At 37.9% G+C, this 72,089-nt stretch overlaps 2 protein-coding genes and 1 long non-coding RNA gene across 3 annotated transcripts; all 3 read left to right on the top strand.

Moving 5' to 3' along the window:
- The first annotated feature begins 28,715 nt into the window (after positions 1-28,715).
- On the top strand, positions 28,716-36,902 carry LOC139721115 (uncharacterized). The gene is made up of 6 exons (XM_071632446.1): positions 28,716-28,884; positions 30,977-31,196; positions 32,857-32,987; positions 33,383-33,760; positions 34,624-34,901; positions 35,889-36,902. The coding sequence occupies exons 1-6, from the start codon at positions 28,776-28,778 to the stop codon at positions 36,900-36,902; spliced, it is 2,130 nt and encodes a 709-aa protein (XP_071488547.1). The 5' UTR covers positions 28,716-28,775.
- Positions 36,903-43,429: 6,527 nt separating this feature from the next.
- Positions 43,430-46,835, top strand: LOC139721152 (uncharacterized). The gene is made up of 3 exons (XR_011710207.1): positions 43,430-43,631; positions 44,306-44,507; positions 46,705-46,835. It is a non-coding gene; the product is annotated as an uncharacterized lncRNA (long non-coding RNA).
- Positions 46,836-48,203: 1,368 nt separating this feature from the next.
- On the top strand, positions 48,204-52,897 carry LOC139721114 (uncharacterized). Its single transcript, XM_071632445.1, has 4 exons — positions 48,204-48,219; positions 48,747-49,154; positions 50,163-50,404; positions 50,968-52,897. Exons 1-4 carry the CDS (start codon positions 48,204-48,206, stop codon positions 52,567-52,569), a joined length of 2,268 nt encoding a protein of 755 aa, XP_071488546.1. The 3' UTR covers positions 52,570-52,897.
- The last annotated feature ends 19,192 nt before the right edge of the window (positions 52,898-72,089 follow it).

Here is a 72,089-nt window from a genome sequence, read left to right as displayed (position 1 = left end):
TAGTGGATGCAATATCTGGCCTGCCTTTAGTCGCCTCTGCTTTCTCGGCTGAGACATTAAAACCTCCAATTTTTACCTTATATTGTACAGAAAGACTTTGAGTTTGACATCGAGAGTGAATTGAGTGATGACAGTGACAATGACACTGATGATGACAGTAGCAAAGTCAGAGTGGTAGAAGAAGCGAGGAGGGGAGGCGACGGATATGGAAGGCTGTCGTGGACACAACTCGTTTGGGGCATACATGGAAACGGGCACACTGCCTCTCCATACGTATGCCCCAAACGAATTACGTCCGCAACGGCTCTCCATAGACGGAGCCCACTGTGTGGATGGAGTGGTAGCACAGCGCACATTTCGTGATGTCATAATTTTGGTCACCAAAATTTCGCCGTCAGATCGGGGCTTGGTGGTCTAAAAAGGGTCTCAGAACACCATCTCTCCATCGTTCTGGAGAAGTTTTTACCTTCTGAAAGTTAATTATTCATATTTCTAGAGACTTAAGCTTTCCAGAAATATATAAATCACCTTGTTTATGAATACCGTCCTTTTTTTCTTGTTCACCATACTTTAATGGTATTACTTAGGTGTCAACGGGTGTTGCCGAGAACGTTGGCTCGCACTTTCAGGCGGCCTGAACACCGTCGTGTCCACACGATCTATAAAAAAGTTCTTTTTGATGGTAGTCGGCTGCCACGCGAAGCAGTGAAACCGTCCTGAGATTGTGAGATTGTTTGGCCATTTTGAGCATTCATAATCATGAGAGCAGATAATTGGTTATGAATAACATCCTGCCTGATAGGCCTATATCACGTGGTAACATGCCCGATTTGGCAAAAAGAAAAAAAAGAAAAAAAAAGACTAAGTCGATGAATAACTGGGCTGCCTGCAAGTTTACCATCATTTCACACAATGAAAGTCCAAGCTGCGAAAAAAAAATATATATACTAGCGGCTATAATGGTATGCTGGAAACTCCTGAAATATTACGCAACTTGTTCCACGTTTGACGCTAGCTTTCGCTGAGTGTGTTCGAGTTGAATGATCAAAATTTTAGTCATTTTATACTAACCAGGTAAAACACTGAATAATTCACCAAAAAATGGGTGTATGCATCTATTTTCTATACACTAAATATGTTGTCAATGAATATCCTCATACAGTACCTGTACATTATGGAGAATGCAGTCGTTTGAGCCTGAGTTTCGAACACAATGATACCATCAAAGAACTAAGACACGAGTTTTGTATTTCAACAATATCTGAGGCGGGGTTTCTATTCTCGAGATGTGTTTCAATGAACGTTTAAACGAACTGCATGTTCATGTTAAAAATTGATCCTGATGGTTTATGATGACGACGAAACAGTAAAAGTAATAAACGGATACTGAGTACCAAGGAGATGCTTAGGCTTTGGAGAGCTGACTAGTTATGATATGCCTGGGTCCGCATTCAACGGGATGTCTCAATTTCGAATCCTGTCCAGGCAGTGCGTACATCCCTTGACAAGGTACTTTAGCCATTAAATAACCCACTTGAGTCTGGTGTTGAATAACCAGCATGGCAATGCTATCATTACACCATGACAAAGTCCCTTCAACAGAATATACCCAGGTTAATCGAGACTATAACTGATTGTTGTTTCTTGATAATATCAAGTAGATAATAATAAGTGAACATAAAATATGTTCACTTCTGCAGTGTCGGATGGCTTATAATTATGACTTCTCTGTATTTCCTTGTTGTGGGGGTTAAGGGTCAACCGGAAGTGACATCGCCACGCCCTTGTCAGTGTCATCAATTGGATGCCATGTCAAAAATCTCTGCCAGTTACTGACGTTCAGGGACAGAGATGGAGCAATAAAATATATACAGTTGACGGCCAAACTGATTCGGGGAGAAAAGGAGGGCGTACTTGGCAAATCTCTTACACAGCTTCTGACATTTGAACACTATCAGTGCCAGCTGCCAGGTATGGATGTCTTTTCGTCGTCAAGATTAAGTTTACAGTCTCTAGTGTAAACCATTTGCATTTTTTTTCGTATTCATATTCTCTCTCTCTCTCTCTCTCTCTCTCTCTATATATATATATATATACGTCTAACAGAAAATATAATCAGAAATATATATATATATATGATTATATATATATATATATATATATATATATACATAACATATACATATACATATATATATGTATTATACACATAGACAGATAGATAGATATGTATGTGTATGTGTATATATATCTATATATATTTTTCTGATGATATTTTCTGTTAGACGTATTGATCTATTAACTGGATACATTACACGGTGTTGACTGAATCGATTGCACCTATGACAATTTATTATTCTATGGCCCTAAGTAATGATCAGATTTTTCCACTGAAATTACGTATAATTGAAATCAACAGATTACTTAGTGGATCTGTTGATGAGAGGCAAATACGTAAATAAGTAAATGGAAAATGGACATAATCAGATAAACACATTAGATAGATATTCAGGTTGATTACCCAACGTCAACGTTCAACTATCGATAATGTGATGTTAGAGATTGCAGCGTGACTATGTTTCCTGTATAGGTCGGTCTTCGAGAAAAGTAAAGTGTGCAGTTTGCCGTTTGCAGCCTCAAATATTCTCATTCGATATCGATTATTTATCATATCACAATAATGACGATGTAATTAGATAAACTATTGAATTGAATTGAACTGAATTGAACTGAATTGAATTGAACTGAACTGAATTGAATTGAATTGAATTGAATTGATTGTCGGTACATGCAATGTTGTCATATTGATAGATATACGTTCCAGCATCCTTTTAAGTCAAAGGAGGTTTTAGCTGTAAGTGTGAATATCATCTTAATTCATTAATATGAATTTGTCAGTTTATTATGCTCAGAGCTGGGTCCTGTTTCATAAAGCTTGTTATTGGTGACAACTGTCACATTTCTATGACAAATTTGCTCTCAGCCAATCAGATGCAAGGATTTCAGTAGCTTATAACAACGATCGTAACTTGATATTGATAGCAAGTTTTATGAATCGGGGTCCTGGTTATCTATTTTTCACCTGTTTCAGTTAATCCAGAATGCTTCACTGAAGATGATGCCGCGGACTACCGAGGGTTTGTTAGCGAGACGGTGAATGGGAGAACATGTCAAAATTGGTCAACTCAAAACCCTCATACTCACACCGTATCGCCGGAAACGTTCCCAAACACTGGTGTGGGTGACCACAACTACTGCCGGAACCCAGACGGAGAACCTTGGGCGTGGTGTTACACCACAGACCCGTCAGTGCGATGGGAGTTTTGCTCCATCGGACCAGTCTCTCCTCATTGCGACTACATACAAGCCACTACTCTCAGCCGCAATGGTGATTAATTATTGATTGTACGTGACATTAAAAACATACAGGCCTACACAGTGAAAACCTTTCAAATTAATGGAATTCTTGCGTCGAGTTGTTTTCATTGCATCCGATTGAAAAATCATTATTACCCTACATCGACGTATATGTATCGACGATGATTGCTTTTATCATGGCTACTACTAAAACATTGATTAATTTGGCCCATATTTATGTCGATCTAGGGCAATTAATTTGTCGATCAGATGAAAACCTTCTTGAATATTTGCCAAGCCTAATTTTGATTATGAGTAATGGATATGTATTCAATGTAAGGAAAAGAACGTTGTATTCATTCTGTATTCACAAGATTGGTGCGACCCTTCATTTTCACTCCTTCTTCTCATTCCCTGGCCTCATTATCATTGCTCGACAATAACCGTGAACGTGCATCACAAAACCAACAATATTGGCGCGCCCCGATTATTTGCGAGGACTGAATATAAGTGAAAGGGGTCAACCTATAGTCTGTCTTGTGTTTTTCATGTTTCCTAATGAATATCAGTTCTCCTTCTATCACTCCAAAGTTTGGGATTATAAAGCAAATGGGAAATTGCTTTTAGCAGCTTTTCCAGCTTTTATTTTGTAGAATAGTGTGATTGGTATGTGTCAGAGGCCCCTTTCATTTTCTTAAAAATCTTCACACACCCTTCACTTTCATAATTTTTATAAGGAAAAAATTGTTGTTGCTGTGATGTTTCACATCCTTTTCTTTCTTGTGGTCCCACTCATTGCAAAGCTAGCATGCATATCTAGTAGGATTAATCGCTTGAATAGACCCTACACTTCGGAGCTTCTTTTCTTAGTAACTACACACTTTTTTTTTCAGAGGGTGTATATTTTCTTTCCAATATTTAGATATTTGTACATAGGTTCTTCCCGTCTGGATTGGTAGTGGTGGGGGGGGGGGGATCCGATGACCACCAACCCCCCCCCCCCCCATCTTAAAAGAAATCCCTAAAACATACATAAGATATATGGTTGAAAGTAAAGATAAAAAGCAAGCAATGTCTTGTTGAGTTTACAGTACAAGTGGACCACTTTAAAGTAAAGTTTACAGAAATACTTCAAATGCAGGTAATCATCTTCAGTAGAATATTAGCTTGAATATGATAGGTATAGGTGGAATCTTGTAATGTTTCTACTAATATAAAACGTCTCTGTCGTATATGGTACATTATGAATCCTGTCACTCATTGAATGTACAGTGCATGAGGAGTGCTGTGAATTCAGGGCCCTATGAAGAGTTAAAATTGATTATAATTCAGCTGTAAGTCTATGGCAGCCAGTGTAGTAAAGAAATTTAAAATCGATTTTATGTTTGATAAAACGGGACCCACATATATGTTGTGCGCTGATGATGTTGCATTGTACATGATACATATAATTATAGTTCTACGCAATATATATTGTTGTTATGTCAGTGTCATGTAGGAAACATATCGTAATACTAAAGTCGAACGTATAATATCATGACGAATCTCTATTTTTTTTTTTTTTGTGCACTGGCGTAGCTTACATAGACTCCACTTTATTGTGGTAGAGAAAATGGACAAGGGACCTTACCCTTTCCAACCGTGCCAACCACTCCTTTCTTTCTCCTTTCTTTCTCCTTTCTTTCTTTTGCCTTATCCATAGGCCAGTTCGGGGTTCCACTTTGAGCATGAGTAGAAAAAGGTCATATGTACCAGTAGAGCATGTTGGTTGTTAAATTCACTGAGATAAGCATCTGTGATGTAATGATTATTCAAGTGATCCTTATAAGTGGTGCTTGCCAGCACATCCACCTGACAGCAAAAGCGGTATTTAACAATATCAACAGAAAAAAAAAATGGAAGTGCTAATTGTGGATCATTCTGGTCACCTGCTCTTCGCAACTTCATCCTTTGTTTGAACATGACAGATATGTGAAAAAGATGCTCACATCCGGCGGAAAGTATGAAATTTTGCATATAGGGGTATTTTGGGGCGCTGATTTCAAAAATTGCCGGATCCAAGAGATCTGGCCACGAGGTCGGCCGCCATTTTGAAATCCAATATGGCCGCCGTCAAAGATCCCTATCCTCAGTTCTGAATGACATAAGCCATTGGAATTTGATACATAAAAGCATGGTGATAATCACGATGACTTCAATAACAGACTTATTTGATATGTCTGACAAGCTGCACGGCAGCCAATTTGAATTTTTATGCAAAGTTACCATGTTGGAGTGTTGAAAATCTCTATCTCGGGTTTGTAAATTAGGCTACCTGATTGAGCGCGCGTTTGTAACTGATTGAGTGCGCGCTGCTGTATTTACATTGTGACGTCAGTGAAAGGTGCATTATGCTTCCATTTTACTGCACTTTTTGACATGCCCGTGAATGTTAGTCGTGGTGTTTGTCTTCGTAGCCACATTGGAATTCAAAATAGCAGGCATTGCGTTTGTCAGACACATCACATTAGTTAATATTTTAACTCCGTATCTTAAAATACTTGTTTACACCTAATTTCTGCGTCACTCACCAGTTAGAAAACGAGATGGGAATTTTGAATATTTCGTCGAGGCGGCCATTTTGGAATTCAAAATGGCGGCCATTCGATGTTTGTCAGACAATTCAAATTAATCTGTCATCAAATTCAATTTGTCAAAACGCTCATGTGTACCAAATTTTGTGCCACAGGTCATTCAGAACTGAAGATAGGGATCTTTAAATTTGTTTTGTGATGGCGGCCATATTGGAATTCAAAATGGCGGCCGACCCCGTGGTCAGATCTCTTGGATCCGGCAATATTTGAAATCAGCGCCCCAAATTCCCCTATATGCAAAATTTCATACTTTCCACCGGATGTGAGCATCTCGACCAAATTTTGTTACATATCTGCCCTACTATAATGAATTCCATGAATTGTTACGTCGGGCAAGCTGATGCCCCAGTCACATAGACATCCCGGAACGTCCCGGACCACCCCGGATCTGATCCGGGGAGAGATCCGTGTTGACGCCGGGAGGCCAACACGGCAACTTTTTGCCGTGTTGGCAGAGCAATTCGGGATGGTCCGTGTGGCTGCCGTGTAGCTGCCGTGTTGATCCGTGTAGATGCCGTGTTTGTCCGTGTAGACGCCGCGCTCTTCCGGCCTTATCCGTGTAGCTGCCGTGTTGATACCGTGTGTACAGTCATACCAAAATCCCGGATCTCCCCGGACGTCCCCGGATCTCCCTGGATCAGCGTGTAAATCCTTGAGCATCCGTGTTTATATGTGACTGGGGCATAAAGGTCATGATTGTGTACCCATGTGCCCATAGGCTAACCCCGAACTGGCTTATTCAGAACTGCTTAGGCATGCAGCTACATGTAGTTGATATATTATGATCTGTACTGTTCATGTCCATGTTTGATTCGAAACAATTGCCTTACATAATTCTAGTGAATCAAAATGTAATCATCTGCCAGGAAGAAGAAGAAGAAGAAAAAAAAAAAACTCGTTTGTAGCGTGGATGCTATAACTTTAGCTCAGTTCCATGTATGGAAACTAGTGTTTTTCATATGAATTGATTATGCACAAATTCATGAATTATCATTTGATTGTTTTTTTTTCGGACTGAATGAATGATTTTGCCTCACTTATTCCTCAGAAACATATAAAAAATGATACTCCTAAAAAAGAAAGATTATCGTTCCTGAAGGAAATAGAAATAAGAGTATACAAATGCAAACATGAACATTAATACCGCTGTTTGTATCTCTCCCTTCGTTACGCACCCACCCACCCACACACACACACACACACCCATACACACACACACACACACCCACACACACACACACACACACACACACGCACACGCGTATGTTTATATATATATATATATATACATATAAATGTGTGTGTGTGTTTGTGTGTGTGTACGTACATACATTTTTATATCATATTATATAGTACATTGTATGTGGTATATATGTCTTATCTTTCTGGGAAGGGGTGGGGGAGTTATCGTCCAACGCTTATTATAATGTCCCCCTGATCTATAAAAGGAAAGTGATAACTTGACGCTAGAGGGGTCATTCATCACAGTGAAAGATGACAGCTTGCTGTATTTGTTTCGTTTCCTCCTTTCACAACTCCTTATGGATTTCTCTCATCTTAACTCAATGAGTTATCGATGGGTTGATGATAGGTCAGCGAATTCGTTTGAAATTGGCTTAACAATTCTTTTTTTTTTCAAGCCCGTCCTTTAGAAATTTTGGACGATTATAGAAAGTTCGCGTGACTCTCTGTGTTTCGTCTGATTGTTTCTCTTACAAGGATGAGTTCTATTCTGTTACTTTTTGTCGCCAATGAAAAGACCCGAAACCAAATTATCTTCACTCTATATGACAGAAAAGAATCTTTTTTCTCATTGTCTCACTTATTTCAGATATACGTCCTACATTGATTCACGGTCAATATGCTCTACATGTATCAATATGGGGGGACGAACGGGCTTCTCCAAAGATCTCACATTATAGGCAATGGTGGAAAGGACAGTTGATTCACATCTTCTCGAAAAAAAGAGTTATTAGTCTTAGACCGAGGCTAAGAAAACATGACCTTCAATGAAGAAATAATAATTTCAACAACAACAACAACAACAACAAAGAACCCAACAACAAATATAGCTGTCACTAGATTTTCATTATCGTTATGTTTTCCAAATCAAGTTAGATGCCACTTTTCCGGTTTTTATTTCATATGTTTCTTTTTCGTGATTTGAGTGGGCAAATTTGCAAGGTTTATTGATAAAAAAAACCAACCCCATAAAATCATTTGTGCTAAGAATATATGCATGCAAGTTTATAATGTCCATTTGTATTTTTCAATGTCTTAATGGAAAGTGAAATACAAACATTTTCGGGGAAAATGGCTTCGTTAAACCGCCACTTGTATCAAGACATCACTTGACAAACTCTTCAAAACTACTCCGACATGTTTCGGACACTATAATGGCCTTCAGTGAATAGATTCGAGGAAGATGCATGTGACAGAAATTCTTTCGGCTATTACTTCCGTCCCTTTCCCCCTTCATGCACAAGAGGATATAATGACGTCTCAAAATGCCGACGAACAATATGTTATGCACACTATCTATCTTGTCCCTGTCATATTTTACGAACCAAATGCTAAGTCGGTTCTCATTCGATATCCTGTTCATACTACTACCTGCACGTCATATACGGACATGTGAAATATCACAGACTTTTCAGCTAGGATTGTAAGCAACATCGTGACGATAATCTGTGTCAGAAACATCAGCTTGCCTACGTGAGTCTATCAGGAGAAAACGTATCGATGTTAAGGGAAACTAAATTTCGTCAATCGGCGTTACAGTGAATGCACGAACAATTTCCGCCATGCTTGGGGCTTCTCTTCTCGTGTTCTTTTATATCCTGCTTGCTTCTGAGAAAGGCATGGCAGGCATTGGCATTAACTGCCGGAATGCCTGCTCCCATCCTATGGGTAAGCTCTTCATCACTGACGAACGTGATTTTAATTAATTATCCTTCACTCTATACCTATCGTGATTGAAAGAACTGAACAACGTTCGAAGCTTAAATTTCGTAATCACATGTCAGTACACTCCTGGATCACATGCGAGTCAAATGTTTACTCTTCAAACAATAATCTCTATTTCCTGCGTATACAGTAGTCGACATTGCAAATGGCAGCAGCAACCTAATTTCAATAATGAAAATATAAATTACTGATAATTTATTACAATCATGCAATATTTGTTTTCATTCTGTTTAGGAGTCGTACAACGAGCTAATGTGGCTACAAGATTATTACTGATTATGTTCTTTGCACTGGAAGTTAGTGGTAATGGTTGTAAGAATCTATGTATATGATTTTTTGCGTGTTTTGTTATTTTACTTTAAGCATACGTTAAGCCTACAAGCAAGGTGACAATATTGAGGGACGGAAGTAAGTACAATCCAACACACTAGATGATAAAGGACACATGCAACTACAACTGCAATAGGAATAGAGCAAGGGGCCTCGCGATCGAGAATCCATGAACTTGATGTCACATACGCTATACTGCTCCTCAAATATAAAGTTTTATTTTCATGTTTAAATAGTGTGTAAATATGGAACCTGCATTTTTCTCTCAAAAGGAATGTACGATCTTTCTTTTCTTCTTTCTGAATTGGTGATGTTTATTTCGATACTTTGTTGAAAGCAACAATAAAATGAAAGTCATAACATCGATACTTTAACTGATGTAACAGTTTTTTTTTTTCTGGTCATGCGCCTTTGAGGAAATCTGAGTTTCATAAGTAAAAAAATAATGACAAAAAACCCCCAAAAGCCCTCCATTTGCATGAAAGGGGAGAGTGGGGTAAACTGACATTGGAAACCTCTCATATCTCAAAGAAGTTTTTTTTTTTTTTAAACTGGTCAGCTTTCCAGTCTTTGAACTTATCACCTGTTAGGCATTTGGCATCAGAGTATAATCATAATTATGGTAACTGCTCTGCAGCAACTCTGCGGGAAAATTTAATTTCAAATTATTCTTTTCGGACACTTTTTGTAGGTTTTTTTTTCACATTTAGTGTGAAGTGCTTTCTGAATTCATGATACGGATTTAGCAGGCACTTAGTATGCTACATATAGGCCTTATGACTTCCAATAATTTGCATTAAAATATTTTGCAAAATTAGATAAATTGTGATGTTAGCCGCCATTCCGATTTTTTTTTTTGTGTGGAGTGAACTAGGACATCATCACTGTCCCACTTCTCCCCGTAATAATGATAATCAATTATGCTTGTAACTTTGTCTAGCCTATAGTTACTGTTTGTCCCACTTCACCCCAACCAATGTCCCACTTCTTCCAGGGGGTGTTCCACTTCACCCCAATCAAAAGCTTTCTTATTAATCAATAATACTATAAATATTAGACTTTTAGGAATATGAAGTAACAACCCATGTGGCTAAGCATCAGTAGTTTTTGGTTCCGAGACATGAGAGCCCCATTCTAAATATCAGAAAAGTTATAGGAGAAAAATCATCAAATCACATTTTTTGTCCCATGCACTTCTTCCCACTCTTCCCTAATATACCGCGCAACAGAGATCCATCTTGGAGTCAACGAGATCAAAAAAATACGACCAGTACCACCTGCCATTTCTTCCCGCTGCTGGAAGGTTTACGGACCTCCTGATCACCAAGTAAGGATCCACTTTCTGGAGTTCAATCTCACATCTGGCTACCAATCCCTCGAGATAGGTGACTTGTGGTCTTCAGAGATCCACAAAGGGAGCTGCCTGGCTAAGTTTGGGTGAGGATTGTTTGTTATAATAATCTTATAACGACTAAAGTGTTTGAATCTTTACAGGGCCGGATTCAGGAATTTCATGAAGGGGAGACGCCTTTACAAAATTTAGGGAGGGCGCACATGCCCCCTTCTCATTTTTTCTTTTTATTTCCTTTTTAAACAAAAATATAGAGGGACCCGGTGCGCCCTCCTCTACACCCACTGCTTTATCGGCGATCATACTGTGGAATAAGATTTATGATGTGCACATTCCCTTCGTCAAATCAATATTAAATCATATCATATCATATCTCCGACGTTAAACTCCTACATACCTGTAAGGTAAGTAGAAGAAGAAATGATTGACAGATGGTTTATGCTGCTTTGCTTTTTCGTGTTTGATTTTTAGATTTTTCTCTTATATGACAATGCAGTTATTGATGTGCTATTCCTTTGTGCTGGTTATAGTTAAGCGGTGGCTATTTCAGCATCTCCCATAATTCAAACAGAAGCCTTCCAGTAGATTTTTGTATTAAAATTGCTCATTGCAATTTGAAATGTCTAAAGTTGGACTTTGAAGAGTTTGGTGGTAAAAAATTGCACATTACAAATTTTCACCGCAATCCTTTGCAGCATTCAAGGGTCCATTAATATAGACTGCAAATTAAGTTTTGCAATTAAGGTTTGATGTATCATATTTCTCTTACACCGGCATTAACTTCATTCAATATGACATCATAAGAAAGCCTGATAATATATCATAAAAATGACACTTCACTTGTTATGACTCGGTGTTCCTGTTATGTGCAAAGTAGCTGAGTACGAAATGGAATTACAGGACTTTTTAGGAGTATTTTAGAAGATTAGACAAAAAAAAAAATCCATTTGAAAGTGCTTGACACAAATGTCAGGGGTTAAAGAAGTTGTTGTTTTTATTTAATCTTGACATACACCTGTGATATTTTCCCTGACAATACACCGCTGGCATCCCTCGACACCTTATCTGTGTCATTGCCCTTGACATCTATCCCTCATTATCCCTGATACTTTTACCTGTGATATGTTTAAATTACCCTAAACCTCTCTCTTTAAAAAAAGAAAAGAAAAAAAAACTGCTATGAAGGCTTACAGAGGGGGTAAACACATTTTTGACCCCGAGTAGCATAATAACCACTGAGGCTGATCATAAAAGCAAATTCGCGATGGACAAAAAAGTACAAGAATCGCTTAGGTACCGACTAAAATGTAATACAAAGTCGTTTCTTTTCGTGTTACGCCAATTTGAATTTTAGTGACGGTTGTTATTGAACAGATGATCCCAGTTGCTCACTAACTAAAACCAAACATTTTATGGAGATCATGCCCGAAATTCAGAAGGGTGGGTTGGGGGGGGGGGGGGGGGGGGGGGAAGGGGTTCAGTATCCCTTGACCCCACCCGGTCTGTATGACGATCCTCCCACCACCCAAACACTTTCATTACAATATCTATATTTGTTCATTGATGCGAATACTTTCCTGCCTGGTAATATGCAATCACTTCATTTAAATTGCAACTCATTTTCGATGAAAACATTATTCCCAAAGTGATTTAACATTATGAAACAGCTATTGCTGTTTACAGTACATTGAGTGTTTGATGAAAAAAAAGGGGGATTATGGTTGCATCCTTCGTTGGTCGTTGTGGAAAGATATCTGTGGGAGTCTTGAAAAAGACAAGTTGCACTTTTGGATTCGTGGAATGTGCAAATCCTCTTTAATACTGCAAACAAAATAAAGATTATATACATGTATATATATATATATATATGAAGAGTTTGTTTGCAAAAACCGATAAGCCCATTTTTGAAGATTTTGAAGTACGATCTTTGTCGTAAAGTATACAAAATGATACCTTTTAAATGATATATTGGTCACTACATATAAAGGTACATTTTTGAAGTTATGGTCAAAAGAAGCAAAAATTTTCTTATTATTCTCTTAATCTTTCTTGACCTTTAATCGCAAATATCTCCATTTGACAAATATGGACTTATCGGTTTTTGCAAACAAACTCTTCATATATATATATATATAATATATATATATATATATATAAGGGGTAATTTTCATTGTCTGGTCAATATCCTCTAAATAATGAGCTCAAGGCCATGATATTACTTTGTCTCCCACGTCACATTGAAATGCAGGGTATATTTTATATACGCACTTCTTGGGATCAACACAGCACACAGGCACACGTCAAGGCACTGTACACCCTTTGCACAGCTGTTCACCTCGTGAGTGACGACATTATATCGTACTTATAGTTTACTTTATTTTGGTAAGTTTACCTGGAACCATCTAACTAGTCGAAATCTGCTTGTGAAGATAGTCCCTTGCATTCCCAATTAGGTGCTTAATGTTTTTTTTTTCTCTTCAAACCTTTCTTTAAAGTTTCTCCGTGTTATAAAGTACCTTCAATTTGACATTTTCACACATAAAGTGTATTTGTAGCTTCAATTAAAATATTGTACATAAATGATGATTATGTCGGCACCTATTTTCTGTTTGCATTGAAAATGGAATACAGAAATATAACTTATCTGTAATGAACTTACTGGTGGAACCTATATAATGCAGAAGTAGATAATACAAATACTGACTGATCTACAGTGACATTATGATGAAGAGTTAATACATTATTTAATAAAAATGATTGTTTGAAGGCATGTTATGTGTTAGTTGCTAAGCAAAGCTTATTACCTAGTGACCGTTACTATGACTTATATCAATAGGAAGAGTATTATGTCTTCACCCTTAACATGATTCGACCGATACGGTCACTATTTATCATTACTGTTGGTAGGATGATAAGTCAAGAGGGACGACAAAATACGGTCCATTGCTTTCTGTTTATTATTTTCTTTCATTTCATATTGATATCTCAGTGGGACTAAGCTTCCAGGTAACGTGACATCGCTGAGTTATGGGGCGTGGTTAAGTCTTGCCACGTCATCGAACCGCGGCCATTCTCCACATTTCGTCATCCAGGTCACTAGTGTGGTGGTAAAAGGTAATAAAGAGTAGGATTTTGCTTATCTACATGTACCTTTAAGACATTGATTTTTCATTTCTTTCCTGTTTAGGGTTTGGGGATTCAAGCTTAAATGCTTGTGTTTTTCAAAATATCAGAAAAGGAAATGCACTGAACGAAATGTTGATATTGCTTTTGTTTTCCAAAATTGGCAAAATGACCTCCTCTGACTGTGAATGTGATAAACTTTTACCTTCTTGTAATTCTTCTATGGTTAGGCATATTATTCATGTATTCACAAACCTACACAAGGAACGAATCAACTGCGAATGAATTCGGGAGCATTTTTTCACCTTCCCTGAATGGGCGAAAATTCGTGAGAGATTCTGAGGGATTCGGGGATTCGGCTCGTTTTGAAATGTCCAAACCCAGCCGAATACCATCAAAAATACTCCCGAATGTGGCCACGACAAATTTCAATCGGGTCACATTCGGGAAATATTCGGATGGAATTCGGTTGGATTCGGGGAGACATTCCGGGCATTCCTGGGCACTATTCGGGTTGGCATTCGGCTTTATTCGGGAAGCCCCAAAATTGATTCGGGTCAATTCTTGGCTCTTCCGCTCTGATTTGGGACCTATTTGGAACCTATTCGTCTCTGATTCGGCATGTTCGGGGAGCTCCCCGAATCAGAGAAGAATAGGTTCCTAATCCACCAAATCCATCCGATTCAGGCCATATTCGGGCAAAATAGGTCCAAATTTATTCGGGAGAATTCGGTTCTGGTGTTACCCTGACTTTAAGTAGAGTTGAGTGTGACGTTGATCTGTGTGATCTGAATTGGCATGTAACAGTTGAACAGTAAATGAATTCGATTCTATGACGAATGTTGGTAGCTATTGTGATATCACGTTCTCGCACGCTGTCCAACAGACTGATGCATGTAGGTATCCAACTTTTTATCTTGCCTTGTCGTAGCACACACCACTCTTCATCCTGGCAAAGAAATGTGCAACATCTCCTCAGACCCAAGCCCATACCACAACAACCAATTCCATTATTGGTATCTGAAATCTCCACCCGGCTACACAATAAATCTGACGGTCTTATTCCTGAACACTGAAAGTGGATATGACACGGTGTTCGTGGGTGAGAACGTTACTGGTCCGTTCCAGTCCGACAAATGGCATGACTTTGATGGACATATCGAAGGAACCGCCGCACTGCAAAAGTTTTCCTATCATTCAAGATCCAACCGCCTCGCTATCATATTTACTGCTGATCACTCAAAATTGGTGGTGGCTTCAATATTTGTGTAGAGGCTTTGCCAGAGATAAAGACATCCAGTGAGTTGATTCAGTGAATTAAAATTCCCCGTTCCCTCTATAACCTTTACAACTAATAATTGGACGCATATTCTTTAAATTTACAATCATTTGGTTTCATATTTCAAAATGAAGATAGATCAGTGATACTTAATAAGCTCATTGCACAATAAAAACTGACAGGTGGTGACGATAAGCTGGGTACATTTCAACGATAGTAAGTTTGATTGATCGCAGGTCCTTTGGAATCTTTCTGAGATCTTGTTAAGCATTTAGTTTCACGTTAGCGCCTTTCGCTGCATGAGTCGTTTAGTGTATTGACATGCTGCTTATAACATGGATAATCCAGTAACACACAGTATATGGCTGCTTCTAACTTGCAAGGGTTATACTTTTGTGTATAAGGTGCAGTCAATCAAAACAGAAAGTTAGTACATGTGCACATTTTTACCTCTGTTTGTGTTTTTGGGATATTATGTATTGAAGGGATATGATTCTTAAAATCAGATCAAAACGAGCCACTTCAGGAATTGGGATTTCTTGCCCATTGTATGCGATGTGGGTTCTCAATGTTGCATTTTTCTCAGTATATCATGTGGACGTTCAGCTCATATTTAGAAGAGTTCCAACAGTCTGACAGTTTACGAAGACTTTAGTTAGTAAAAAAAGGCTATCAGGAAAGCTGATTAAATTAAGATGATATAGTAATCCTTAATATGATAATATTACTTGTGAACATTTTTGAGCAATTTGATTCTGGTGATTTCCAGATATGACGACTACACTACCAACACGACCAATAACGAGTAGACCGTCCTCTACAGTGGAGCACCCAGCGCAGTACACCCCCGAGGAGCACGCAGCAATCCCAGGGAGGAACGGAGGGCCCACAGAAAGTTCACGCCAAGACTATGTTTTACTGATGATTGTTGGTTGGACCGCTCTAGGCCTGGTCATTTTCACTATTCCCCTCCTTATGACGATTCGCTGCCTTCGAAGACGGCCTCGATCAGAGGCTTGGCTGAAGAACCCTCCACACTTCGAGAGGGAAGAATATGACAGCACATCGCCAGTAAGTATATGTATGAATATATATATATATATATATATATATGTATATATATTATGTAATCCAATGGGTATAAATAATGGATGACAAAACAACAACAATAATACACTATCAAGAGACAGGCTGCTTCACCCCGACTTGCGTGACTTTGAAAAAGTGACCATTCTGTCTTTAATGTGTGCTTATTCAGGCATGACTGAACAGATTATTTTCGTTTTCACGGGGAAGTTAGTCAGCAAGAATATAAATCACCCCGTCAAATCGAGTTTACTCAAAGGCATTTAAGTTTTAAAAGTTACTCTGTTTTGATTGAGGGGTTTGCCTTTTTTTTTCTTTTTTTTTTTGCTGTGTTTATATAATGCATCTTTGGCCTGTATGTCAATTTCAATTGGCTATATTAGGGAAGTATAATCAATTCAACTAAAAAGAGTAATACAATAGGAGATTTAGGCTTCTACCAACCTTTAGGGGCTTGCTGGCTAGCTTTCGTCCACTCCTGTGGGCTTCTTCAGGCCAAGTGATTGCACCGTTTCTCTGACACTGCCTGCTTGTTTCTTGCCAGTCTTCGATCCAATGATCAAGAGACAAGCAGGCAGTGTTAGAGAAATGGTGCAATAACTTGGTTTGAAGAAGTTCACAGGAGTGGACAAAAACTAGCAAACAAGTCAGTAAAGGTTGGTAGAAGCCTAAATCTCCTATTGTACGATCTCCTCGACTGATGAAAGTTTTCTGAAGAGTTATACAAGTTTTGTTGAAATTGCATCAAAGTAACAAAGGTATGCAATAGTCGATTCAATTTTTTCTTTTCCCCACAATTAGAAATGCGGCAAAGCAGTGATGGATGCCTCTTCTCGTTTTGTCTACACAGTCATGATCTTCAAATTATTTTTCAATACTTCAAAGAATAGAACAGTTATCCTTTACAACGTCATAACCATTGGAATGTCATCGAAATTCTTTATCGTTTTGATACAAAAAAATATAAAATTTTATTCAAACAAGAAAATCTCTTTGAAATCTGTGAGGAAGGGAACAGATAATTCATGAGACCAGAACGTCTCTTAAAGATGTACCTGTGACAGAGACTGTTCAGGGAAACACATGAACAGTAAAAATTTAATTGATTTGCTCTATTTGTATGATTTCAGTCTGTTTGTTAGCATTAAATTTGACTTGAGATGGCAATTCCTCTTTTATCTTTACACATTACAACGTCACCTCAGGAACTAAACACATTCTTTTACCACAGTTTCTGCCAACAAATATCAAAAAAAAAAAAAAAGAAGGGAGAGAGAGAAAAGGTAATGTCCCAATTATTGACCGCCGTTCAACATTTGTCAAATTAACGAGCACATTCATACGCCAAGGTAACATGATGATACAAACTTGGAAGGATAATTTTGTTTCTAATGAAGATAAAGTTGAATCAGTAAGCAAGTAGTATCAATACCAAGCTTAGGTTAACATCGCTCTTAGAACGATTCAAACACGTTGTTATCAAGATTAAACGTTGTAATGACATGATATGAAAAAAGACAGTAATAGATGATTTCAAAAATAATTTGTTGTCTTGATAAAACTGCCATGATAAATTCGAAATTTTTAAAATCGAGATCTAACATGTCTAATGAGAATTCTTAATATATTTAACTTGATGTCCTTTTCACAGCCAAGCACACTAAATCGGATTGCTTCAGTTTTTCACTTCCCGAGAGGCACTCTTACCAACTCGTATTCGTCATGGACACGTTCTTCGTACAGCGAGACTTACACAGGAAGTTCCTTTTCTGATTGGTCAGCCGATGGCTACTCCCGATCATCGGGGACGTATCAGTCTACTCAGGGTTCTCTCTCGAGAGGCTTTTGGTCCTCTCGGCCACAGAGTATCTCTTCCGGCTATCTGTGGAGGAATGGAAGCAGAGGTAAATCATTCCTCTCCACCTTCCGCAGCCTGGTCAGCCATCAACCCGATAACGGTGTGGGAACTGCTGGCGGAGCAATATGCCAGAATCTCGACTCACAACCCGCTGCTGTACAACACACTTCCTGCTCATCAGCCCCTCTTCGACCGCTACCACCCTTACCAAGAGAATCCGTCTGCGACCCCGATGGGTATATTATATTAGAAGACAAAGATGACTATTCGTATGGCGGCGCCCTCGGGAGTGAGAGTGGTACGTCTAACCCCCTTCGGAGCGAAAACGAACGCAGTAACGCAAGGCACTACCTTCGCCAACGGTCCGGATCTGGCAGAAATTCGGAGAGTTCGAACGTCCTTCAAGGGCACAAGAGTTCTTCTGGACCCTTCGCATCCTTACCGTTCTTCAGGCGCAGTCGACTATCCAGTCGAGGTACTTCTGTGGACAACAGCTACCTCACACCAAAGTCGGTTGATGACGACAGTAATGATGGGTCGTCTTTATACGATGACACAGTTACTCTCATGCAACGAGAAGATGATCTATACATGCCAGCAGGGTCTTTGTACAGCGATATCGAAGATATTTCTAAGATGGATCGCAGCGTACTGGATGTCTCGTCTAAAAATGCTGATTCTGGCATTCCGGAAGGGAGGAACAAGTCGAAAATTATTCACATCTACTTCGAGAGACTGGCCGAACAGTGATTCCTGATGCACAGTAAGATTTCACTCCATGTCCAAAGTTAAAGATCTACTTTGAAAGAAAATACTATCATACAACAAACAAACTGAAGTCCTCCTCTTGAATGCATTAGAATTAATCGAAAATATACATTATACACATTTGATACATCGATTGTATAATGTTGTCGATCTGCTTTAAGCTTGTACAGTTTCTTACAATCTTGAAAGTACAATGATTAGCGCTAAATTGCTGCGTTGCAACACAAGAAAACTAGGTACAGTAGGACACAAAAGATACACACTGTTCTCTTTAATTTCATGCATTAACAAGAGTGAGTGAAGATTTGTACAGGGGGCTTTTGGAGACATGTAATTTTATGACGTCACCACCTGCTGTAATCCTCCCTATCGCATAAAGCCGATATCAAGCGATATCACCTCGTGATACCGATATCTGATCGATCGCTTTCGGGACGTATACTTCTGGTTTTGCAGTTCTGGAAAAAAAAAGCACCAAAGTAGTGTAGAACCTTTAATCGTTCATTCAAAACGCACAGAACTCGTCATGTGCAAGCAAACATGAATCGACCTTATGACCAATTTCGGAGAATATCTGTGTACCCGATTAAAGGACTTTATATTTTAATAGTGAAAGAAATGTTCCTGCGACGGTAAACGAAGGAAATAAGTCGAAACTCTCGCCGGGAAAGCCGCGAATGTTTACTCCTTGAGAGGGGAACGCAAGTGGGTCAATTTATGAATCCCATTATCATAATGAAAAGTTACAGATAATAAGTCTATTATTTGCGAGATTATAAGACAGATTTTCATACGATCTATGAATACTAGTACTTCGGCGTTCAATGTGCATAAAAATGTGCAATGTGCATACACATTCACATCGCACCTTCATAACCGGAAGTTTATACCCCAAGAATTAAACATTAAAAAAAGATAGCGCCACAAGCGTTCAGATTTGGAGAGCTATGTACGATAGGGAGAATTGAGTGACATATGATTGTAGGCAGGTATCTGTAGTTTGTGGAGGAGGATCATTAGTGGTTCATTACTTGCAATTCCATGTTTGTCGTCCGCGCAGACACGTGTAAACCTCGGCAGCTCATTGTACTATTTCGTCACAACATTTGAAACATTAAAATCCTGTAACTTCCTCGTTTTATATTAAATTTATGAAAGTCGATACGATGTATAACGTGGTACCACTTAAAGGTTATGCTATTACCTTTAAGTGGTCCAGGTGAGCCGGCAACTGAAAGTAACTGCATTTGAAACATTAAAATCCTGTCATTTCCTCATTTTATATCAAATTTATGAAAGTCGATGCGATGTATAGTGGCACCACTTTAATGGAATACTGTTACCTTTAAGTGGTCCGGCCGAACCGGCAACTGAAAGTAATTACATATTATAATGTTGGCTCGGTGATGTACCGAAGTCGTCCTGTGCGTTGATCGAAACACACGTAGTGTAGTATAGTACGTTGGTTTCTATACAATGAAGCAAGGGAATCTCAGTAATAGTCTGTAAGTCTGTAATTCTGTACATACTGTATCCAACATGCTCCTTTTCATGCAGGTAAAATGTGTATAGAAATTATAGATATTATATACATCACTGACTTACATAGTTAGTATTTCATTCATAATTATCATATGGGTCTATCTGTTAGTAAGTTTACGGTAATTAACAAAAAAGAAGTTTTGTACTGGCTATTACTGTATATAATACCGAGTAGGTTAAACCAGTGATATAGTACAATGTACAGTTATTAACTGTTGGGTTATCATACATGTACTTACTGCAGATAGCGTTTTCCCAATCAACATCTCTGCTTCTTTTCAGACCAAAATGAATCAAACAAATGACAAACGATCCAAACAATTGAATTTTATTTTTTTTTGGTGCTTTTCATTTACAAGAAGTGTTTTGAACAAAGAAAGGACAGAAATCACCCTTTCTACAACATACAAATGGTACTGAAATAATTTATAGAAAATAAGTAAATAAAAAATAGATTCAACGAATTCATTACAATGGAGACTGTCATACAAAGCAAACAAATTTAGAATTGATGAGGTGACTTAATCCAATTTCAAAATAATCCTGAAAGAGCCCAGTAAATGTCTACTGGAAAGCGAGACAAAATTCTTGAATGCTAATGATCCACAGGCTGAACAGGCTAACATTTTGTGTGTCATTTCCTAAAGAATACCAGAAATACTCGACGAGTTCAGAAATATTAATGATTATACCATATATTATTATCACTATATGAGTAGCATGAAATAAAAATATTTGTATATTCTAGAAAAAAAATGACCAAGAGTCAAATAAAATTTGTCTGTTCAATCTAGATGGTACAACTTAGTGTATTGTAGGCAATTTTCAATAACATGTCACTTTGTATATTCAAAGAACATTGTCAAGAAGAACAATACTGCATTGTATGAGCCCATACGTGCTTGACGAATGTGTTTGTATATAATGTGATAATGATTTGGTGGTTTTGTCTTACCCCCATTTCTAATGATTGTTTGCACTTCATGAATTTCATGACAGACTTCTGATTTCTATGATCACGTGAACTACCACTTACTTCTAGGCCACATGTGAAGTTTTTCTTCTTTTATAATTTTTTCATTTATAAAAAATATTACAATTTTAAATTCCATGTATTCATTTGTATATCTTCAAGTACATTTCATGTGTATACATTATTTCTATAAAGATTGAAAATAAACTTGCTTTCATCTTTACTTACCTATCTACGTTCTCATATTGTTCTTTACTTGTTTCGCGTCTAGAACTTATGAGAAGGAATATAAAATCTGTAGTCTGTATAATAACGCTTATTTTCACTCGACAATCGAAGAAGTTCATTGAGAAATATTGCATGTGATTTTAATTCAATTGTCAATAGGCGCTAACGTCAGAAAATATAAATCCAAAGTATGAATGTAGGATGAACTGTCGCTTTAATACCTAGTTACTATAGGTTTTCCCGGCCAATTTCGCACTTTTGTCAGTCCATTTGATAAAAGGTTCATTCAATTTAACGAAAATCCTCCTCACTGCACATTCTGTCATTCGAAATTGCAAGTTGGTCGTTCAATTTAGCATTTCGATCAATGAAATTTGCACTTGTGCCTTTCGAATTCGTAAAACGGGCATTCAAATTGGCACGTACTCTTCAGTCATTCAAATTCGCCAGCACTGGCCGAAAGGGGTATTTCAGTCATTCAATTTCGCATTTGGGCAGTCAAATTCCAAACATGTTCATTCAAATTAACGTCATGTTATTTCTATATTGAAAAGGTGATAACATTTAAACGCGTATTTCTATGTGACTTTTTGTTTCATCCACGCACTATTAAGCAGTAAAAGTATCACAATGTTTGACCATATATAACTCGAGTTTGTTGTTCTGTAACGCCCCTTTTCTTTCATGCATGTAATTTTAGGCCTACATGTACCAATACTACAGATTAATTTCATCTTCTTTACAGTCATGACAGCACAAGTTAGATACAGACGTATTTCTCAAGAAGACAGAAAAAGAACTGTAGGAACATTTGATGATCATAACCTTGACTTTCAGAACTGGCCGACACACTCGGAATAAAGCACTCAACGGCCAGATAAGTTTGTGGCAACATGATGCACTATCTTCGGATTGGAAGACTCACTAAGCACATTGAAGAAAAAAAAAACTGTTGCCAAAATCTCTAAAATGAGTACGAAAATATGAAATGTAATGACGGTTGCAAAACAATAACTATGTTGAAGAGAAAAAAATCAAGAAAGAACCAAAGCATAAATATGCGTGCTAAATTGACTGCAAAAGATGTTAAATTGGATGCCCCCAAATGAATTTGAATGAACAAGTGCAGCATGTCCGTGATCACGTGATTATATCATTCTAAATTGAATGAACGAATAACGAAATGGTGCTTGTTTTACGAATTACAATTGAAAAAGTGTTAATTAGAATGAGGCTAAAGGTAATTTGAATGCTCCAAAATGAATTTGAATGAAGAGATCATAAAATTGAACTACCGAACATGTCATCTATGCTAAATTTTGCTAAATTGAATGCAGCAATTAGGAATTGGACTGACAAAGTGCGAAATTGGCCGGGAAAACCTATATTTTTCTACAAATTTGAAACATAGATATAAGCCAGTTCGCTCATGTGCACATGGATACAAATGACCTTTTTTTTTCTCAGTTGGTAAGGCACTTCACTTGTTTTCAAAACGAAAAAAATGCAGCTACTTGTAGCTTGCCCGACATAACAATACGTAGAATTCATCAATCATGTTCGAACAAAGGATGAACTTGCGTAGACCAGGGGACCAAAAAGATCATCAGGTGATCATCAACACTTGGGAAAGCATCCATCACGTTATTCTACATTGAATGTATAAGCTGGTTCGGAGTTAGCTCATGGGCGCTTTGGTACGAATGACCTTTCTCTTTTCTCAGTCGGTTAGGGGCACTTCACTCGTTTTAGAGCGACATATTGTAATGCATAAGTTTTACATAACAATTTATGGGATTCACAATCCTGTTCAAACAAAGAATAGAGTTGCGTAGACCAGATGAGCAGAACGATCCGTCAATTTACACCTGGGAAAGCATCCATTTCATTATTTTGCATTGAATGTATTGACAATCTCTTTCTATTGATATTGCCAAATACCACTTTTGATATCAGGTGGATGTGCTGGCAAGCAGCATTTATAAGTATCTCATGAATAGTCATTACATTACAGATGCTTATCTCAGTGAATTTAAAAGCCATTATGCCTGTTGGTCCGAAAGACCTTGTTTCTGCTCATGCGCAAAGTGGAACTACGAACTGGCTTATTAACAATCTCTTTCTATTGATATTGCCAAATACCACTTTTGCTGTCAGGTGGATGTGCTGGCAAGCACCATTTATATGGATTACTTGAATAATCATTACATCACAGATGCTTATCTCAGTGAATTTCAAAACCAACATGTCCTGTTGGTATAAATGACCCTTTTCTGCTCATGCGCAAAGTGGAACTCCGAACTTACTTATTGACATTCGATAGAGGGCGCCTGTATCGACATGGTCACGTGGTATGTTTGGACATCCTAAGTAAATAGCGACTTCTATGCACCGCAGTACGTATCGTTCCGCTTTGGTATCTTTATCTGAATGGACGAGAATCAAGAATCAAACAGTGTCAAATAAAAGACGACAACAAGAACATACTTCTGCACACGACAGCCCCTAAAACACGAACAAATTTTGCACTGTTTCAGCGGGAAAAAAAGCTAAGTTGTTTATCTGGGTGACACAAGTTTTCTCTACTATAGTTACCTTTCGTTAGAAAGGTGCAACCTTCTCACATAGTTTGAATTTGATGGCGTGGTTTTTACTTGCATTAGACGTGACACATTTTACGGTAAATTGATAAGTGCTATGTCTGTATACTGTTTCTCTACTCCTTCTACTACTAGTACACTTTATGAGTACTTATACATACCTGAGAGAACTTATAGTCTATTTCATACAAGGCTTCAAGGCTTTTCTCTAGTTCTCTTTTTCATTTCCATGAACTGTTTGATATGGAAAAGTATGTAAACTCTCATTTTGTTTGCCTGCATTATGTCATTGATGACATTTTGATTGATTTTTGTTTGTGTTCTTTGTAACCATTGATCTTTTCTTATGGAATAAACGAACGAACAAACGAACTTTCCCCTCCCGCTGTCAGTGTATAGCTTCCTGATGAGCTGCTAATGGCAGACACCATCGACTACCAATAATTATGGTGTGGCTACCAAGATTACATGCTCACATGATAAAAACTGAACAAGCTCACAACAGAAATTATGAAGTCTTTTATCTCATCGGGTTTTTTGTTCTAACGAAAGAGTTCTTCGGTGCACATTCTTTTATTGTGGACAATGATGCCTCGTTATCATTGTGGCATTGAAATTCATGGGCACACGATGCAATGAAGTATATACATATTGTCTGCTTAGTACCCAGAAGCTTCTAACTTTCACTTCCGGCATTAAAGAGACGGCTTATCTGTTGTAAAGCACTTAAGTCATTCATTTTGGTTTCTCAAGATAAAGTATACTCGCTCGTGTGTGAACGCCAGCTTGGCCGATACACGAAGTAGATGAATGTTTTGTTTCGGTTTCACTTTGCATAGAACATACATTATAAATCTTAACACAACAGTCATGAAGCATGTTTGCGACAACTGAGGTATGTGATGTGCCTGATATAAGGAACCATTACATCATTTCACATGACAGTAAGGTTTGGGAAAGCCAAATGGGAAGGGGGAGGGGGATGACGATGGTTTGATAGAATAACAAACATTTCGTAACGCCGAAACTCTTTAAAAAGGCTATCAAGGATGAAGACTTTGATGCAAATTTCCCCAAAGCTGAGAAACTCTATTATAAGTAAGTTCCTTCCGGAAGAAGATGTGGGTATATTTTTCTACCTATTCGTAGAAACTGTCGTGCATGCGTCATGCACATCGTGTGTGTTTATTTTTCATATTGATATGTATTTGTCAAGAAGCACATTCAAACTCTGGTGAACTGTAGATTGTGGTTTAATGTTATAAATAATCATTCAGGCACCATACACCAATAATCATATTTCATAGAAAAAGAAATCTCATTTCATAGAAAAAATCATTCAGTGTCACTAAAATTACATGTCAAAAGCTGCAATTATATGTATATTATAACATAGCTCAAAATTAGCAGTGACCCGCTGAAAATTGACGTCGGGCAATTTAATTTCCTTATGTCCTTCACGGTGGCCCGATCATGTATCTAAACTTCAAAAATAATTTTCATATGTCTTTTTCGAACCGCTTCATTTCTTTTTTGGGCCACCAGAATTTCGTATCCCAAGAATTTAAAGAAAAAAATCTTAATGTTAACCCTTTTAATTATATATATATATATATATATATATATATATATATATATATATATAAGTATTATTGTTATCATTATACGTGCGTGCGTGTGTGTGTGTGTGTGTGTGTGTATGTTTAATATGACCATTAAATCAAGAAGTCAATTATTTCGGCATTGATCCATATTGGTCTCAGTACATCTTCGTATATGCAGCGTCTTAGATTGATTCTCAAAGATCAATAGCGGATTCAATCATCATTACTACCAAACTTTACATGTGCTTCTCCTCGCCGTGCTAGAATTGCCTTATTCTAAAACTGTTTCCAAATAACAAGTTGTGTTGATGTGAAATGGAATAATTGGTTTGCAAGCAACTCGATCTCCTTTACTTAAAGAGGAGGATATGGAAAAATGTGGAAAATTGTGATTTGATTAGGTGAGAGGAGGTAACACATTGAGGTAAAAAATGAGTATGGGAGGAAAATGTAACTTTTAAAAGCAATAGCTGGTGTTAACAAGGATTGTAACAACACAACCAATCCAAATCCCATCATGAAGGAAAAAAGATTTGTGTGTTTGTGTTTTCAAATTCAATTTCACTGGAACTCTCATCCAGCAAAAGGGTGAAACAATGTATGAAACATATATCACATATTGTTTTATTGTTGTTGTTCATTTTCCATCTGTGAAGATGGCTGGATAGCCCATATTCAGCTATACACTAAGCTGGTCTTCCATGGGGTCCAGTTGGATGTGGGGTGGGACCACTTCACCGGGTTAGACACCCTGCTCTTTGCGATGAATGAATGAAGCGGGATCTTTTACGTGCATGAGCTGTGACTCTCTCAAACACGGGACCTCCATTTTATGTCCTATCCGAGGGACAGAGTGTTTTGCCTCTTGCTAGAGGGGACGGTATGTTTACACACAACATTGCTCAGTCCAGACTCGGGTTCGAACCCGGGCCGCGTGATCGTGAGGCAGACGCGCTACCGACTGAGCCAACTCACCGCCCTCATCAATTTATCAATTTGTAAGAAATACGTAATGCCGTGTGGATAACGAAGTATACAATAGAATGTCTGTAAGAATGTGCGACATTGAGTAGAATGTCAGACAGATTAGCAAAACATACTTTCATGCATTTATGCGAAATGTTTCAGTGTAAAACACTTAGACACACACCATGCAAGGAACGAAAGGTAGCTATAAGAAATCTACAATCATTAGTCACAAGAATTATATAATCGATTAGATAAATAATAGATAAGATTAAATTCAATTAAATTAGATTCATTGATAAAGTATCATTGAATGACATAACTTTAGCATTAGCCATTAATCAACACTGATCGAATTTAATAATACTTCCCTCTGTATCAAAGAATTGGTTGTTGTGACCGATATGGCTACTAACAACAGAGCAATTTGGTTTCAAGCCAAATTACTTCGGGCAGTGTACACTGGTGTATGCTGGAGGTAACTTTGCAAATCTATGGCACGTGTATCTACCAATTCTTCTTCATTTCATAACCATGTGTTTGGATTACTTCTACGTGTTCGTGTTTCCATCCGTCGTATCAAAATCAATTGCTGTTGCATTTCAGGTAATGCAGACTCGCAATATGGTCACTTTGTTATATTTCAATGTGTTTCAGACTCTCGCCTTGTTAACCGTTGTTTAATTGAGATAATTAATTCTCGTTTACAATTACTCTCTTCACAGTTGCGCATATGTGTGTGTGTGCGTGTGCGTGTGATAAATTTGATATAGCTGAAGTTTATCTTTATGTACTGTTTGCAGAATGGAAAGTATGCTCGTCTAACAAGCTGGTTCTTTCTTTATTTTGTGGAACGTTTAGACCCAGTTAATCATGAGGCGTATATCTTATGATACAACGATTGAATTGTTTTCAGATTTCTAGCTTGTATATCATGTTCTTTGATTAATCTGCTTTGTTTCTTTCTATATGTCCAACTCTTACACTCACTCTCACCTTTCTGACCGCCACTTATCTCTCTTTGAATTTCCATCAGAAAATTCATCCCATACTTTCTTTTTAGCACGTAACCGAGTTCAATGTATACTCAAAGTTTTCCCTAAAAAGGCAAAATCTTGACCACAGCGCAACCCGGAACTAGCTTGACGTAGACAATCGTCCTCAAATCTATTCACTCATTAAGTCCGGTTACTCTCACTTTCGGAATTGAATACTGCTTGGTTTAAAGATAACATCCTAGAAGCATAGTTTGTTAACTCTGCTTACGGTGCCACGCTGTATTAAACATCGTTGCATGCTGATAATGTTTGGTCCACTTCTAAATCCATCTTAGCTCCGGTTACTGTCACAAATATCGTCACACTGATGACGTTCGATTCTTAAACTGATATATCCAATATCATATTTCTGTTAGGAATAATTGACCATGCAATTGACCAATCACCTGCGTAGTTTCACTTACTGGACAATGTGCCGAAGTGTGACAAAGTAAAAAAAAAGGAGAACAATGAAACCAAGAGATCAGAAAAACAACAAAAGCTCATTCCACAATTACTCCAAGACGTCGCCATTATTATTATAAGTCGATATAGATCGTATCGTGAAAGCAATTAGGTATTATCATATGAACATTTGTTAATATGATACTATCCCTTAACACAAGCGATACTCCGTCATTGGTACTTCTCATTAACCTCTGGCTCTTCTCCCCGTCTATTTTTAGTTCACTCTCTCGAGGTCATATGGTCCTTGCAATTAAACTACACAAGAGACACGTTCAAGTTTGTGATTATTTCCTGTTATTAATTGCCTTTCGTTGGTAGTATATAACACCCAGTGTGGATCAGCCTTGCTATTCACTTCATCAAGAATTTTGAGACGAGTCGTTTGTTGTTTTCCATTAGTTGCAGTGACATTGAGTTTAGACTTCAGAAACGCCTCAAGGTGCCGAGGAATATATCTTTTTCTCTGCTATGATACACAATAATGTACGACTCATCAGAGGTATTTGAATGAAAAGCAAGCTGAAAAGAAAGAAGAATAACATACACTCCCTGAGAAAAACTGCCTCCATATCTACCACGGACGTTATCTGCCACATATTACCACCATGTACTTCGGATTGGTAGTCTACTTCTGCGCACTGTTTTCTATGGGACTTGGAGTCTCCGAGGACGGTTTATCCGCCTGCCACAGTACTGACGAGGATGTCTGCTCGAGTGAGTTTAACTTTTTCAGCATCAACATCTAAAATGTAACTGACTCTATCTATGCGAACAAGTTACAAATGGTATTAAATGCCTTAATATATTATATATATTTTCCCATCGTATTGGGCTTTTTGGGAGTCCAACGGCTAACACAATAAACAACTCACGCGCATCAACCCTAAAATGTATTTAGCATTCTTTCTCAAAATATTCTCTATCAACTTTCTATAAATGTAGGTACACAAAACAGATTGTAGGAAGGTAAGTAGCAGGTACGATACACAGGACTGTGAATAAGTATTATATACTCTCTAAAAAAATCTCCAAAATCTTCGAGTGATCCCTGAGGTCACTCCAAAATGAGTGAAAATGAACATTTTCACTCGAAAATCACTCTAATTTCACTCTAAATTCACTCTTTTTTGTATTCACTCCTTCAAGAGTGAATATTTTCACTCGATTTTTTAGAGAGTAGGACAGCTTCAATATGAACGTCCAAAAATCTCGAGCAGGTGATTTTTGTTGTCGCATATTTTTGGATATAGATTTGGTTTGAAATTCGAGGGGAGGGGCTTGGTATGGCTACATAGGTCATTCCTTGTGCTACATTTTTCGAAAGTTAAAACAAGCGTTATAAAAAGGACAACATGGTAGGCGAAAGTAAAAACTGTTTTGGGTTAAACACATATCTTTTTTTCACCTTAATGTATCTACACGTTCTCTTGTCACCCCTTCTTGCTCCTTTCTCTTTCTAAATTCAAAAAGCTTATAGGGAGTACATCTGATGTGATATGCGCTATAATATAGGTATTTGATTCACTGTAATTGTTATTATCTTTTCGCATATGGGTCTCCAGCACGTGATTTTGTTATAACTGAAGGCACACTTAAATTTGACGAGAGGAAGAAACTGGGACATGTATTTGATATTCTGTGTGTTTCTGTAGTGTTATCATAGTTGTTTTTATATATTTATATATGTGTTTATGTACTTATTCATTTATCAATTTATTCATATAATTATAATATCGCATTTGGCCTGACTCAGAACATTTAATCTTTAAAGTATTGAGGTAAACTGTAGGTTACGACTACAAATCAGAGCGGCGACCAACCAGTTTGCCAGCAGCCTACCCGGGCTGCCGCCGCTGGTTGCCCAAGCGAAATAGGCTGAAAACTCGCTGCTAAACCCCCGAGCAGCCTGATTTTTTTTTTTTTTTTTTTGGGGGGGGGGGTGATTTTTTCAGCTTTACGACAATAAATCAGTGATGGGAGATCCTTTCATGATCTCATGTAAAAGAAATGATATGATATTGTAAATAATTTGTAATATACAGTTACAGTGCACTTATTTTATATCATTTTTCATGCTTCGGAGCTGACAGGGATTCAATTCAATTCAATTCAATGCAATTGATATTAGGAATAATCCTACAGTCATAATATTTTTGATTGAGATGTATCTCAACGAAATAGTGTTCCTACTCAGAATGATAAAATAGTTTCGGACTTTACCCACGCTCCACCAGATATCTGTAGGCAGTGACTTAAACTTGGTTGATCCCACCCTAAACGCCTAAACAACATTGACTTAGCTAAGAAAAATAGGTTCAACTATATGCTTCTTTTCTTGTGACACAGTAATTGTACTAGTGTAACTCTCCACCTTTCAGAGTAGGGAGCGCCTGAAAGGTGGGAAATTGCACCCGCAAAGGTGCAATGTTGGACCCATTTTTCTTAAAGTATAATAAGTAATTTGTATCTTGCTCCCTTTTTAGTATAGAAGGGCAGAAAAGTGTCAGCATCTCATCGTCCAATAATAATACTTGTCTTTACATACATCAGTTTCATATTTTCTTGCAACGACACAGAATTCCCGATGTAACAAAATATAACCAAAAAAGCTTTACACACCTTTATCGTTACGCGTTAGCCTTCGTGTACTATGGTGCTTTACTGTGCGTGAACTCTCTTGATTTACATTTTTTAAATTTTCTGTCTTCTTATGATAACAATCATTGAATCGGTTATTTAATATGAATTACATATTATTCAAAGACTCGCAAATATCTCACTACTTATTCCTCTTGCTTTTATCTAGATGCCCAACGAAATATAATCCTTGACGAGAGTAACCCACACAGAGTGATACATAGCCCATCATCTTCGTACTGCTGGAAGGTAAAGGTCCCTGCCGGTCATCGAGTTCGAGTTCACTTTCGACATTTTAATTTGACCACGGGATATGACTTTCTAGCCGTGGGTGACTTGTGGCATGGAGAAAATCGTATCATCCCTAAAAGCTGTTTGGCTGAGTTCAGGTGAGTTAATTGGTTGTGGCGGACAGAGCAGTACATAATTCAAATCAAAGCAATTCAATTCAATTCAATTCAATTCAATTCAATTCAAGGCAATTCAATTCAGTTTAATGCAATTCAATTTATTTAAATTCATTTTTAGTTCTCCAATAATGTAGTTTGTATAAGGATTTCTTTTTTTTTTATCAGCAAGAGAACAAAAAACAACAACAGTGTTCTTTGACCGTATAACCCCTCCCAAATAACGCATCGCATGTTATGATGTTGTATATGTGACCCTGCACCACAAAACAAACAAAAAGTCGCTAGACATGAATTTCTAGTTAAGACCACATTCTGAAAGAGCAGATTTTAAGCTTTAAAATGATGTATAACTCAAATCGAATGGACTCTTCTAACCTATCTAAATATTGGAAAGAAAGCACAAACTCAGGAAAAGTGTGAACTGAGAAAAGAGGCTCTAAAGTACAGTGTCTATTCAAGCGATTAATAGGTAAGCCGCGCTACCCATACCATGAATGGGACAAAAAACAGGAAGTAAACCACCGGAGTTACAACAATGAAGGGATTATCAGATTGAACTGAAATTGAGCATGCCTCATTAACACATTCTGTCCATAATTAGTGCCAACTTTCAAAGCAGTAGCATTATCCTTTCAAAAGTTGAAAGCGAAGAGTGTGTACAAGGTTTCTCAGAAATGAAAAGGGGACTCTGTAGACACACCTACATTTTTGTAGTCACACTATTCTACAAAAAAAAAAATGTTCGAGATAAACTGCTAAAAAACACACTTTCCTGCCCGTTTTATGATCCCAAATTTTAGCATAATGTAAAAGAAGACTTGCTCTTTCAGAAAATATGAAAAAATCAAGATCGGCTAGGTTGACCCATTGCACTTATTTTCAGTCCTCATGCAAAATCAGTGTGTGCGAATATTTGTTCGTTTTGTGATGCACGGTCACATATTGTGCCTGTATATAGTTCATAACGAATGAATGCTTATAATTATTTCATATGTTTGTCATTTTGCCGCTGACACATACCTCATCTTCCTTTAAAAAAAAAAATCCTTCACTGGCTTTTTTTTTACATCTATCTATTCATTCATTCACTTTTTTTACTTTTGGATCTGTCAAGCTATAATTATATAACATATTTTTTTTTCTTAATTTTTTTTATTCATGTTCCATATTCCACATTTCGTACAAGTTTTATATTCCATTTGATTTGAAGCAGAAATGTTTTTCACACAATGGTCAGTTTGAACCAATAATGCACAAATGTATAAGGACATATAATTGACGTGTAATACTAGGAACCCACTAAAAAGCAAAGCTTGTAGGATGTGGGTTCCAAAAATATAACATAGGCTTTTAGTACAGTATATCAATATTGATGATTGCCTTATTTGGACGATATTGATAAATACAGACTTTATCAAATTGTTATATTAAAGAAATCACGGCGTTTATTTTATACATATCTCTGCCAAATAAGAAATGAGAGAGTATTGGTAAATGCTATATCTATAAGCATGAATCAATACTCAATCGATAATAAATCGATGCTTTGTGGCCAGAGAAATGAACGCGGAAATAATGACCGTCTTTTTTTTAAGGGAAATTTCAATCGTTTTACCATGCGTGTCTTTTTATTTCACAGTGGGGATAAGATTCCCAGCGATGTTACCTCGTTAAGCACGGGGGCGTGGATCCGATTCCGAATTGATCCTCACAGTCCCTTGCCCCACAGGCGAATAATCGACTTGAAAGTCAGCTATGAGTTGGCTTCAGGTAAGCTTACATTTTGCGATATGTTTGATTAAAATATACAACGAAAAGAAGACGACTTGTACTCTACAAGCCATACCTATTTTCATTAAGATATGGTATTATGTTGCTTGTCTGTTTCGTTCTGTGAGCAGTCGGTAGCCACATTCTGATAATCATAATGAATAAAGATTAGTGTTAGTATGCCTATTGTAACTTAATTCATCTATTACGGATTATATTTATCAATTTTGCTTTCCGTGATTGTGTCTTCAGTTTCAAATACCTTCCAAAAACGATGGGTTTGAAAGTAAATGGTTGCTCCATTGTAAAAGTTTTACTATTCCATAATCATGTTTAAAGATGTAACCACATTGAAATCATCTTTCAGGATATTTTCTGGCTTTTCTTTTTTCCAGATAAAGGTGATGAGGAGATAGTCTTGAGTGAGAATCACCCGAACCACACAATAACGAAACGTCACTATGGCAACAACGAGTTCCATCACTGGCTCGTGAAAGCTCCGCCCACCTTCACTATCGCTTTCACCGTCCTCTCGCTCGACATCGAGGGGGCAGGCGATTTCGCTTTCGTCGGCGAGGAAGTTGCAGGTCCGTTCCGTGCGGTTTTACCCCATTGGCGCATGCTTACTGGAAACAGGACAGCAGAAGTCATTAAGGACTATTCCTACTCGTCAGCTTCCAATCAACTGATCATATTTTTCACCTCAAATTTTCAGAGTTCAAAAACTGGATTTCAGTTTCACGTCCAAGCTCTACCTAGTCAAGATTCGGCAGGTAAAATGATGTTATATGTTGTCGTCTTTTACTCCTACAGTGAATAGTTTTGATCATGGTATTGCCATAATCATAGTATCTTTTAAATTGGCTTATTCTTTCAATGTTTAAACAAAGTGTGGTTTACTGATTTTTTTCTCCTAATTTAAAGTAAATTCTTCTTGTTTTCTTTCTTTGCCCGCTCTCTTCACGAAGTAAATGAATGGCTAAAACTAAACAAGCATCACTTTACAAAACCTAGATCATTGTTTTCATTCGCTAATGCTATCAAAGTCAGGAACTAATTGTCTACCCCAACACAGCGAATGTCGGCTCTTTTGATCTTTAGCATATGCAGCATGTTTTGTTCATTTTGCCGGTGGTAGCAGTGGTGCGTACAATCATCATTTATTGATTCGGAATCACGTTTCTTTCATCACTTCAGTTTTCAAATAGAATATGAACGAATGCTGATTTTTTTTTAACCATAATATAACACATACGTGACGATTTATTTGGAGTGTTCTGTGTCTACGATTAAAATCACCAAAAAACAAACAAAAAAAACCTTGCAATGGGCATGTGATAATGTCGTTGACGTAACAAGCTTACAAGATGTAACACATGTAACAAGATCATTTCAAAGAGAAGACCCAATGGTTCGTCACATGGAATAGGGCTAGATTTCATCCAATGGACACAGCAAAAACACATTTCCGATGCTTAATATAATATTCCCCCATGACATCTGTTGATAATGATATTTTTGTTTTCTTTTGTTCAAGGCGACCATATCATAATGTTTGTTCTGTTGAGTGTTTTTCTTTGCTTAATCTAATTTGTATTTATTCAACTCCCTTTTTATTTTCATTTTTCCTTTTCAGTTGACACAGCCACAGTTGATAGAGTAACATACATCGAAAGTACGGTGTCGCCATATCCGGATCTCAACTCAACATCTGAGCGACGTGGGGATATTCTCTCACGACTCGTGTTCATCGTAGGACTAACCGTCACAGGTTTGCTCATGTGCATCGTCCTGTCGGCAATGGCGATTCGCTGCCTCAAGAAGAGACGTCGAGTCAAACTACAACTGAATTACTACGACCAGTCTCATGGGGATGACGATCGCATCTCAACGGCCGACGAGTCTGATTTCTCAGTGAGTGATTCTATCCACTGTTTCTTTGTTTTTTAGTTCAGTTCGACGTTATTTTCATCCAACAAAAAATAAATACATACTATTCAGTTGGATTTTATTTCAATCCAAAAAAAAAAATAATACATAATACAAAGTTCACATTGGCAAATTGTATTTTTAACAATCTGTGAAACGTGCAAGTGATATGTGCAATATAGAATGAATGAACGTATATTGAGACAAACAATGCATATTTTTGCAAGGGCAATAAAAAAAAAAGCAAAACAGCGATGTAAATAGTGATCAACTGAAAATCTAGCTTGTAAATTGCAGACCACTCGATAAGCAGTATATAATGCATTTGTCCGATACTCATCTAGTGAGTGATGGTTCAGGTTTCAGGTATAATGATTAATCACGGGTTTTGTAGGAACAGATAAATGTGAACGGGGCGTTTCAGCCGATGGTTATGACTGAAATTATCAACTCACATCCATACATGATAACAAGGATTACATGAATGTCATATATTTGTACCCTTTCAACTTCTTCCGTAAGCATTATTTTCGTAGATAGATGTACATAGGCCTACATACTGTTACATCAAATTGGTCAGGACGGACGCGTTGAGTAAAACATACTGTCCATGGATTTACAAACACCTAATGGCTCGGACCATGATTCTGGTTAACTCTTTCTGTGTTGGGAAGGACGAGGCTATGGGGTTTTCTGGGTCTGTCAACACGCAAAGCACACAAGGGTTATAGGTCCTAAACATAATGCAGTCACAGCGGTACTCCAACTCTCTCTGCCGACAGTGTAATATGTCTTTTCGCCAAAGTCAGATCTACTGTCAGTAGCACCATACCCGTTTTAAGAACTACTATTAAGTAAATGTCATATTCATGTTCTACAATGTATGTAGTGAGTCACAGAGTTTCTTTAAACAAGTGGTCAGAGAGCAGTGGTTAAATTCCTTGTACGCTTTGTCTTCTTGTTTACGAACAGTCCGCCTTACCAGTCCGGATATTCAGACATCACCATCATCCTCCCAGTGAGTCTCGTACCGAATTATTTTCGTCTGAGCTATCCTCCGCATGGTCCTCTCCAAACATTTCTACGTATCCATACAGTGACTGGTCAGCGGTTACCGATAACACTACAAATTCAGAGCAAACAACCGTGCCCATGCAGGCAAGCTGCGGCAACCTGTTCGCCATTCATCGGCCGCAAATCAGTCGAGCGCCACCTACGTCGGGACGCTCCCATCAGTTCTTGATCACCCTCCCCCTTGAAATTCAGCGTTCTCAGTTATTTCACGCCATGTCGTGTCGTAGTGTCCTTGACAACGAAACTGACAACGCGGAAGGACAGAGCACTGCCGACAGAACAAATCGTTCGTCTTTCAGTGACGTCAGCACTGAAATGGGTTCGAGAGATGTCATCACAACTGCGTGTCAAACGGACCCATTCACCCATGACCACGCTCATAGAAGTCACGCATCAACTGGGAATGCTATGCAAGGAGGTGAAGAAGGTGATGAAAGGGAACGTGAATGTGAGGCGAATGACAATGTAGTTGAAAATGAGAGTGAACAGTCATCAATGAGTTCCAGGCAAGAGGGGGCAAACATAACGACTACCATACCAGAAGCTCCAGCATCGTTGACAGATACCGATAGAGTGTGTGCCACTGGATCAGCGAGCGCTTCTAATCCACCACCACGGGGAAGTGTGCAACGAAAAGTGTCTCACATCTATTTCAAGGGAGCAGGAGTTCAACGGCCCGAACCGGAAAGTGATCCAGAAAATCCCCGTGAACCCCTCAGCGCTGGAGTTACATCCCCTATTCAAAGCATTGTCCAGTGGTTCGAGGGGAAAAAGGAGGACTCTAATTCACAAATAACCCATACTTACTACAAGGGATCTCAAGTTCGACATCCGAAGAGACCGGACGCTCCACCAAATCTGCCGCATGCCACCTTATTGTACGAAGATGCATCATCCCTAAGACTGTCTTAAGACACCGGGCCGACGTGTGCGTTTGGTATGGCCGAGTTGACCTCAGGTTAATGGGTTATTATAATCAGAGAGAGAAGAAAAAATATGGGACATGTATGCATCAGACACTTTCAGTGCTGCTTACAACTATTGCTTAGAATATTGAACAAGGATTCAGACTTCAAACGAAGCGTGTTAGAAGCGACGAGTGAATTTATCACAATGACACTCTACTGTTTAAATCACCATTTAAAAATAATGAATATCTAACGGATTTAACCAAACACTATGAAAGTTTCCCTTAAATCAGGGCTTAAATGTTAAATAGGTAATGCGATTTAAATTCCTTTTCACGAAAAAGTGATATCCGTTAAGGCCACATTGATTATGGATAAAAAGATGAAGCGATGAGATCATTTCTTATTTTCGTTTACGAAATATTGTAAAACATATGTTTTGGGGTCGAATTTCAAAAATAATCGCACTCCATCCCTTCAGTGTCATCATTACAGGGTCATTGCAACATTACTGTACTTTTTTTTTCTAGAAGGAAAGAGGAAATGAATATTTATATCATTTGACTTCTTAATAGAAGAAAGTAATTCTGGAAGGCTTGTGTTCACTTTCAGTACAACATGTCGGGTTTATATTTATATTGATATAATATAGACAACATATAAATAGATATGATATAATAAAATGCATGAATAAATATATCAATAAAATAAATATAAATTTATATGAATAACGTTTCTGTCTTGCAATTGTGAGCATCTTAAAGAAGCTCTAACTTTTGCTGTGACGACATATAAACTATATGTCGTGTAAATACATGTATAGACCATAATTTATGTGTATGCGTCGAGAAAGACGACCCTTTGATATTACAGTATTCCAAGTGTCTCAGAGAACTTGTTTGATAGAAAACGTGTATGCAGTATACTGTTCACAATAACAGCGTTGCATATGGGAAAATGTAAGCAAAAAGAGAAAAATTTTGTAATATACCACATCTCTCTCATTTTCCTCACAATACACGCGTTTTATGAGCGACTTCATTTTCACGATTTGGTAAATTTTCTTTTAGCTTTGCCGGAAAAAAAGACCAAAAAAGTTATTTGAAGTGAGCTAAGACAAGGAGCTGAAATCCTTTGATTTCATAGTATAAATAACATAAAACGAAGGCGACCACAGAAACCAAAAAAAAAAAAAAAAATTGCTAAAAATTTACCTTACCACACAAGTCCAGTGGCAACCTATGGAATGTTCCACCAAAGGTTAAAAGGGTCTTGACACAATCCCCTCTCACAGAACTTTATGTGGTAGACAGAAGCCGTATAAAAACTACGATGAATTTGAATATCAGCGTTATTAGTACCATCAGTATTCATAAACGGATATGCAACGAAGCAGAACAAAACCAAAGGCAAACGTGAAGACCACAAAGCGGTTAGAGTGTTATCTTCTGCAATCTAAGAGCAATACCGGGTATAGTACTTTGCAAACGCAGCTCTAAACGCTATGACATAAGAAATGGCGCCCTCACACGCCACGTCATGTTGTTCCTATGACTGTCTTCTTGGTCTCATGTAGTCTACTGGTCCTGTAGTTGTGTTTTGTTCCTCACACTCTTTGCGATATGAGGTACTCTGATAATCATTGCAAGAGGTGCTGCATCAGTATACCCCGAGATGCGATGTCATATCTTTTGCTATTTATGTTACTGTGAACCCATCAGTCAAACAAAATCAAGCACAGTATTATTTTGCAACATAGAACATAATGGAAAGATGTAGAGTTTCATAAAGCAAAAGAAGTTGACATACACTGTAGACTACAGGTTTCTCAACTTCAATGTGATTTGCAAGTGTGTATGTGCGTGCGTGTGAGTGTGTGTGTGTGTGTGTGTGTGTGCGCGCGCGCGCGCGTGTGTGTGTCCATGTCTCATATGCTATGAGCATGATAACAAGTTTACAGCTTACAACAAATTTATGTGCGTGCCCTATTTCACTCCGGCCCGATCTTTTCCAATGTTCTACTGCATTCTATAATGACATAATTGCAAGTTTCAACAGCAAAATGTGATTGTACATGTATTCCATTAATGGTTGAATGTGTACATTGCATAATTCTGTCTTTGTTGAGTTCATAGACAAGGTGACGTATGTACAATGTACAATGATGTAAATGATGCTTCATTAATTATTTTCAAGTAAGATTGTTGTGATTGTTACCGTCCTTGAATTTTTATTTGCAGCTGCTGTTTTATATGTGTATGTGACAACACCTTGCTCAATCTATGCCTTGTGTCTGAAACAAATATGACAGAAAAAAATCAATAAAGAAATTCTATCTGATTAGAAAACTTAATTCGGTATGCATATTTTGTGTTTTTGTTTTTGTGATTGATATGTGCAGTATGATCATGTCAGATGGTACAATATCAGAGGAAAATGAAAGAATTTGCAAATTTGTACAGATGTGAGAGATTAATGGCAGAAAGAGAAACGTCAAAAATTATCAAGTCAGAGGTAGAAATGACAGAAATGTAAATCAAGAACCCTTGTTCTTTTCTTCACAACACTTAATGATTAAGGAAAATAAGAAAAAAATTGACACTAAATAAAATATCTATAGGACTGCTAGTCTTGTTTTCTTCCTACGGCAGTTACTGTGTGATATTCTCATTTTTGACCAATTCTCCTCTTTGGGATTAAAAACGATATTTCTTTCAGAAGCCATATACTGAAAGAGCGAAATCTCCATTTTGAAAGCAATATTTTGTAGTTAAGCAGAAAAAAGAAGGTATAATAGAAATGATAGGCCCGGTAACATTGTGCAGTGTCAAGACAGTAAGAAAATTGTAATCTAAAAAAAGAAAAATAAAAAAAAATCACGGGTTATCGAATTAATCATGATATCTCAGGTCACCTTTCACCATCGCCCCAGGCACAAACAATTACAAATACACTACTGAACGCTGACGAGCGGGAAAAGTAATTTCAGCAAAATAAGCAAAATAAAAGACTAGTCACATGGCAACTCTCAGCCAATCATTTTGTTAGGATCCATATAAGATTATTGTATTGATTAGCAATGCCCGTTTTAGTTAACACCGGCCACCGATACACACAACTTACACACAACTTCAACATACATCTGAGCCGAAAAGTAATAGGGAAATCAGACCGCAGTCACTTTTTGCTGCACTTGTATTATGTGTGCGTGCGAACGTTAGCATACAAAAATATAATTTGTTAGGTAAAGCACTTATGTACTTCCGTCGACAACCTGCAGCTCTCTTTCAATGCAGCGCTGGATTCACACTTCAGATTTTGAAACTTGTAATTTGAAACTTGGGTATGGGCATCGAAAGCTCACGATGTGAGCTCACAGAAGAGTTCTGTGTGTGAGCTCCGCGTGTGTGGTTGATTGGCAGGATATAAAGAATCTCACCACGCATCGTATAGTCACAGTTTCGAATCTTATACCCTTTTTAAAAACTCGATTATGCGGATAATATCCGCATTACTTGGTCGTCGAACTGGAATAATACCAGAGTGATCTGCATAATTTCGAAAATTCAAATCGTGAATTCAAAAGTAACGCAGATTATTCTCAAGATGCGACCAAAACGTTACCTTTTTGCCCACTCGCAAATTCATCACACTATCGGAAGGGGTCTAATGCTTCTACCACTACAAATCAGTTCAGTTCAATTTTTTTTTCATTTGCGACTAAAATAATTATACTTATCATTTTCTTACTTGATAGAGAAACTGTAAGATGAACAGAGTATGTATATACAACACTAATGAAACTTTATAGTAATTTTACATCATAATGAATACTGAATTGATCAAAATTAAGTGAACAATATGCGATGCGAGAAAAAAGAGGGAGTCACTGACAAGACAATGTTTGTAGGAACCCTCTGGAGAAAAAGATCAGTAAAAAGAAATATGTTCAAACAAAGAAATGAATAATAAAAAGGTTCGGAAGACAAATAACATTTTTTTTTCACAATTTTTCATGTATGTTACATATGAAATTCGAAAAAAAAGTTTTGTTTTAGCTGATACAAGTAATTATATGCATGTCCCCATACCAAGATATATCATAGATAACATTTGTTATTTTTTTTATTTTGGGTGGTTTGAAGATAAGTTTTGTATTCATACAGCTGAAATAGGAGATTTTTGTCATTTCTGTATTATGAAATGTATAAGATATTGCGAGAGCATGACATCGTCAACGGCATTTGAATATTCATAAGGACAATTCAAGAAATGTTTACGGAAAAATGTGAAAATTCAAATGTCATATCTTCCTTTTTGTATGGTTCTGCTGGAAATATTTTTCTCTTCCATTTGAAGTTTATTTAGTTTTAGGGTGGATTTCCTCTTTAAGCGAAATTGATTTTCAAATAGATTCTTGCATAGAACACAGTAAAGTATGTGGAAAAATGAAGAAAAAAAAAGCATAACTAAATTGCATTCCTTCCCTTTGCAACTCGTTACTGCTACACTGTAAGATTAACATATCCTAATTCATGCCCAATGCTGTTTACGGTACAAATTCAATAGTTTTGTCATTCGTTTGTTGTTGTTTTCTACTAATGTTCCTTTTGGTGAAGCTACCTACCAGTTGCTGACTAGGAACATTAGAATGTTCAACCGAGAACCGACACTTTCCCTATTAAAACAGAACAGTATCTTTAAAAGTCTTGTGTCATGTTGTTGTATAGCATTGACAGGTTTGAGAGGGAATGAAGTGCCTGAGAACGTTTTCCTCTATGATTTTTTTTTTTCTGAGGGGTGAGTTGGGATGGCATTGTAAAGTAAATCACGAGAGAGTGTGTAAGAGAGAGACAAAAAATGTATATAATATATATATATATATATAAATATATATATATTATATATATATATATTATATATATATATATACATATATATATATATATGTACATGAATAAAAATTATGTAGCTATATATATATATATATATATATATATATGTATATATATTTATATAAATTATGTATATATATATATATATATATAGCGAGAAAGAGACAGAAGAGAGAGAGGGAGAGAGAGAGAGAGAGAGAGAGAGAGAAGAGGTAGAGATGGAGGGAGAGAGAGAGAGAGAGAGAGACATGTAGGTAAAAGTTGAATCCACCCTGTCAATCAAAGACCGAAAGTTTTCTCAACGCTGCCGCAGTGTTTGCAAACATTCTTCTGCACCTTCATTGTGTGAAGTATAGATGGTAACAAAGAGAAGCTTCGTGGTCTACTTAGGACTGAAGTGAGTGTTTTTCCTCTACTAAGGTGACCAATGAGTGTTTTTCTCTACTAAGGTGACCAAGATATTCGAGAATATTGAGAACGAGTCACTCCAACCAACAGATCAGGTAATGAATTCTCCTGCATATACTTTAAAGACAAAATCATCTTATCCCACAGTGACTCCAACAGATGCCTGCAGTTCGTGATTTAAAAGACTTCGCGGCAATGATGATAATATTAGACTGGTAACATACCTCAGCATTAGTACGGAAGAGGAAATAAAGCTGATATTTTTTTCCCACGAAGCGAGGTAAACACGAAAGGAATGAATACGAAGTTTCCCTTCCTTAGCTGAAAGATGGCATTTCCAACATATCTTTTTCTCTCGTGGTCAGGCATCAATTGATATCCTCGTCATCACTGAAATCATCCTTGGCGAGATCCTCTCCGTTTTTGGCAACTCGTGACGGAGAACTGTCACTAAAACACCCCCTAAATCATGATTTTTGTCCGGTAGTCAGTCACAAAAGACGGGGGCAAGATATCTTGTTAATGATGAACAATGGCATAGTGTGATGCAAACTAGCTAATATCATTGTGATGGCTCACAGGGAAGTACGGGGCAGGAAATTACTTGGAATTCTGTAATTAGTTTTTGTCGTTAATCACAACACGAAAATTCCTTAGGCAAATATTCGGAACAGACCTTACAATTGTACTTTGTATGACCGACATAGAGAATAAAACATAACTATCCCTAGTGCACATCAATTTATCAGCTTAATTCTATCAATATCATTCTGATTATTCAAGGTCTTCATTATGTATGGATGAATGAATAATCAATTTACAACACGTCATAATCAACATAATATTACAAAATTAAATGTATGATGCATGGAGAGAAACGTTAAAAACGTATGAAATGAAGTACAAAATGTATGAACCATCCTTTAATCCTCCTTACACGTACCTTTTGAGTGTTTCGAAACTAAGGTCTGTTCCGAATATTTTGCCTAAGTAATTTTCGTGTTATGATTAGCGACAAAAACTAAATACAGACTTCTTAGTAATTTCCTGCCTAGTGCTTTCCCGTGAGCCATCACAAATTTATATTAGCTAGTTTGCATCATACTGTTCCATTGTTCATCATTACAAGATATCTTGCCCCCGTCTTTGGTGACTGACTACCGGAAAAAAAATCATGATTTTCTCTTAAAGGAGGTGTTTTAGTGACAGTTCTCCGCCACGAGTTGCTAAAAACGGAGAGGATCTCGCCAAGGATGATTTCAGTGATGAGGAGGATATCAATTGATGCCTGACCACGAGAGAGGAGGATATGTTGGAAATGCTATCTTTCAGCCAAGCGAGGAGGAGAAAGAGCGGTATCAACATGAAGGGCTGTGTTGTATTCATCGTGTCGCTCTTCATCTTGCAGGTTCGAGGAGAAGCCTGCAAAGGTAATTTACTTGTTTGTTTGTTTGTATGTTTTCTTCGTTTGGTTTTACTTCTGCATTTTTCATCATTTCAATTCAAAATAACATCATTAATTATTCTTTTAAAAATATTTCAATACAAAATAGTATCATTGATAATATTTTTCAACATTACGGGCAACAGGATATACAGTGTAAATATAACTTCCAAATCTATTATCAACGATGATTATCGACTTCAAATTAATTGTTCATGAAGAGAAAAGAATGCGTCAGACCACATAATAGTAAGCGCATTATGCTTGGAATGATAGTGGCCCGAGAAGTGGTATTGGAGAGAGAGAGAGAGAAATAAAAAGGAGTGCTCGTATTAGCACGAACGCACTGGAACAGCAGCGTTTCCAGAGATAAGTACATTATACATACACATGTATGTAAACTTAATGTCCTTCTCCTCTTTTACGATTAAAACAAATAAATGTGTGCGTGTGGTTTTTTTTCTTTGATAGCGAAACCCATTATATTTGTATATATAGGCACATGTTGTTTTGTTTCCTTTTATTCGTGCTCCTAAAAGCGAGTATCATGAAACATACGTAACATCAATTGTTTGTATGCAAGATTTTATGCATCATCTCCATTCTTCATCATGAGACTGGTAATATATAGTACATCGTTTTATTTTCTCTTACACGTAGAAGACACCAGACTGGGTGAAAATGAAAGAGAAAAGGTCATGTCTCCTTCGACAAGCAACTGCTGGAAAGTTTTCGCACCAGCCAGCCATCGAGTTCGCATACACTTTTCTAGATTCAATTTGACCAAGGGGTACGACTTCCTAGAAATAGGGGACTTGTGGGATTCCGATATTCACCCGGACAGCCGGCTAGCTAAATTTGGGTGAGTTGGTGTCTCAAACGATTTTTTGAGAGGCAGAAACGAATGCCTCTTCTCGGGAAGCTGAGTTATTAAACCCGTCAGAAATGTCATGCGTAACCAGTAACATTTAAACTGATGAGTACGTGCTTATGAGATGAGTTTTTCGAGATGGTTTATGAAAGAGAGACACTATAGTTTGATGTACCTCTTTTCTTCAACCGTTTAACCTGTAGGGTATATTGCGGATTCGCCCCCCCCCAAAAAAAAAAAAAAAAAAATCCTCCTGCCTTTTTGAACTCCACTGCATTTATTATCGCAATATATATCGGTATAAGATAAATATGTGTAATGTGATGGAACTGATCATACTGATTGGAACTGATAATTCTTTATTGGTTGATTACTGGACGTGCACTGGTCTTATACTCGAGACTCGGTGAACATTGCCATCACATTTAGATAATTTCATTTGACATTGAGATGATACACATTCTGTTAAAAAAAAAATCAATAAACAAAACACAAGATATGCAGTGGATCATAACCGGAAAATGTGTCTACATAATAGGTCTACATAAACGACTAATTTTAACAGGATGTGAAACATGAATGAACCGCATAAACAGAACTTGTATTTAAAACCGAGGGTCTACAGGGAAGAAAATGGGAATACGACTTTCAATAGCGATGGGACACAAATCAAGTTAATAAATAAGGAGGCCCTACATAATTATTTAGAAACTAAAACGCAAATGAAAAAAGGGCGGAAATAAATTAAGGGAGTGCCAAGAGAAGAAAAAAAATTGAGGGAGAAAAGAAATTGTAAGTATACATGTATGAGAAACATGCATACACGTCACAATTATTTGTATCAAATTTGTGTTAAGAGAATGGTTACGATAGTTTAGACTATTCTATGAAACCAAACGTACATTTCAGGTAAAACTGTCACACTATAGAAAGGATGATTTATATAACAAGTCTATTCATTTGTGATAACTAGTTCTAATCAGGCAACCCTAAAGGGTCATCCCATGAGTCATACAGCCCACGAGTGTCACTTTGAAAAAAGTTCCATGAGTCATGATACGACCCACGAGTCGTACAGCCCATGAGTTCGACATTACAACACGGCGATTATTGTGATCATGATCCTTGTTTGCTTAGTGTTGAACTCATGGGTTGTATGACTCGTAGGATGTATAACTCGTGGGCTGCATGACTCACAGGCAGTACGACTCGTAGGCTGTATATGATTCGTGGGTGTCGAACTCGTGACGTGCACCCACTTATAATCATTAATGTGTTAATATAAGTGTTTGCTTGAAAACAAACAAGTAGGAAAGTTAATTATGTCATCAGAAACATCATTCCAAAATTTCGGTCCGGGGAATACAATTGTGTGTTTGTTTGTTTGGTTTTTTTGCTAAAAGTGCAGAAGATATAATTATAAGAAGGTGAATAATCCTGTTTCTCACAGGGTTAAAATGAATTATATCGTTCTTCTGGAACATGTGCATAAATATGTCTGGGAAGTCAGATTAACCAAATATGCACAAAATCAGAAAAAAAAAAACCAAAATGTGAGCGGGAAACACGAACTTTAATCTTCTAAAGTGTGTTGCCGATCTGAGAATCACTTATGTGCCCAGCAACCAAGCGGTTTCGTACAGCGAATTCTGGAATCGGATGTATCTATCAATTAAAGAACGACAAAAATTCTTACTGAAAGATTTTTTTTCCTGGACTTTGCGATGCACTAACAATGAATAGTAAAGTTGTAATAAAAAGAAACTATATTAGTTCACAAAAAAATTTATGCCAGTTAATTTGTTAATGTTACAGATGCACTTGATTAAAGATTGAAAAAGAAATATCTAAGCATAACAAATGCCTTTGCATAAATTAGTACGTGCTATTGTGTAGATTTTTTTGATAGTCAGATGCCTAAATTGAGGAAATGTACGTTATTAGTAAACACACTATAACATTAGCTATGCAGTTACCATTCTTTTCTTTTTCTTCTTCTTTTTTATTTGCATAATTATCATCTTTTCGTCTCTGTCTTGTACTGTTCACATTTAGACATCTTCAGTCCTCGTCCTATGAAACCTGTAATAAAGAATTCATCGCAATTATGTACTAACTTACGGCTTTCTTTTTTTTTTGGTGCCAAGACTAACACTTTGCCCTAACTCTACATCTTTTATCTTTACAGTGGGGATCAACTGCCTAGTGATGTCGTATCCATTAGCCATGGGGCATGGCTTCGACTTAGCGTGCAGTCAAGAAGCTACTTTCATCATAGTCCCGATATCCATATCAATATAAGTTTTGAATCGGCAACAGGTAAGGGCAGGACACATTAGTCAAACAATATGCTTGCGATGTATGTATGAGTCACTGTGCGTCCTACCATCGCATGAACCATTTCAGTTAGAATCTGAGCAGGTGCAGATCAAAAGTTATTACACACATGTTCTTGACATTAACTCAAAATTGTCTTGTATTAGAAAACTGGATAGGTCTCCATGCGGGTCATAACGGAATGTACAGATGAATGTGTATTCTTCTACTACTGCATAATAGCACGTATAGGCACGATGAGATAGGTCCTACATGTAAATTACCATTTTCTGCTTTGCTGTTTTCCATTGTTTTCAACTTCCATCCTTTTGTCCTTGTCCTTTCTGTCTTCCATATTTGAAAAGCCTGTGGTATAGAAGTCTTACAGCTCATTGGAAACTGCAAACTATAGCATCTTTTATGATCTCGTGGCTTAGGCTTATGTGCCACATCACGCGACTTGTTTGAGACTAATTTACTACGGTGGAAAACGGGTGCTCGTCACGAGCCTCTTGACATACCTCTCTTACCTCTTGACATTTTTAACCTCTGACATTTTTACCTCTGACATTTTTACCTCTGCCATTTTTACCTCTGCCGTTTTTACCTCTGCCATTTTTACCTCTGCCATTTTACCCTTGCCATTTTTACCTCTGCCATTTTTACCTCTGCCATTTTTATCCCTGCCATTTTTACCCCTGCCATTTTTACCCCTGCCATTTTTACCTCTGCCTTTTTTTACCTCTGCCATTACTACCTCTGCCATTTTTACCTCTGCCATTATTACACCGAACCGAGTTTGACACTACACTGCAAAATGTCCGGTGTTAAATAGTGAACACCGAACTGGTGTTAAATTTTCGGTGCTCATTAATGGTGTTAAATTAACACCTCCGGGTGTCATTTCCAAATTTTAAACTGTTTTTTGAAGAGTTTCTTAGTAACTGCACTTCTTGTTGATTTTTAATTTAAACAAGACGATCAAGAATTTTACATTAAAATACTAGATTTTTGAAAAAATGTGAAAATAAATTTACACCAAAGTAACACCAGCTGGTGTGGTCTCTTATTGAAGCTGGACGGGTGTTAAACCATTGATATTAACACCAACAAATATCAAATCAACACCATGTGGTGTCATTTTTGAATTAACACCAGTACAGTGTCAAAATAACACCAGGTACAGTGTCAAATTAACACCACGAAGTGTCAGGTGAACACTTTTCAACACCATCACTTTTCAACACCATCACAGTGCATCTTTAACACCTGTGGGTGTGGTCCTCTATTGAAGTTTGATCGGTGTTAGATTTAACACCCGTGGTGTTAAATCTAACACCGATGTTTTTACAGTGTATGCAAATAGGTCCCATGAGTCCGACACAAGGCAAACAACGCCCACGAGATCGACACTGGGCGAAAGGTTTTCTTATATAGTGTCGAACTCTTGGACCTTATTTGCTTAGTGTCAAACTCATGGGCTATATGACTCGTGGACTGTACGACTTATGGACTTTTTCTTCGATGTCGAACTCTTGGGCTGTATATGACTTGTGGGTGTTGGGCTCGTGGGAGCACCCCTAGTAAACGACCATGGGGCAAGCGGTAAGTGCTAAACCAAGTAGTCAACCATTCGGTCTTTTCGAATTTGGATCTTTCTCATTTCGCTTAAAAATGCATTGATGTGTAACTTAAACTAAAGAATAGAATACATGCTTCATTTCTTTCTGCGTACTACGCGTTATGGTAGCATAGAGTCCTTACCATATCTTTTCAGCCTGTCCTTTCGACATGGAAGAGTGTCATGACCCTGCCCAGCCCCTCAAACTGACGCCATTTTCCCTACTCGATGAATCTGTTTAAAAACACACATACACACAAACTGACAATCCTTTGATGCATTTGTTGGTACAGAAGTGGACATTGAGTTGAACAGCAGCAACCCGCAAGAAGTCATCAACAAAACCTCATATCGCGACAACGAGTATCTTTACTGGTTTGTGGAAGCTCCGTCCACTTACACAATCCGTTTCACCGTCCAGTCCCTCTACATAGAGCATGAGTTCGACATCGTATACTTTGGGAATGAGTTCGGTGTCCCTTTCCGGTCCAAGGAATGGTGTCAGCTGACTGGTTCACACGGAGAAAAGCATTTCCAGTCGAACTCGAACCACCTCGTCATTATATTTACTGCAGATGCTACCAAGCAGAAAACTGGATTTCAGTTTTCCTTGGAAGCGTTGCCGGAGAGTAATGCGACTGTAGAACCAAGCGCCTCATGTTTTTCTCATCAAAGTCCGACAGAGATCTACGAAACTACAAGTGAGTGTGAACAATTTTTATGATAAATATTCTATGTAAACGTATAATGTTGCCAAACAGAAAAAAAAAATGGATGAGATTCACGTGGTCCCTCAAGTGCCTTGTAAATAACCTATCAAGGATAAGCAGAGCATTGCGCTTCAGCATGATACTACCTTCTGGCCCTCACAATCTTTGTGGAATGGGCCATCGTTTCAGGCTACGCACACCTACAGTACTTCAAAGTTGCCATCTACTCCCCATGTTCAGGAATGGGCATGTTCAGATCATATGAACAATCTTTCGTGATGTTTGGATATGAATAGGAAAGTATCATCATCTGAAAAAAAAATCTGTGACGGAAACTTGGTATATTCATCTAGACTTTAATCTCAAGTTTAAGTTGAGTTGTCCAAGTTGATTTTATTTCATTTCCAACGAATTAAATGAAAATATTTGCGTACACAAATAATGGCACAATATCAGTTCAACAATGTGATGAACATAATAGCATGTAATAAAGACACAGGTAAATTATTAACAGAAATATAAAATGAATGCTATATCATTTTAGTAAACTCAGAAACAAAATTGTTGGAAATGAAGGGAACTGCTAAAAAGCAGATCTTGTAGTTTGCAGTCCCCTCATAAAAAAGGGGAAAAAATCAGATTGCACAAAATAAGACAGGGCAATTTGCCTAAGAGATAGAAAAAAACCCAGACAGAGTAGTACACACATACATGCACACACAAGGACACACATCTACAATCACGAAGGTTGATTAACAATCATTGCAGGAAGATATTAAATATTTCTTCCCCTCCAGATTGGAAGGAATCAAACACAAATCGTATTTATTATCAAACATTAAGGACAAGCGAAAAGAGTTCTGCAATTATTGGCAGGTGAATTCATTCATTGTACTTATTCTATCACAAAATCGATGTGTTGCGATTAGGTATAGTATCTATGCCTTTTCCTCGATTTTTTTTCAGCGTTTGCACATCTTCATCTGGATCCTGCAACAGGTAGTTCTACCAGCCATCCACGTGTATCGGATATGCAAGCTATGCGAGCCCATCCAGTCCGGCACACCACTTCGCTCCGCATCGTCATCGTAGGGGTGGTAGCTGCTGTTCTAGCCATCTTCGCCGCTTTTAACGTCTTGGCGATTGTTTGTGGTACAAGGAAATATCGACGCAAGCAACCACAAGCATCCAGCAATTCTTACCTCAGTGACAACTTTTCTTCCGAAGATTCTGACTTTTCCGTAAGTGGACAATGTTTCCAAACGCAAGACCTATCATAATCTGTGGGATTTTAAGTAACGGTTCAGTGGAATCCCCTCCCATATATTATTGTCACAGAATATGGTTAAAAGGATGGTATTCATAAAGTCATTGCCTGAGATGAGGATCCAGCTTTTAACTTTGTGCGAGATGCTTGGAAATCAATTTATGAAATGTTTTGGACTGCACAATTTCAAGAGAAATTCAAAATTCATATGATAAAATCGGTTTTGAAATGGTTGAGATATCCAAAAACAAACAAAAACAAAGCAAGCCTGATAAAATAATTTATGGGTCACACTTCTATTGGCATTGCTTTATTTGGGATATCTAAGCCATCTGAAAACCGATTTTCATCAAATAAAGTTTGAATTCTTCTCAGAATTATGTGTGCTCTTTATCTCACAAAACAATTGGAAACCTGAAGTCCAATCTCAACCAAAACCATACCATCCCCTTAAAGGTTAGGACCTCAAAAAAGACTTTCGAAATGACATTTTGTGTTAATGATCTCATGTTTTTTGCTTCCTGTTTCCTTCCACAGACAAGTTTTTCCAGCGGATCTATGATTCTCCATGATTCAAGCGAAGACCTGTCTGACTCTCGCTCTCAGGGGCCATCCACTCCTTCAGAAAGAAGGATGGCCACAGGGTCAGAACATTCGATTATGTCGTCACAGACAAGGAGTCCGTTCGTGATGAATCAACCGCAGGGTTCCCTTCCCTCTGGAAGTTCCGAGAATCTATTGACAGGATCGCAAGTTCAGACTCAATATCCCGAAGTAAACGACTCCTCGACATTAGGAGGATACTCTGATGACGACATCGGCGTAGCTAATGGACCAGCAGTGACGAGAAAAGTACGGCATTCCTATTTCCCGGGTTTCGATTGTTCCTCGATGAGCCCTCATGGACCAGGGACGATGGTGTGTCCATTGCACACGAAAAAATGTGACAGCGATATTACGGCAAGTCAGACAAGCCCAATGACCGATGATAACTCTGTGCAGGATGAGGGCCATCGAAGGGATCCTGATATCGACTCCTATGTTGCTCTCCGCTGCGGTGACCGAAAAGCAGGAGTCGAGGAAATATGTCCCGTTTATTCCATGCCCAACAAAGAGACAAAGAAAGATTTCGGGAATACACCATCGTCAAGAAATGTGTATTTGGATATGGAGTCCGAAAAGAATGATACGCTCTCTCAAAAAGCCATGGACCACGGAAGAGCCATGGAAGCCTTGAATCCATGCTACAGAGTGCCATGTGAACCCAGAAGATTATCCCCTGATAGCATGGCACAGTCCCGCCATCTTCCCGACCTGATAGGGTCTGTTCAATCTTTGATCGAGGCAACACCAGCAAGAAAGCAGAAGAATGTAACACGCTTTACTCATTCAGCTTTTTCTCCCTTCGGACAACCTCCTCTGGGGGAGAACAAGAAAAGGTCTAAAATCACCCATACCTACTTCCGGGGAGTTGGTTTCAACCAGCTCAGGGCAATCTCCACTCCTTCGGTTCCCGCAGAGTGCATTTATGATGAAGCAAAATCAGATTTCAAACTTTCAGTTGAAGATTATTTTGAAGCTCTTGGAGACGTTCAGGAGTTACAAACTTCTGGAGAGTACGTAACTCCGTCCTCCTCGCTTGAATCGTTGCCTAGCGACGGGAATCCGAATGGGCGTAAAATACAGCATATCTACTTTGGTAAAGGGAAGGTTACGAATCAGTGTCACGAAGGGGTTTCTACCATTACCCACGAATCTTTTTACGACGATGCAACGTCGCACCATCTCAGAGAGCAAACACCGTCTCCTAACTCCATCGAGCCATCGGCGCCTCCAGTGGACACTCCGGCAGACTTTGATGCAATTGAGCATCTGCCTGCAATCAAACTTAGGAATAAGTCGCCTATGAACTCATCACCAGCGACAAATTCTTCTTTCAATCCGGACTATATTAACGGAAAAAATGATGAGTCTACAGTACATCACATTTACTTTGCTGGAGTTACAAATAGGCATTCTCCATCGGAAGAGGACTCAGATTTTGATGACACAACGTCTCCCGAATCACCATCGTACCGACAGGGGAAAACAGCCGCAATCGTTCAAAAATTTGAAACACTTAGATCTACATCGAGCTAGTTCATATGCCTGTAACTCAAATGAAGTTTTCAGCATCCATGAAACTGATCACAGAAAATATTTTGCCCTATCACAGGTGATTGCAGATACATTCATCGTTTGAAATCACCTTCCGCAAGAAATCTAAATTTCTGGTCTAGCCATTTATAACATTCGACGTGTATCATAAGTGTTATTTACATGATTTTTTTCATGGCCGTAACAATATTACTCACTGCGAGCAAATTGACCTTTGACTGATAAAGGTTAGTTCAGTCAGATGACAATTACCTAAGGTGCTTCTGGTTACACTTGTTTTTCATTAAAAAATAAAGAATAAACATATACAAAGAGTGTATGTATATAGGTATAGTTTCGCTGCAGAAGATGTAGTGTAAAGCGCTGTGAAACAACTAAAGAGGTTAAAAGAGCACTATGCAAATGTAATTATTTAATTGTGTGTTGTATATACTCCAGACAATAGAATTGTAGATACTTGATTTTTTCAAATCATTACGCGACAATGATATCTAGTATAAAGAGTAATTTGACACCTTCGTAAAACACGGCGTAAATCCGTACTGAGGAGTGGGGGGGGGGGATGATCGGCGATAGTCACGCATTACCACGATTACAAGCCCATGACCGGACCGGCGCAGCCTTTTTTTTTGGGGGGGGGGGGGGGGGGGGGGAGAAGCTAAGTGCCCCCCCCCCCTCACACAGACACACACTTTACAGGGATCGAATGTCCCACTCTCTTGCATGAAACATAAAATGGGAGGGAAATGGCAGCAAAAATAGACTTTTTTAAAGACTTTTTGTTCTTGCTTTTGTTTGCTTGCTTGTTTGTTTGTTTTTGCTTGTCAGCCGACTTTCGGCGGAAAATCAGACCTTAAAAGTATGAAAACTTTTTTGTTGTTGTTTCTCTTGTATTTTGATTTTCCTTCTTCTTGACTAACAGGCGATATTGAACCCCCCCCCCTTTCAAAAACGTATCGCAGCCCTGAATAATGCCCAAATAATTCAATAAAACGGTATTATGGATCTCCATCTGTTTGTTTGTAATAACGTAGTAGATATTTTCCTGTAGCTATTGTATTTTTCAATTTTCTTGATTTAAGTAAATACAGCAATCATTCCATGGGTATCGTTCCGTTTTAATGATGGTGGGTGGGGGAGGGACTTGGAGTTGGAATATCTGTGCGAGGGAGCGGAGCAACTGAGCGGGGGAGGGTGTGGGGGGGGGCGTATCCCTCCTCCCAAACGTGGAAGATTTTGCATTTTCAGACCTGAAATTCAGCGATCTGGTACACGCTTTTGGTGAAATTTGGATTTTTTTTTCCTACAATACTGTAAAAAAATTGTTTAGTTTCTAAACACCTGACTAAACACTTTTCTGTGACAGTTTTAAAACACTGCGACGCGTTTATTTATTGAACATGTTTAGGAGCTAAACACAGGCTGTGCTTATTTTCATTACACCCTAGGTGTTTACCACACACACATGTTTATATTTTAAACGCTTCTGATTTTTAAAAACTAAGCACCTGCTCTGTGTATAGGCTAAACACCAAACGTTTACACCATAATCACTCACAGTGTTGAAATACTAAACACCGCACAGTCACATAATCACCCACACCGTTTAAGATCTGAACACTGAACCAAAAAATAAACATGACGCACTGTTTACGATGTAAACACTGAGACATGTTTATTCGCTGTGACAGATTAAAAACACTGCGACATGTTTACTTGCCATTTTAGTGTTTATTCTTAGAACACATGTCTGATTTTTCGGATCGATCACAAAATTGCATACACTGAACATGTGACATGTTTACATATTAAACATGGCAATTTCTCAGTGTTTATATGAGACATGTTTACACCTTATACATGCTAAGTTTTTATATGAGACATGTTTACACATCATACATGCTAATTTCCACGTGTTTATATGAGACATGTTTACACATCATACATTCATACATGCTAATTTCTAATTGTTTACATGAGACATGTTACTCATCGTACATGTTAATTTCCATGTGTTTATTAATGTAAAGTAGCTTTTTCCAATTTTGCATGGAATGAGATAAACGCATAACATTTTATAGAATTTACCCTGCGCTTTTGCGCTTCCCGATCAGTACCAATAATGGAACTTAAATACATGATATTTGTGGATTGTTCTTTTCACTGCGACGATCACTGAAAGTACATGTAGGCTAATGGTACTGTATGGATTTTTCACTTTTGCTATTTTGAGAGAAATAAGAATGTTAGTGGATTTCAAGGGGGTGAGTGAGAGAAAACTTATACTGTGCTAAGATAGAACCTGGGAGAAAGAAGTCAAACTCAATGGGTATACATCAATAGTCTATTAAAGTCTAATCAGTCTCATCATACTCCACATAATCATGGTATGGAGGGCTAATTTCAATCTCGACACAGCTAGAATTATGGTAAAGACAAGAGGATATGAAAAAAAAATAATTCATTGCAACTGGAGGCGCGAGGGTATGCTAAAGGCTGTCATGAATACGCGATGTGATCAGCAAGACTCCTCCTCCCTTGTCAATTTGTCAGTCAGTTGCAAGACTCCTCCCTATTCTCCATACATGTTGTACTACATTTCTAATATATCTCTCCATGTGACCGATTTCAAGAATGTCTCAAAAAGAAAATAACCACCGAATTCTGCATTTCCTATCAGGTCTACAAGAAAATTGCAAAGAATTCCAAACAAATACAACTGCTGGCCTCTTATGTGCGTCAAATATCTGCTAATTGTATAGGAAGCACCTGAGGAAAAAAAAAAGAAATGGCTGATATTTTGATTTGATTTGCTTTGATTTCGACATTCCTTTTTGAACAAGAATAAAACAGAAAGCCAATCGAACAAAGTTCTTGAGTAATATCTTAACAGTGAATTACATGGACATTGGTTTATAAATAAAAATCAAGTGAATGAAACTGTTTTTCTTGACAGTGCAAAACGATTTCGAGCAAGTGTCTTTACATATTAGATGAAATTACGATTTTACGTATCAGCTGTTAAAAAGACGAATTAAACAAATCTATGAGCAATAAGAATGCAAGTGACCATTATCGTAAGCACAGAGGACAATGGCCTGGCATATATTATATAAGTAAAACAAAGCGATCTTAAAAAAAAGGTGGGTCGGACCTTATTAGAATCGCTTTGTTTTGGATATCTCTGCCATTCCAAAACCAATTTTCATCAAAGAAACATTGAATTCCTCTTCGAATTATATACCTTCATATTTCTTTAGAGGTTCGTCATTATGTCACACACACACACATACACACACGGAAACCTGAAGCTCTGAAACATGGGATGATGTATTACTTTGCACAGACCCAAATGTTGCTTATGATTCGTACAGGAATATATTTTTTTCTTATTTTAACAAACATATCCCCGCATTTGAAAGGAAAAGTAATAGAAAGATTAAAAATCCATGGATAACAAAAGGTATTTTCCGATCGATAAAGAAAAGAAATATGTTATATGAATATAGTTTACGGTATCCTAATAATGATAACGTTAATCGATATAAATTTTATAGAAATAAATTGACACAAATTATAAGGCTTTCCCGTAGGATGTTTTATACAGAAGCCTTTCAAAATGCCACTGGAAATATGTCAGCCACTTGGAAAGTTATCAATGATGTTATTGGTAAGCAAAAGAATATGTCAACATTTAAAATTATGCGTGACGGTCAAACACTCTGTAACCCTAGGGATGTAGCATGTTGTTTCAATGAGTATTTTGTTGATATAGGTCCTAGTCAAGCTTTAAAAATAGATCCCACCCAAACTGATTTTTCGCAGTATTTAGGTGCGTCAAATGATAATTCATTATTTTTTAAACCAACAGATTATGGTGAGATTCTTGACATTGTTCATTCATTAAAATCAAGTTATGCAACTGGTCATGATGAAATGAGCACGTATTTTTTTAAAACAGATTATTGGTAGTATACTGACACCCTTAGTGTATACATTTGTAATTTGTCACTCTCAATTGGTATATTTCCGAATGCATGTAAAATTGCTAAAGTTATTCCAATATATAAAAAAGATGACTCTTCTCTTGTATCAAATTACCGTCCTATTTCTATTCTTCCTAGTATTTCTAAGGTAATAGAAAGGCTTGTATATAACAGATTGTATGATTTCTTGACACAATATGATATATTTAACCAAGACCAGTAGGGTTTCCGGAAATGTCATTCAACAGATATGGCACTAGCCCAATTATACGATAGAGTTTCGACTGTCTTAGCTGAACAGAAACATGTCATCGGTGTTTTCATGGACCTAAGCAAGGCATTCGACACTCTTGACCACACTATCCTCATACGCAAATTGCAGTCTTATGGTGTTCGTGGCATTCCACTTGAATGGTTTAAAGATTATTTGTCAAATAGAAAGCAATATGTGTACTATGAATCTGTTAACTCTGAAGTATTACCTATACAATGTGGAGTCCCACAAGGATCCATATTGGGACCGCTATTATTTCTAGTGTATGTAAATGATATTTCAAACTCATCTAGGTCACTGCAATATATTATGTTTGCTGATGACACTAATGTATTCTGTTCCAATTCTGATTTTCATTCGCTCTTAAGAACTCTCAATACTGAATTACCGAAATTATCTATGTGGTTTAAGAGCAATAGATTATCACTTAATCTGAAAAAGACAAATTTTATGTATTTCTATAACAAGAAGCACAATAATGAAATGCAACATTTAGATATCAGGGTGGATGGTGTATCATTGGAACAAAAGGAACAAAAAGAGAGTATTAAATTCCTCGGAATATATATAAATGAAAATATGAAATGGAACGTTCATGTACAATATATCTCTGATAAAGTATCTCGTAATGTTGGTATACTTCAGAAGTTAAAGTATTATGTCCCTCAGATTATTTTATTTATGTTATATAATTTGTTGATATTATCGCATATTTCTTATGGCAACATTGTATGGGCAACTTCAAAAAGCCACATTGATAGTATATTACTCTTGCAAAAGAAAGCTATACGTATATGCACCAACTCAGGTTATCGAGACCATTCAGATCCTTCATTCGCAGAATTAAGAACACTTAAGGCAAATGACATTAATTTTTTGCAAAACTCACTTTTTATGTTTCGCTTACATAATGGTCAGTTGCCATCTTCTTTTTACTCACTATTTCAATTAAATAAGGAAATCCATTCTTATCCAACAAGACAATCTGATAAGTTTCATTTGTATAATCCCAAAACAGTGATGGCTCTGAAATCTGTCAAACACACTACACCCGATGTTTGGAATTCTCTTCCTTCTGAAATTCGAAGTTTAAAGTCCATGTATTCTTTTAGGAAGGCTGTAAAAACAATGATGTTATCTGAATATCAGTAATTCCATCGGCATTGTTAATGTATTATACACGAAATTTTTTCGTAGAAATATCGACGAAATTATTCTATTATGTAATAATGATTATGTAACCGACCATGATATGTATCAACTGTCCACCTGCATACCTCGGTGCAAGAGGAAATATTTTGTCATGTCTTGCTAATCAGTGATATAGTCCATGGGCCAGGCCAGATATTGGTACCATCTGAGGTGGCAATACCTTTTTGGTGTCATTTTGTTTGTCGGGCATAGATATGCTTATCAAGCTATGATAGCATTTCCAAATGAGTAGCTTAGTCATAGTAAATGAATTTTAAACCAATTTGGTTTCGTTGTTATACCCCTGTACTTCTGAATCGAGACCAAGAGCTATACAAAGAAGAGCAATGTCTTCTGTATGTTCACAGGTGTTCTGTTGTAAACTCGGTGCGCTTAGTCTTTATTCAAGGCAGCGAAGGGAATATCCAAGGGTTATGATGTCCACAGCGCTTAGTCTAATATTCAAGACGGCGAAGGGAATATCCAAAGCCTATGATACAGTGTATATCCCTTTATCTAAAAACAACAACAACAACAAAGCAATTTCTCGTGAATTTCAGCGTCTTTTTCAATTATTTATCATTTTCCGGTGAAAACACTGGGTTGAAAACGCTAATACCACGCCAATGTCGCTTTATTTCCATCCAACAACGAAAGATTATGCAAAAAACAATGTACCGGTACACTACAATACATTATAATTAATAATGTTGTAAATGAACAGAGTGATTTTTGTTTAAAACTGATGTATTTGTTGAGAGGGTGGTATAAAAACAGTATAGATAATCTCTTTTATTAGGAACTTTAGATATGATAACGGTACATTGTTCTAGATAAAGACTAAGCGCACCGCGTGACAGCTGTGGTCATCATAACCCTTTGGATATTCCCTTCACTGCCTTGAATGAAGACTAAGCGCACCGCGTTTACAACAGAACACCTGTGGACATACAGAAGGCAGTGCTCGTATTTGTATAGCGGTTAGTTTCGATTCAGAAGTATAGGGATATAAAAACGAGACCAAATTGGTTAAAAATTCATTTATTATGACTAAGCTACTCATTTGGAAATGCTATCATAGCTTGATAAGCGTATCTATGTCCGACAAACAAAATGACACCAAAAAGGTTTTGCCACCTCGGGTGGTACCAACAACCCATTTTTCGGCTCTTGGCCCATGGACTAATACAGGTGACTTTACTTTGTATAAACCTTTAGTGAAAGCAGACAAACCTCTCCTTTCCCTTTCTCCTCTCAACTATCCTATCTCTATGCAAGTCATCCCTCCCTCCTATTCTCCTTCCGATGTATATTATAATATTATGTTACGCTACGGGGGCTGCTCGCAAATCAAGCTACGCTTATGCTGCAGCCCCTCTGTATTATTCATTGTTATATGTTTTTGTTGTACTTTTGCTGTGCATTGTACACAGGCAATGAACAAGAAAATACTTATATATAGATATATATATTATCATATTTATGTCTGTACATGAATGTGTGTATGTACAATGATGATACAGAAACCAATAAATCAAAATCAAAAATCAAAATCAAAATCAAAGCTCCATCGCATACAAAACTCTATCATCCCCAACATGATTGACTTTATTCTAGTATACAGGTTTAGATGCACATTGTCAGTAAAGAAAAAAAAACAATAGAAAGGTTGCTCTAACAGGTGGGATGCCTCCCAATAGGTCTATAGTACATCATGACAATGTGAGACAACATCACATGGCTAGCGGGAAAAAGATTATTAGCATTCAAAATTATTACACATGGTTCATTTCCTTTATTTGGCATGTATAGATACTGTCAGTATATTTCTCTTGCGATGTCCTTGTAATCCTCAGATGTTTGCACTTTTAGACGGGTTGTATAGAAGTAAGCGCATGTATCTTTTGTTCTAATCCAGACAGGTTTGGCGAGATCCCTGATCAATTCTTCCATGACGTACTGGTACTAGTAAAAAGAAATGATTACACAAGGAAAACAAATCAGTTGGCTTTGCAACACAATGTACTTAACTGCTCCCATAGATTCTGAAAATGAATGAATAGCAAGGAAGTTGACTGAATCCATAAGCAAGTTCAAATTATAGGGGTAGAACAGAATCCCTTCATCACATTAGCACTTAGTGTCTTGCGTCAGTTTTTACTAGAAATACTTTGCTGAATTTTCTGGAAATAATGCAGGTCTTTTTTGTTGTTGTTGTTCTTTCTTATTCATCATCATTATCAAGCAGAGTTACGACCATTACTGTATCCTTTGTCTCTTGGGTGTAGATATTCACATTTGTAATTTACACTTTCAACAATATTTGCAATAAATCAATTTTCCGTCATTTTTTTGTGTGTGTGTGTAATGGATTGGATTATGAATAGTTAGACTCTAACTTCAGTCTCACAGTAAAACACCCGTAGCAGAAAACTCGGCCATGACCAGACAGGACAAAATATAGCCCAACATACAGAAGATGAGCACACGGTGCTGGGATGCACGATAACGATACGAGTCCCACGCAGGTCCTGACGAAGGCCTAATGACGGGCCAAAAGCTTGACAAATAAAAGGGAGACTAAGATCGAGAGCAACGTCCCGCCTCAGTCCAATTTCTTTCAATATATAAGCAACCAAAAATGAGGCACCGCGCACGTTCGGGACCCAGGGAAATATTTCTCACACTATATATATATATATATATATATATATATATATATATATATATGTATATAATGTGTAATATTTCGAAAAGAAGATAAAACTACGAAACTTAAAACTATGCAGTCTCCAAGATATTCATCTTTGTACTTTTTACCTAGCTCTGTTATAACGGGTTCTACTTTGTGTGTGTGTGTGTGTGTGTGTGTGTGTGTCTGAGAGATTTTTTTAAAATGATAGATTCCTTAATTTGGGGGTTCTGGGACCTTTTGGACATGGTGTCTATTTGAACAACTTGATGGTCTGTCATCCTTGGGATGCTACTTGCCTAGTTTGTTGAAAATCTGTCATACATGGGGTCTTAAAAGAGAATCTGAAAATGGTTTTTGAAAATGCATGCATGACTGTCGACGGACGCCAGAAGATAAATGATGACTACTTACAATATAAGCTTGAACCTTTGGCTAAGATGAATTTAAAATCTAATGAATCAAAGTCATTGGATTTCAAGAAAACTTTCTTCCCTTTCAAGTACATCATTTTCATTTTCTGGCTTGCGATAATACAGATATTTAAGGTATGTAATGTGATCTCTGAAAATATAGATCAATGATAAAAGTGTAAAACATGTAAACTCGCTTACACTCAAAGTGTTCTATGCGTTTACCACAAACTCTGGACTAGGATAGTATGAAATTGCAGTTGATTAATTTAAAGCAAACAGAATCCTGGCTTCATTTCATACTGACGAAAAGAAGAGTGATAAGTCTCACATTTGTTGTAAACTGTGTTGATGTCTTTCAAGAATGCTGTTTATTCCTAGTCACCAATTAGACCAGCATCATCTGACTCCTCACATAATACAACATTACAAGTGTCTGATCTATAATGGCCCGCATCTGCCACTGATATGGGTTGTGTGCAGTCAAATCTGTTTGCCCTGCAATTATACACTACCAGTTGCTGACAGCCTGTCTTGCAGTTGCATCAGACTTCCTTCAGGAGTTCCTTCATAGCTGCAGCTTTGTCTGTAGTGATCAGAACATATTTTTGATGAAATATCTTCCTCAAATCGTCCCAATTCCAATGATTGTATAATTTCCCTTCCACTGTTTAACTCGAAGAAAAGCTGCTGCTGAAGTGGAGGGAAGGGTCCTTTTGGAAGTGTTAGGAACATAAAATTATGTTATGTATTTTGTTTTTTTATCTGACTTCTGACTGCTTTTTCGCCTGCAAAATTGAATTCAGCCTTCATGCTGCTCGCATTTCTGAAAAAAATTGTGTGTTGATGAAAATGTTATTAGTGCGATGCCTCAATGCAATAGGAAACATTTCTTTTAACAAAGATGCAGATACAACACGAAAAATGGTAAAAGTAACACTTATCAGAATTTATAAGCGTTTTATGAGCTTGAAGCCAATGAGAAGGAAGCTGTTTGTATTGATCGACTGATGAATCCAGAGTTCATAGGAATAAAATTGTTAAGGCATTTCCTTTTTCTTTTTTTTTCTTTTTTTGTATCTGGCTGTTTTTTGTAAGTCTTTGGGTGAAACCGCGCAAAAATATGACAAAATCCACTTCCATACAAATTATCACGGTCATAAGTATATTGCTCATTGATAAACATGCCTTTGACAAAAATTTTGCAACAAAAGACACAAGTATCGACTCAACATGGATGCAAATCATCGCGGGTAAGGAAAAAGATGTTTGAAAAAATCTGCTGAATGATTTAAGACCAATTTTTGTGTGGTTACACCTTAAGCACACTTTGAAAGCTATAGTCGAGATAATATGACAAGAACATCCTCTAAACAAATGTCCAAACTCATGAAACTTTTTTAGAGTAGCTTATGGATAATCATGATAATGACTTTCCTCCTCCCCCCTCCCCCCTTTGGCCAAAAAAGAAATAAAGGAAAGTATTGCAACATAGACACAAGGATAAGCAGTAAACATGAGGGCAAATAACACGATAATACATTGAATATCATACAATCATAAGAATCTTTTGAACGATTCCTACAACATAATTTGAGACTTTGCTGTTGTGTACCTATTTAGCACACTTTGGAAGCTAAGTTGAGATTACAGTTAAATAAAGATATGTTCTATTCTATGCTACTTACAGTTGTTTTCTGTTATCTCAAGAAAATGTGAGTTTAATGTAACACAATACTTTTAATCAATGCAAGAATATAAAACTGGGTGTAAGGATGATGATTAAGGTTGTGAATGGAATTCTAACAATTTTGCCCTTGCAATATTGGATGTAGAAATTACAGTACAATTAACGTTCTGTAGCTCGTATTCGTATAATACCTGAAATTATATGCACGATGAAAATTCAAATAGATTTATGCATAAATAAAGCTATGCAAATTTTCTGTGAAATATAGATAATTATTCCTGAGTGGAACGTATTCTACATCAGTGATTCTCAGCAGTAAAATTAAGACCACAGACACCATCACTGGGTACCTTTTACAGATAGAAATATAAGCCTGTAGAGGCATTATGGCGGCCAATTTGCATTTAATTAAATGCAAATATATGCAGAAAATGTATAAAGGGAAGCTTGACAGTTACTGCTTATATCATAATTGTATTCCCTGACTTAAAAAACATAGGTCTAGACACCAGAATCTATTTTCTACGGGTTCTATGTCCAGATATATAGCGACTTATTCCAGAGTGTACTACATTAATGATATACGAAGATGCGCGCTTGCACAGGCAATATGGCGGCCATTTTGTATGTAATTATATGCAAATATATGCAAAAACTATATAAAGGGGTACTTGAAAGTTGCTAAAGATAACATATTTGTATTCCTTGACCTAAAAAACATAGGTTTAGACACCGGAATTTACTTTTTGTGGGTTATATATCCCGATATATAGGCTTAAATAGGTTGTATGGCGGCCATATTAAATTTATGCAAATTAGACACTGATCCACCACTCGAATTTTAGGGAACCTTTAATATGTTATTTTAATAGCTCTTCCGGGTCAAATGCAAGTGGAATCGTTTCTGTTGCAATTAGTAAGTGGGTCATTTCATATTTTGACTGGACTAATATAGAGATACATGTACTAATTTAGTGTACCGCGGCCGTCACATGCTCTGCAGACTTGTAAAGTACGTGTACCACAGTGTTTATGTTAAACATGTACGGTGTGTAGAACGTGTTTATGAGGCGTTCTAAAATTAAATGCTTCTGTTTACCCTGACAGTAGAAGTGTTAAGGCCTAACCACCAAACAATTGGGTAATGCCCTAAACCATGTACAAAGTCATTAACAAAGACAACTCCCATTTTTTCTAGCAGTTAATTTATAGGACTGTACATGCGAAACCAAAATATAAATGTATTACAGCAGCAGTATTACATATTTTTAGATTATCCTTTTTTCATAATGCATCTTAATGTCGTAACAGTTTCCACTTCTCGTGATAAGGGAACTGGTAATTACAATTTACACACCATTTCCAACACTTCTTCATATATATGTGGACATATTGAGATTAACATAGCGTGACCAGAATAACACTCCAAGCTAAACACTTGTAAACTCTCAATACTTTTCACGTGCTATACACACCGGGTGTTTAGGTGTTAAACAAAGTGTTTAGATTTTCAACACTGTGTTTATAAACATGTCGCATGTCGCATTTTTTACAGTGAAGAAAACAAGTAAGAAAAAGAAATATTCATAGATAATTGAATGACTACATCGTGGTATCTTAGCTCTTGCACCGCCTGTGCGACATCACTGTGAATGCCTCCTAAATAGTGGGGCCTATCACTGGCGTAGCCAGGATTTGATCTTAGGGGGAGCGGTTAGATGCGAGGAAGCGAAGCGAGCGAGGGGGACGGTGTGGGAGGGGGTGTTCCCCCCTCCCACGGTGAGAACGTTTTGCAGTTTGATGTTGTGCACGGTGCAATTTGATGCATTTTTTTGCGCGTTTTGTCGACTTGAAACAGTCCCACTTGTTTAAGGTAGCAATATATTTTGATGTCGATTATTATAAAACAATTAGGTTGTAAAATGTGTCTTTTAGATAAACACCTTGTATTAATTCTTACATTAAATATCATGAATGCGACCGCAATTTTCATTCATGCCTTGTCATACCGTACGGGGGAAGTTTTGCGGCTTGACTTGCGGGGAAATAAATTTACTTCCCGGAGCTCTCCGCAGTTGGTCCGCACCTGACAGCATCTAGCGCGTAGTTTCCCGGAGGTCCTCACGCAAGTCCGATTTAACCGCAGCCAAGTTTTGAGCATGACCAAAACTTTTTCCGGAAGAGTCGCGGGAATGCCCGTAGAGGTCCACGCAGAACGCCAGTAGGAGGCCCTTAGCGGCAGCACTTCCCAGGCAACTCCCACGCAGATACTTCGCAGTCCCGTATGCAGCCAAGATAATGAAATTCTGTGGGATTCCAGCCATTCCATTAGAGGAATTCCTTGACTGAGTTGTCAGCCCCCACGCGACTGGTACAAAGGTCACACAGTATACTCGCAAGTATAATTTAAGTAGCACGCGTCCAGCAAGTAAAATCCTTTTCCGCCCTCAGGAATGTCCGGTATGCTAGCAAATCCCTACACGTAACAAACCCGAGTAGCTTGCCCGGAAAGGTGTGACACGGCCTTTACACAGTTTTCCATCAAAAAAGTAAGAACATTTTACTTTTATCGGGGAACCAATCCCCCCCCCCCCTCCCATTGACGCCTCTGCGTATGAGGGGGCTTTTGTCAGTGGAAGATCTGCTGCACACTCTTTGAGTATATAAGGAAATACGTCAATCTCAAAAGTGTACAAAGTCTATTGAAACTGGGACCCAGTAGCGGAACTTTTGCATGTTTATGATTGCAATTCAACGATCCGGTGTATAGTTCTGGCGGTATTTGCACAATTTTCCATAAAGAAAGTTCGAGATTTGTCCTCATCTCGGGAATTGCTTGGGGACAAACACTGAACTCTATATAGTTCTATAATTATACTCTTTAGAGTTCAGTGGGGACGAATGATTTGTCTGCCCCTAACATTTCCTTAGGGGCGGGGCAAATGCCCCTTTGTCGCCCCCCCCCCAAGATAGATTCGACTCCCCTGATTATCACTTGGTATGCCCATAGATGTAATGATAATGATAATGAATAACATTTATATAGCGCCTAATACTGATGTTTCTAAGCGCATCGATCCGGTAAAAAAAAAAAGAAAAAAAAAGTATGACATTAAAATAAAATACAGCCTTATGTAAATATACGTATTATGATATAACATGCAGCAACAAAACAACATAATTAAAGTTGAGTAAACAGATAAGTTTTCAACAATAACTTGAACTTATTAACGTTATCAGCATTACGAATATGGAGAGGAAGTTTATTCCAGAGAGACGGGGAAATAACAGAAAAAGCCCTACCACCATAGCGGGTGCAGGTGCGGGGACCAATAGTTGGAGAGTGGAGGAAAAAGGAAGAGAAGGGGTTGAAATGGAGGAGCGGTAAGAAATTAAGTCTTTAAGGTAAGATGGAGCAAGATTATTACATATCTTGTAAACGGTAAGGAGGATTTTGAAGGTGATACGTTGATGTATGGGGAGCCAGTGGAGGGATTGGAGAACAGGACTAATGTGGTCAGATCTTTTTGTAAGGGTTACAAGCCTAGCAGCTGTGTTTTGAATTCTTTGAAGCATAGGCGCCGGAAGTGGGGGGGGGGGGGCAGGGGGGGCGGCCGCCCCCCCAATCCAAAAAGTGGGGGGCAAAACGCATTTTTGCCCCCCCAAAAAGCCCCCCCCCCCCAAAAAAAAAAAAATAATAATGATAATGATAATAAATGAATAAACAAAGAAAATAAAATAAATATGTATGTATATGAATAAAAGGGAAAAAATATGGCTTCAAACGGCAGCTTTTGGACTGTAAAATGTCACAATTTTCAAGCTCGCTCGCTTCGCTCGCTCGCATTGAATCGTTATGCCATTCTCCAAATGTTGCTGCCAGTAATTGCCAGCAGTTGCGCCCGATGCGCCGCCCCATTAATTTCCAAAGTGACAGATAAAGCTACAAACCCCAGTTTTGGGACTGTAGAATGTCAAAATTTTCAAGCTCGCTCGCTTTGCTCGCTCGCATTGAATCGTTATGCCATTCTCCTAATGTTGCTGCCAATAATTGCCAGCAGTTGCGCCCGATGCGCCCCCATTTATTTCAAAGCGAAATATATAGCTACAATTAAAACTCCAGTTTTGGAACTGTAGAATATCAAAATTTTCAAGCTCGCTCGCTTCGCTCGCTCGCATTTTATTGTTATGCCATTCACCTTATGTTGCTGACAGTATATAATTTGTCGATCGTTTCACACCGTCATTCCATCATCCATGTAAGGAAAACTTACAATGTTCCTCAATGACTGCGTTGTTGAATGTATCACATTCCGTAATGTATTGTAGTCCCATTATTGCTCACGCACACACGCACTTGATACAGACCGTGAAAATTACTTTATGGTTCCCCCCATGTTTCGACCCACCGTACGCCACTTTACACACACACACACACACACACACACACATATAATATATGTGTGTGTGTGTGTGTGTGTGTGTGTGTGTGTGTGTGTGTGTGTGTGTGTAAAGTACATATATATATATATATATATATATATATATATATACATATATATATATATATATATATATATATATATATATATATAGATGTGTGTGTGTGTGTGTGTGTGTGCGTGTGCGTGTGTGTGTGTGTGTGTATGTATGTGTATATTGTGTAACATATGCATGGTCTAATCTTGAGCCCCCTCCAAATTTTGCCCCCCCAATCCAAAACTGCTTCCGGCGCGCCTGCTTTGAAGTGGTGCAATACTAGAAGCAGGGAGACCAACAAGAAGGGAATTGCAGTAGTCAAGGTGGGAAGAAACCAATGCGTGAATGAGACGTTCAGTGGAAGACCTGATCCAATAACTTACGGATTTTACCAATTTTACAGACACCCCAAGCAGCAGAACGACATGAGTTCTTAATGTGTTGTTGAAAATTCAGGTGCTTATCTACAATAACTCCGAGATCTCTGACGGACTGAGAGGTGGGTATAGTACTGTCTTCGAGGGAAAATTCTGTGAGAGAACCATCTCGCCTAAACTGAGAATGAACATATGAAAATTCTGATTTAACGCAATTCAATTTCAAATAATTATCACATGACCATTGCTTAATGTCCTCAACACATCTACTGAGTTTGTAGAGTACTTCGACTTGAGTATTTGGTTGTATGATTATGTAAATTTGAGTATCGTCGGCATGCATAACATGTAGAATATCTTCATGAGAGTTGACTACCAAAGACAGAGGGGCTGTGTATAGAATGAATAGTAAAGTACCAACCATAGACCCCTGGGGGACACCATGTCTGTGAGGGAACGACTGAGAAAGTGCGCCGTTAACGTTAACCATCTGGTGGCGGTCATGTAAGATGCAATCCATCTCAAGACTGTTCCCGTAAGACCAAAGTTGGACTCTAATCTGTTCAGAAGAATACATGATTGATGGTGTCAAACGCAGCAGAATAATCTAAAAGCAGGAGAGCAGCTTCGTGGCCTTTGTCTACTGCTAAGAGGAGGTCATTGAGTACCTTCAATAAGGCGGTTTCTGTGGAATGAAAGTGCCTATAGGCAGACTGACTACTAGTAGTAGGAAACAACTGGTGTTCATCGAGGTGATCTCTGAGTTGGCGAGCCACCGCTTTCTCAAGAACTTTACCAATAAAAGACAAATTAGCAATGGGGCGGAAATTGTTCAAATCATTACGGTCTCAACTAGGTTTCTTCAAAAGGGACAATATGTGAGACCTTTTGAAGTGCTCAGGAACTACGCCAGATGACAATGAGAGATTCAGAATGTGAGTTATTGCAGGAAGAAATTCATTTAGACACTCTTTTAGTAGCCTTGTGGGAAGAGGATCTAGAGAACATGACTTGGACGGAAGAGAATTAATGAGACGTTTCACTTGTGACTCAGTGATTAAAGCAAACTCTGAAAATACACACTCGGTGTTTACATCTATGTGAGAGGAATTTGAGAAAGAGATTTCAGGAGACACTGGGAATGAAGAAGCAATGGTGCTAATCTTGTTGTCGAAAAACTCAGCGAACCGATTGGCCAGTACAAGATTTGGAGTATGGTCAGGAAGAACAGAATCCGGATGTGCAATTGTGAGTCTTTTGATGGTGTTGAAAAGTTGTTTGGTGTCTGCGGCAGCAATCTCCTGTCTTAGGTGCCTTGACTTAGCGTCGGCAAGGTGGTTGTAGTAAGACTCACACTCTTGCCGATACAGCTCTCTGTCAATGCAAAGACCAGACTTGATCATGCGGCGCTCTGCGCGGCGTCTGCGCCTCTTAGCCTCCTTCACTTCTGCCGTGTACCAGGCCCGTAGCCAGGATTTTTCAAGGGGGGGGGGGGGGGGGGTGCGGTCACTAAAAAAACGGACCTTCGGTACCAATACCAATGATGACACACACACACACACACACACACACACACACACACACACACAATTATATATATATATATATATATATATATATATATATATATATTCTTTGGACGACCGAACTACAAAAGTTGTATAAGAATTTGCGCGCGAAGCGCGCCGCAAATTGTGAATTTTGACTGTTTTAATGACGTTTTAAAGTCTCGAGGAAATTTGTATTTTTGTCTGTTGCATGCAATCGCGTTACGGTATTTCATCTAGGAAATAGTAAAAACTCATTTTGCCAGGAAGTTGCAAAGTTTAATTGTGTTCGAGACTCTGCGCGCGTAGCGCGCCGCAAAATTGAGAATAGTGATTTTCCTGGTGTTGCTTTAACTTTTATTTTTTCTATTGTATATACCCGCGTTAGCAGGCATGAAGCCAGGATTTTTAAAGGAAGGGGGGATTGCGTTAATTAACAAAACGGTCCTTTGATACTGTCCCGGGAGGGTAGCGACAATTAAAAGGTGGACACCATGCTCATACATGGACTTTCAAAATGGCCCCTAAACGAGTAATGATCATATGATTTTTTTTGGGCCTTAAAAACAAGTATTCCTTAAATGTTTCCTGCACCCTAAAGAAGTACTTCATCATGATAGAACAATATACCATTTTCCCAAATTTCGGCCTTTTTGATACCCTTTGATGATATACGCTCGTACATCACACTTTCCATCTAATCCGTGAGAAAAAACGACCCCTATTACGCGTTTTCTTTAGCGAGTATGGTCACGGTGTCCACCTTTCAGTTGGAGTTTTCCATCCCATTGGATGCTGTTTGGAAGATGAAACATTCACTTTACTATACAGTATATCAGCCGTTGGTATGCGAGTTTGTCAAAAACGAAAATAAATAAGAAAATTTTTAAAACAAAATGAATTGTAAATGTGAACCATTTATATTTTGCCTCCTTGTGGTAGGATATTTCCAGCATTTCCGAACTTTCAAATAATCATTTTAGATTGAATAATATTAAAGGTAGTAGATCCGATTCGCAAACATCTCCAATATCAGTCAAATGTCATATTAACCATCATGCTAAGAAGGTTTTCTTTGTGAAATTTGGAGGTAAGTGAAATTCAAAAATTAAACATCCATTAGCCATTGGAAGAAGTATAAAGCGCCCGATTGCAGACAGCAGGTGGCAAGGTGACCGTTGCAACTACGTACATTATTACCACCTCCGAAGGAAATGCACCAGTCCGACTACAGCCATCATCGAAAAATGAGATGGAATGTGGAATGTATTTGGTCGTTTTTGCTCCCAAACTTAACAGTTATGTTGTCAATAAGGCTGCTACGTATCTAGATAATGTCTCACATACAACTGTATCTGGATATTGCGTTGAAAATGATATTTGGCGAGAAACAAAAGCTTGAAATCACAGGAATTCACACTGCTGACAACGGCAGACAGTGAAGGTCAACGGCTCAAATTTTCGTTGGTAGTCTCGTCACGTGATAGTTCTGTATGGATTGTACACGTTCCCTATGACAGCAATTGTGAATGGGTAGTCTAGCTTTACTGCAAATTTGCGTCAGGACTGCTCAACCAATGGACAAGATTCTTATGTCACAAAAATGGGCAGAACCTCTACTTTCTGAAACCGTGCGCCCCAAGTTTGTGCGATCTTCCGTTCTCGAGATATCCCGTCTGGAAGAATTGCAAGACGGCAAAATATGCTCAAATTCGTCAAATTTGGACTGTTCGCCATAGACAATTCTACTCATAAGGTACTTTTCTGATCTAATTTGCGTCACTGCTACAAATGTTACAATAAAGATATATACACATAAATAATCCCTAAAGTGTCCACTTTCAGAATCCGGGCGCCCCAAGTTTGCTTCTTAAACAGTTTAAAAGTTATGGCAGATTTTGTGGAAAAATGCGTCGATTTTTGACCCGTTTTACGTGTTGTAGCGTTCGCGCGGAAGCGCGGCTTCGCAGATGACCGAAAGTTTTCAATATGTAATAGCTCGCACAAATTGATACATAACATTTGTGTTTGTGTGCATGGGGACGATCCGATGGTTCATACAACAAAAGGGTTTCGTACAATTATTTTTAACATTGTTAAACGTACTCTTCCACATTTACGTAGCATATAATGTGTCTATATTTATTTGGATTGTTATCTTGAGAATTGCTAAAAACCGTTATTATGAAAAAGTGGACCTTTCAGAATTGGGGGGGGGGGGTGCGTACGCACCCGACGCACCCCCCCCCCCCCCCCCCCCCCCTGGCTACGGGCCTGCGTGTACCAATGAATATTCGGCCGCACTGTTACTGATCTAGTCTTGAGCGGAGCGTACTTGTCAAGCAGCCTTGTTACATGAGAGTTGAGCTGCAGGACAGCCTCGGAGGGACACGCTGGCTCTTTGATCTGGGAAAGAGATGCTGCAATGTCGTATTTAAAGGAGCAGAGGTCCATAGACCGTAGATTTCTGGAGGTGATCTGCTTCCTTGGGTTCACTGGGCCTTTGAGGTTGAGGGTGGTGATAACGGCGGAGTGGTCAGAGGGCAGAGATGTAACAAGATTCACATTCGATACAATATTGTCGACTTTTCTGCTAAGAACTAGGTCAAGCGTATGTCCGGCTTTACGAGTTGCCCCTGTAACATGCTGTTGAAATCCTAAAGAGTCGATGGTGCTTAAAAAAAGACACAGCCAAATTATCCGAGCAATCATCAACATGTATGTTGAAATCCCCGAGCAGAATGGAACGATGGTCATCAATTGCCACTGATTCCAGAAGTGTAGGGAATTCTGACAAAAATAAGTTATTAGTTAAGCTGTTCTTAGCAGAAGGAGGTGGTCTGTAGATGCCAT

This window comes from Diadema antillarum, unplaced genomic scaffold, assembly GCF_040938485.1.
Source record: "Diadema antillarum isolate AM-2024a unplaced genomic scaffold, OU_Dant_1.0 scf00000139, whole genome shotgun sequence".
NCBI lineage: Eukaryota > Metazoa > Echinodermata > Echinoidea > Diadematoida > Diadematidae > Diadema > Diadema antillarum.
Note: the sequence above shows the minus strand (reverse complement) of the source record. Positions and strands in the feature narration are given on the sequence as shown.

Excerpts from the sequence above, each read along its gene's own strand:
- LOC139721115 (XM_071632446.1), top strand. The coding sequence starts at position 28,776 with ATGTACTTCGGATTGGTAGTCTACTTCTGCGCACTGTTTTCTATGGGA. Across the intron at positions 33,761-34,623 it reads ACCTAGTCAAGATTCGGCAG|TTGACACAGCCACAGTTGAT; the intron begins GTAAAATGATGT and ends TTTCCTTTTCAG. Across the intron at positions 34,902-35,888 it reads CCGACGAGTCTGATTTCTCA|TCCGCCTTACCAGTCCGGAT; the intron begins GTGAGTGATTCT and ends GTTTACGAACAG.
- LOC139721114 (XM_071632445.1), top strand. Across the intron at positions 49,155-50,162 it reads AGAGATCTACGAAACTACAA|GTAGTTCTACCAGCCATCCA; the intron begins GTGAGTGTGAAC and ends ATCCTGCAACAG. Across the intron at positions 50,405-50,967 it reads CCGAAGATTCTGACTTTTCC|ACAAGTTTTTCCAGCGGATC; the intron begins GTAAGTGGACAA and ends TTCCTTCCACAG.